General features: G+C 42.2%; 1 protein-coding gene and 1 long non-coding RNA gene across 11 annotated transcripts; one reads left to right on the forward strand and one right to left on the reverse strand.

Annotated features, from left to right (window-relative positions):
- Positions 1 to 4,084: 4,084 nt before the first annotated feature.
- Positions 4,085 to 23,065, reverse strand: TP53INP1 (tumor protein p53 inducible nuclear protein 1). 10 transcript variants are annotated; one of them, XM_070631778.1, is made up of 7 exons: positions 22,831 to 23,055; positions 21,181 to 21,299; positions 17,954 to 18,041; positions 14,362 to 14,622; positions 13,446 to 13,803; positions 10,354 to 10,391; positions 4,085 to 8,942 (listed from the first exon to the last, which is right to left on the reverse strand). In XM_070631778.1, the coding sequence occupies exons 4-6, from the start codon at positions 14,471 to 14,473 to the stop codon at positions 10,370 to 10,372; spliced, it is 492 nt and encodes a 163-aa protein (XP_070487879.1). In that variant the 5' UTR covers positions 14,474 to 14,622; positions 17,954 to 18,041; positions 21,181 to 21,299; positions 22,831 to 23,055; the 3' UTR covers positions 4,085 to 8,942; positions 10,354 to 10,369. The 10 variants fall into 10 exon arrangements, with proteins under 10 accessions (XP_070487879.1, XP_070487878.1, XP_070487874.1 ...); XM_070631777.1 differs by lacking the exon at positions 17,954 to 18,041 and having other exon boundaries at positions 22,831 to 23,060; XM_070631773.1 differs by lacking the exon at positions 10,354 to 10,391.
- LOC139085246 (uncharacterized) lies at positions 22,274 to 52,620 on the forward strand. Its single transcript, XR_011543445.1, has 3 exons — positions 22,274 to 22,424; positions 47,557 to 47,706; positions 51,068 to 52,620. It is a non-coding gene; the product is annotated as an uncharacterized lncRNA (long non-coding RNA).
- Positions 52,621 to 72,089: the final 19,469 nt, after the last annotated feature.

A 72,089-nucleotide genomic window follows, 5' to 3' on the forward strand; every position in this document is an offset into this window, starting at 1 on the left:
CATTCATGGGCCATTTTTCCTCATTTAGAGTATATTGAGGCCAAACAGTACTACAGTAAAAGATGTCTCTTTTTCTTTAGATCTTGTAGATCAAATTTTGCCCAATTATTTAAAAGGCAGCCCAAAGGTGAGTCCTTAGGAATGGAATTAGAAGCTCCCATGGTCCTAAGAAGCAAAAAGACAAAAGAAGAGAGATGAAAGAAAAGGGTCTATTACCTTGAAAAATCCCCCCTGAACCTAGGGCAGCATCCTACCTGTTGTTCCTCCTGTGGGGTTCCTATAGCAAGGGGTGATGGGGGCGTCCCCCTGCATTGTATCTCTTGTATACCTTCCCTATTATGCCTGGCAGTAATAGGTGCCTGGTGAATGGTCCCAGAGGGAAAAGAATAGAGAAAAACAGTGAAGAATTTTCTGCCGGTCTGGGGGACATTCTACCCAATTGCGTCCTGGAGCCCTTCTCCCAAGAAGGGGTTCCCATACTCAACGAAAGGTTAGAATTTGGTACTTTCCTTGAACCGGAGTCCCAATTGGGACTTCCCGCATTTTGGAGTGTGGTCAGGAGTCATAGGGAGGGACCCCAATCCAGCCTTAGGAAAAGAAACCTGCCACAGGAGTCTTGAAGATTGGCAACCATCCTAACGACTTAGGTGGTCGACCTGTGCCCATGTAGAATTTATATATTAGAGATAGGATTAGGAAGGAATGGATTAATTCATTCTCCATCACCCTCAGGCTTAAGGTACTGATACTCTTCAGGCTGAATGTCATGATTTGCCCCATAGAGTAGCCATGGGCAGCAAACCTGGATTCATACACCTGTCCGAGAAGGTTCCCGACGAAGAAATGAATTTAGATCCATTCTTGAAAAAGAGGAAGGCACAAGGAAGAAAAGTGCACTTACCAGAACTTCAGCTCACAAGCCGGTGAAGCAAGATCCCTGTATGGGCCACCAGAAGAAACGACAGACTCGGCAGGCCGAGGAGTCGAAAGAAAGATTTCTCGGACTCTCAAGGTCTGGTAGTAGTGCTCTTTTATTCAGAGAATAGCATGGGGACAGGACCCATGTCAGTAAGAGCTGCAATGGGTTGAGGGTTAAGGCTAAATTTATAAGGCATAGGTATGTGAGTTATTTCTCTACAATACAAAGGAAAGATCATGAAAAAAATCGTTAAAATGTTATCAGTGCAGGTGGGGTCTGGTTATCATGTGGTCCTATAACTTTGGATAAGAATCAGGTCGGATCAGGTCAGGACGTCCTATGCTTCCCGGAGGATGATACAGATCAATATGTAGGGCAGGAGGCCTTGGGCTTCTCTCCCTGGGGCAGCCTTGATCCTCATCGTTTAGGAACCAAGATCTGGGTGCAAGGTGTTATCATTGCTACTCTCATAGGTCCTCTCAAGGAAGTGTGTGTGTGTATACTAATGCATACATACACATCTATAATTATTTCTATATCTATCTGTACATATATTAAAAATTAGGTTCACCCCAATACCTCCCATTCCACTTTAACACCATAAAGCTCATTCTAGTCTTCTCCATTTCCTTAGTTGTAAGTTCTTTGTCTGACAGTATAATTCTTTTTCTATGCTGCAAAATAAGTTGCCACAACATTAGCGGCTTAAAATGACACCCATTTATTTTCTCACAGTTCCTGTACGTCGGAAGTCTGGCACAGCAGATTTGGGTTCTCTGCTGCATTCTCACCTGGAGGCTTGACTGAGGAAAGGTCTGCCTCCACACTCCCTGGGGTTGTTGGCAGATTCATCTGGCTGTGACTGTAGAATTCATAGCAGTTTGCTTTTTCAAACCCAAACATGGAGAGTCTCTGCTGCTTCAAATCCGTGACCTCTAGATTCTCTTTCAAAGGGCTTGCCTGATTGGTCGGTCACATCCAGGAGAATCTCTCTTTTGGTCTTAAAGTCAACTGACTAGGAACTTTAATTATATCTACAAAGTCTCCACCTTTGCCATATAATGTAACCTAATCAAGGGGTGACATCCCATTACCTTTGCCACATTCTGTTGGTTAGAAGCAGTCACAGATTCAACCTGCACAGAAGGGGAAGGGATTACAGAAGCTGTGACTCACCAGGGGTCACCTTAGGGTGTGTCTGCCACACACTGTGAGAAACCTGGCTCTCATTATCTACCACATATTCACTTGTTCAGCCCTAGTATACACATAAAATAATAACAATTGCTAACTCATACCTGTGAGACAGATTTACTAATTAGAATAGTATATTTGTGCACAGTTCTGCCTTAGCCTTACAGTACCCAGTAAAAGTACTGACTTCCAGTTACTTAGGTTAGTTCTTTTCTTTCCGTTTCCTTTGAGTGTGGTTATGTACTCATTTGTAACAGTTAGGTTCAATTGTTATTTCTTGTTTCCAATTTGGGTGCCCCATCCCTTACACACACACCCTTGTTGATTTTCAATTTTTATTTTGGAGGCTGTTGGAAGTATTACTATAGTTCTAAAAGCCAAAGCCATACAAAAAAGGATGCTCAGAGAAATGTTGCTCCCTCCTTATCTCCATCAATCGGTTCCAATTCCTCTTTTTTTTGTTTTTTGAGGAAGATTAGCCTTGAGCTAACATCTGCTGCCAATCCTCCTTTTTGCTGAGGAAGCCTGACCCTAAGCTAACATTCATGCCCATCTTCCTCTACTTTATATGTGGGACGTATGCCACAGCATGGCTTGACCTGGGATCTGAACCAGCGAACCCCGGGCTGCCGAAGCAGAATGTGGGAACTTAACTGCTGTGCCACTGGGCCGGCGCCCCATTCCTTTTTTCCAGCTCTTTTTTACTCATCCTCTGTAAGTACCCAATCTCTTTAGTTTCTGGTTTATTCTTCCTGTATTTTGCACAAATGAGCAGATACATGCATGTTTTCTTATATTCCCTTCTTTCTTACGTGAAGGGTAGCTTACTATAGATACTCTTTTGCACTTTGCTTTTTTTCACTCAGGAGTCTCAGAAATCACTCCAAATCAGTTCATAGAGCTCGTTCTCATATATATATTTTTTGATTGATGTGCATAGACCTCCCTTGTGTGGATGTGACATGATAGTTTCAACCATTCTCCTATGTATAACCATTTAGGTTGCTTCCAATATTTTATACTTACAGACAATACTGCAATGAATTACCTTCTGGTCAGTACAGATTCAGACAAGTGAGGTAGATAATCTTAGACCATATGCCAAACTATGAAACTGTGACATGCCCATCCCCACAAGCCACCTTCACTTCTGATTCGCGTACCTTTGAGACTCCATGCAGTCGTTGCCCTTAACATGTGATCCAGCTGCTAGATTCCTCAGCCACTCTGGCCACCTTGTAAATAGGCCTGGTAAACACTATTCTCAGTAGCAACAATCCACCTGCCATTCTAGGGTAGCCTCTTTGATTTCAAGCTGCTCCTTTCCAAGTCAACTTTCATGACCTTATTTTCAGTTTTGGGTGGCCCTTCCTCACCCCTGCCCCCAGATCTTTTCATCTCAGCTGAGAATCTCAGAGATGATAAAAATCTGTCTTGAAATAGGTTACAATTCTAGAATGCTGATCTTTCCCAAGGATTCATTAACATGGGAGTTATTCTTTGGTCTTCTTATTGAAGCATTCTGAATGTTTACTGGCCTATTCAGACTAGAGCTCCACAATAGAAGGCATTAATGGACATCAGGGATGTCCACAGTGTCATAAAATGTTTAAATAAGATTGTGTCTACATTTATACGGGAAAAGAGACATCGAGATTTCACCAAGCTACCTTAAAAAAGGCTAAGAACCAGTATATTAAATTCTGTATTTGTTTCTTAACACAGATTGGTTGGAGGGAAATGGTACTGGCTGGGAGTCACCCTCAAATTCATGTTCACTTAATTGATTACTCATTTTAGGTAAAAAATTTTAATATACTAATTTTACACGAGTTTTACAAAAAGTACTTTAAAGTGCACATTAAACACTTCTTTTGGACAAGTAAAACTAAATAGCAAGTACTTTAAGTAGGTTTTACCTAGTTTTAAGACTAATGACCATAAAGATAAAATAAGAGCATCTGACGAATGTGAAGTTAAAGGACATTTTATTTACTGATGGATTAAAAACCATAACTCCAGGCAGTGCAAAATGCACCACTGAACCCAATTACAAAGAACTGGTGTTAATACACAATGTTTAAGCAATGCTACACTTATTTTTTGGCAAAGTGCTGTATTGTTTAGTCTGTATATAAAACTGACCATCTATTAACCAATCAGTATAAAAAATTTCTATAAAAACAGAAAAAAAATTTAGACAGTGGCTCAAGAAAACAAGCTGCCATTTATGCATAGATTGATGTACAGTATAAACTAACCAAATGTCCCTTTTGAGTTTTCAAGTCGTTGAAAAAAATTTGTGTCCAGAAATACATTGAGAAGGCACATAGTACAACCTACAATATTCTTCAATCTCTGTTAACTGATGCCCTGCCCTTGAAAAGCAAACATGTTCACAATTTTACTCAAGACAAAAACCAAAGCCACTTTTTTTGTTAAATAACACACACAATTATTGATTAAAGTTCCAAATCTCTCGGGGAGAACAACCAAAAAGCAAGCAAAAGTACTCATACACACCAAGCCTGGAAACATGCACATCTAACCGCCCCAAGTACTGGTTTGGTTTTTAGAAGTCCACCCAGAAAACAAATACTAAAACTTTAGGCAAATAAGAGCAAAACTGGGCATTTAACAATTACATAATTTAAAAACAATGTTGTCAGGAAAATTCTCAACAATATACAAAACATTATCCACTTAAGCTGCCTTCCTTTGAATAGTAACTTCTCCTACCACATAAAGGATACTATCATAAATAGAAAAAAGGTACCCTTATCTGTACGCTTTCCCACCCCGAACCACTGTAATTGGTGTCAAATTTCAAGTGAAATTGGTACATGGCAAGGCTGACACCACTGTTTTATGTACGTTTTCTAAATAAAGCATTTTATATAAAACTTTAAGCATTAAAATAAGTAGATATGGATGCCATTTATAATACATCGACATGGCTGATGGCAGTGAAACCATCCATGATAGTAGCCCAACTTTTAAAAGAATTTAACCAGTATGTATGGGCCTTATAAAATAAAAAGATAATTTTAAGGTAACAATACAAACATAGGCTAGTATCTCCAGTACAAGGAGCAGTCTCTTAACTGATTCTAACAACAAAAACTAATACTTGGAAACTCTTAAACTTTCTCCCTTAACCTATTTAAATTTAAATGTCTATTTTCTAGTTGGAATCCTTCATTTTTTGTTTCCAACTCAAAGAAAAGGAGGATAAGGAAGATACTCTTCTTTGCTCTCTTTTCTCAAGGGTATATAAAGACAATATATTTCCTTGAGGAAGAGAAATAGCAAAGACACTCAGATTCAATGAAAATATAAAGATTATAAACCAGTGTACCTCACAGATTTGAGAAGTAAAAACAATAGGCGATGCCAAATGGCCTTCTCAAGTTTTAAGCAAACTGTCTTCTCACTAAATCAAAGTACTGATACAACAGAGAAGATGTAAACAGGAACAGTTTGCACTGGAACTGGAAAAATGTACAGGAAATTAATGTAAAAAAAGCTCCCTGGAATAGAAAGTCAAAAATCCAATCACTTTGCATCTTCTGCAAAAAGTTCCTCACCCAACCAATCATATAAATGCATTGCCACAGAAGATAAATAATGGATGGTTAATCTTCAACTTACAGTGCAGTACATAATTCAATTAGTTGAGGAAGAAAAAGTAATAAACATAGGATATACATTATAAAATATTTTATTAACAAAAACACAAACTTTGAGAAATGGTGCACTGTAAAAACTAAGAAACTCATTCATGAAGCACTGCTTGTGTGCACCACATATTCCAGACTTTTTCCAAGTAACATTCTGTATCATCAGTTTAGAAACAGTTAGAGCACTAAACTCAGAGGGGTCTTATTTCTCATTGCTTGAAGTTGAAAGGAAGGTGCACTAAAGCACATTGTAAACCACTAATATTTACAACAGTAAAAATAATAATTAACTTCTAATAAACTGCATTTTGGCCATGTTTCAAAGAATATTTAATAGGTCAACATCATTCTGTGTTATTATTGGTCCTGTGTTTTGCACATAGTAGATGCCTAACAAACATCTAATGACCAAGAACTTCAACTGAATTATGTAACCACTTTCTTCAATTCTTACATGTGCCAATTTTAGACAGAAACCTTAGATACTGATATAGAAACCACAGTGTGATATCACAGACGGTGTGGTAACCCTTACCCTGAACATCCCAAAGACTGAAATCATTTGTTTTCCAGGTACAAAGCATAAAAAACTAGGCCCAGATAAGGCATACAAAATGTCAGTAACTGACAGAGATGTAAATATATTTAAGGTATCAGGAAATTTGAAAAACTAATAGTAAAAACAGACCACTGTGATTTAATATACAAACCTGTTCATGCTGCCAAACAAATTCTAATGGCTGAACTTCTGTAACTCGTGAGGTACTAACAACTTGCATGTGATACATGAAAAAAGAGACCCCCATGTACTCAGATGCTCACATCCAGAAGACATTTAGCTGGTCTATTTTCAAGTTACCAACATATGGCCCTGTAACAGACGTGGTGTAAAACACACACACCTTCAGGAAAGCTCTATCTTATCTCCCAACTCTGGTAAACACAAAATAGTAACAAAATAACTTCTAGCTCAGTTTGACTTTACAGACTTGGCCCCTAATTAGAAAAGAAATAAATAAAGGGGTAGTCGAAATGGACGGGGAGTAAGGAGAAAGGGGGATCTAGACTTGTTCTAAGGAGACATTCCTGGCACTTCATCATAGCCAGTGGAGAACAACCTAACACCACCATCTAACTATACCATCTGATCTCTGCCGACTCCAAACATCCCAATCCAGTCAGAAAAGAGCCCAGCTCTTCACCTAAAAGTCTCCCATGGTTCCCTGCAGCAAGCTGCTACAGGGCTACTGAAAAATATAATAATACTTCGCATAACTATATGCTTTTCCCTTGAAAACATTGTATAGATGTGTACTTATTTAATTAGGGTTGCAGAGGAGATGGAAAAATAAGCTATTTGATTACGAAGGTGATACTACCATTCTGTCAGTAGAATTTGCTTTTAGATTGTAACTGTGTTTAACGTAATTTCAGAGGAAACTGGTGAGAGAGTGGATGGCTCAGCAAAACCCATCACAACTGCTAAAACATAAAGTGACTGGCTAGAGGTAAGGAAAGAGATTTTCTCTGTGTTGAGTTAACTGGCCTCCGCGTCAAGTGAACCCTGCACCTGGCCTCATTAGCACCAACACTCTGAAGAACAATTGTGGCATAAAAATGGCCACAGACCCCAATCCCATCACTAAATTCAGTAGAGAGGCCTTTGGAATTACACACAAGGTTCAGTTCTAGACAGCCCTACTTCGAATCAGTATACAGTCCTCACAGCAACTGTGAAGGAGGTAAATATTACTACTCCCCCGTTGGTGGAGGAAACAGAGGCCAAAGTGGTTAAAGATTCTGCCTGAAGCCTGAATTAAGACAAAAAATGAAAACTCAAGAAGCCAACTCGTCACTTTTCATTTAGATGCTATGAAAAGATGTCACCAGGAAGCCCCCCCACACTTGCTTGCCATTTGGCAGGACAGGCTCCATGGCAGAGGATGTATCACTGTATGTAGAAATACAAAGCCCATCTCTTTTCCCTTGGGCAGAAGTAAGCATTAAGTCACTCAAGTGCCTGGACAAGTACTTCAGAATTTATAGCTGATGTGAGGTGGCAAGTGGGCAGAGCTGGCAGGAAAGAATCCAAACAACTTAAATAGTGAACTCATGGGTTAGTCACAGACATATGTTTTTCCAAATACAATTTCACAGATCTAATTTAATCCCTCTGCGTGTGAGACAAGCGCTTTTGTCCCACAATACCTGTAATGTCTGTACCACATCACACAGTCACATCGGAATTACTGAACGCACTGTTCACTAACACTGAATGTACCTGAATTCCAAAATGAATTGCATGGCTAATCTGGGGGAAAAAACCCATACACACAGAAATATATCAAGTTATCTTTCAAAAGAAAGTTCAGCCATAATTCCATTATATCCATGGCAACTATCACTTGTTAATGCTTAGGTTAGTGTGTAAAAATGTATTCATTATATACAGAAAAGATTATCAAGTACTGGTCAATAAAGTGTATGGCTGACCCTGAGAAATTTTTGCTTACTCAAAAGATTGATTAAGTAATACAAAATAAAATGAAATTGAAAAGATGCCTATTCTCGTACTCAGGAAGAAATGTCTTTAAAATGCTAACTCATGTACACCTCAACAGATTTAAAAACATCCCTAAACACCAAACACTGTAATTGTATTGATATGTTTCCAAAAATATTCTGAAAAAGTTTACAAAAAAGTAAATGTTAAGAGCAAGGCATTATGTGATACACAGCAAGTAAATCTGGTTTTCAAGATAGTGTCTAAACACACTGATAAAACTATGTGATTGGTCATCAATTGGCTGTAAAGAGACAGCATTTTCATTGTCCATACACGCACGTCCACATACATATGCACAAACCAAGAGAAACCAACCAACCAAACTTGAAATTCTTAGTAATTGTACTGACGTGGGCAAGGCTGATGGACAGCCCAAGCATTGTGCTTGACTTGCCGAGAGTGGCAATCCCTGGTAAGATTTTGGCGACGAAGGCTATTTCTGTTCAGAGACTGTCTTTCACTATGTTCTCTTATCCACTGGGAAGGGCGAAAGCTCTTGGGTTGTTCCAGAAAAGCTGTATGAGAGGCAAGAGCTGCAACATAGCAATGAATGTGCTGCCCCATTTCACTTTGAGCTTCCACTCTGGAACAGAAAAAAATGAGGATGTATGAAATAACAGGGTATGTTATTAATGAAACTGAAAAAGTTACTTAGCAATTCAATTTGCCACACCATTTGTTTATGGTTGAATAAGAGCTTAGTGTCTCATGGCTGACAGATAAGTTTATATTTTGTGACCACATTGACTAATAATGGTAGAAAGGAGAAGCCAACTTTTAACAGAAATATGCCAAATAATCCACAGGTGGTTAATTTAGTAGACTGTATTTTTTTAAAAAATGCTTTACACTTTGAGTGAATTTCAATTATACAGCAAACACATTTATATAAGCTTTTCTGAGAGGGGAACTAATATTTATTGAGTATCTGCATTTGCCAACTGTTTTGTAAATATTATGTGCTTTAATTCTCACCATAATGTTAAGAGGAAAATATTTTAATTCCCAAATTTTACTGATCAGAAAACTAAGGCTCAGAGATGTTAAGGTCACAATTATTAACTGATTCAACCAAGATTCTAACACAGGGCTTACTCCAAAAACCATGGTCATGAAGCAGGGTTAACACTGATGCACTGTGCCAAGAGCACCTTCAGAAGACATTTTCTGTCTCTAAGTAACACATTCTAGGAAACAAGCTTTAAATCTATATTTAAGGGGCCGGCCCCATGGCTGAGTGGTTACGTTCGCGTGCTCTACTTCAGCGGCCCAGGGTTTCATCGGTTCGGATCCTGGGTGTGGACATGGCACCGCTCATCAGGCCACGCTGAGGTGGCGTCCCACATGCCACAACTAGAAAGACCAACAACTAAAAAAAATGTGGAACTATGTACTGGGGGGATTTGGGGAGAAAAACCAGAAGAAAAAAACGCAAAAGTCTCATTTAAATAGAATTCCATAAATTAAAAAATCTATATTTAAGAGAAATATGCATCAGGAAATTCTACTCATTTAACATTTTTCTAGGTAAGAAGCTACCCACTTAGTATTACAGAAGACAACTCTGAGTTTTCAATTCATATCACAACAGGGCACATTTTGGAATGACAATTGCATAGCAATGTTAAAAAGACCCTTGGAGAACATATAATCTTAAAATATGGTTACAAACCATATAATTATTTTATAGTTTCTATATTAAAAGCTAATCAAATAGGATAGATCTAAACTATATTAACACATAACATGAAGAGTTTTAAGATTTTTAAGGGTCATTTTACACAGAAATAGCAGTTATATATTCTGCCTATAATCACTAGAGGAAAATACTGTTACCTTTTAATATCTATTTTTTAAATAGTGGAATTAAAGCAGGTCACATTAGGAAACTAACATAGAGAAGTTAAAATAAAGATAGTGGTTTTTTCTCGAGTCCTTAGCCTCCCTGCGCAGACTGATAACACACATCACAGTTTCACAGGGAATATACTTACTCTGTGCCAGTGAGTCTTATAAGCAGCTTTTCCTGGCCCTACAAATGTTAAATGGTGAACTATTAAATTACTAGTAAGACTTAAAATGCTATGTAATTTTATGTTAGACTGTGGTCAATTTTTCTTTATTATAACTGGTGTACTAAGGGTCGTTAAAGGGAATAGTACTTAATTTCAGATTATGATAGCACATGAACCTTCACAGACAATATTTAAAAAGGCTAAAATGCAATAAAACACACACTCTGAAGCCCATCTGTAAGTATGAAGTACTTTACTTTTACCTGCTTTATGGTAATATCCCCAAAGGCAGGTTGGAAACAATCTAACTTCTAAAAGACACATGATTTATTTCCTGCTCAGAAAATATACATATTTACTACATAGCCATCCCCCTAATTTTGGTAACATCTGATTTCTCCCTTGATTATTTGGGCCTTTCTTGTAAGAATTTCAAATCCAAAAAAAGGATGTTAAAAAATTTTTAGTTACTGTAAAACTATAATTTGCAGTACTTTCTTATGTTCAGAAAGAATTCATATAAAGTTAAGTGTGTTCTTTTGATCCTTTATATATGGAAAAGTACATATTTGACTATCCTATATGTTGTATCAAAACATGCAACAAGATATGAAAACAAACAAGACATTAAAAAGTGAACATTCTCACTGCATCAAAACTGCAAACACATAACCAGATGCAGTGCAACATCCTGGACTGGATGCTGGTTTGTACACACTAGATGAAATATTCTGGGCTCTACTGAGGAAATCTGAGAATGGTTTGTGGAGGACATGAAGTGAAATTTTAGTGAAAAAAGAAAAAGGTGGAAATCATTGCCTAAAGAAGCAGATTATAAAATAGTATATATAGCTTGATCCCATTTAGATTAAAAATGGTGTGTGTGTGAGTGCATGTGCATGAGTGCATGCGCGTGGGCACGGGCACATACCGAAAAAACAATATGGAAGGATATATGCCCTGAGGTCTTAACAGTATTCATCTCTAGGTTGTGAGAATATTACTTTAAAATTTTACATTTTTGCATATTCGCATTTTCTAATTTTCTGCAATGCATACATACTGCTTCTATAATAAGTTACTTACAAAGCTGCTGAATACACATACACACACGTACTCTTCAAATACTGCAAAGTAAATCTACAATGCCACTAAATTTAAAGTGACTATTAATCATGCTAAATTCTTGAGTAGAACATCTCAGAGGTGAATCAGGTGGGAAGAATTTTTAAGAACTGAAGAAATTAATTTCAATCAATTATAAAATAATTAAATCAATATCACCTCCAAAAAATTATATTTTAAATTTTTGTTGGAATGCCTGAAACACTAACTTTTTGAAAAACTTATAGCGCTGAATAAAGTGCCAGTTAAAGTAACATTTCCCATCAAAGATCTTACCCAGTATAAAGCCTGGGTAACCAGGGGCTGGCCCCGTGACCGAGTGGTTAAGTTCTCATGCTCGGCTTCGGCAGCCCAGGGTTTCGCCAGTTCAGATCCTGGGCACGGACATGGCACTGCTCATCAGGCCACACTGAGGTGGCATCCCACATGCCACAACTAGAAGGACTCACAACTAAAATATACAACTACGTGCTGGGGGAATTTGGGGAGAAAAAGCAGAAAAAATAAAGAAGATTGGCAACAGTTGTTAGCTCAGGTGCCAATCTTTAAAAAAAGGAAAAAAAGAAAAGCCTGGGTAACCATAAGCCAAGTGTTTTCCAATTTGGTACAAGCATATGTTTATCCTCATTCCAGATCATCTACAATATTGAGACTTGAGAGTGCAGCAAACTCCGGTAAAGTTAACAAATTAATGAGCTGCCTGGGCTTTGTTTATATTTGGCAAACAGGAAATAGCAGAAGATATATACAATGGTCTAGTTAGTAGACTTGGAGCCTGGACAATCCAAAAAGAGGCCCTTTGGATGATAGCACTAACCACAGGAATATTCTGAACTGCTCCTAAGAATCCAATTCACCTGTACCCTTGACAGTTATTAAGGGAATTAAGTCAGTGCAGCATCTCCAAAATACTGTAACACCATGAGGAACATTCCACTAACATGCATCACGGACCAGCAGGACTTTGAGCAAATTAACATGGCCATGGGCTTTATTTTAGTGGGTGGGAACAATCTCGAATATATTCCCTGGATAGAGGCCACAGGACGTCTACAAGTTTGTTTTGGAACATATCACTCTTCACTGACCAGGACCCTCCATGAACCTTTCTAGACCCCCAACCCACCTGCCATTCAAACAGAGCCTTTCAGACCACTGGGCACCCCCAGAGACCAACAAAACATTGTTTCGGTGTGAACTCTTTCCTTTGTAAGGCAGAAAATAACTCTTTGAGCAGAACGTTTTGGTAAAACTGCCATTTTACTTTAGGCTTAAGATTTCTCAGGTTTTCAAGGTTAAGTGCCATTTGATGTGACCTAGCTAGGACTACTTGGAAGAAAATAGAGTTGCATTTTAAGATGTACTATTCTTGTCGAATTTGATACCCCAAATAATCCAGTCTACAAAGTGCTAGAGTTATATTCTAAGATACTTAGCAGGAATGCAAGTCTTTTCTTTCCATTCAGTAGCAGAATATTATAAATGAGACAGCTCTCCACTATATAACTGGGGCCATGATACAACTAACTTTTTTTCTTTCACAGTATCTTATATGTAAATGTCATTGGTTTCCTACAAAATCATCCTCTTCTCCTAAGTGTTTGCCATTTGAAAGTCACTCAGCATGTCAGCAACCTGCTTTCAAAAGGTCTGCAAAATGATAACAAACATATGTGTGTATTTATATATACACATATACAGAGGTAGAATGTTAACAAATGCTTTGAAGAAAATAATAAAACAAGGATATATGACTAACTTTTTTGAAAATTTATAATGAACAAGTTTTTTCATACATCAATTGCCTTGTGCACTGTGCAGATACTTTCATGAATCTCTAACAAGATTACTTTGCATCTTCTAAAAACTTAGCTTTGCATTGTAGTAGAAATAAATAAAATGCATGCTAAACAGACTGCATGTGGAGAGAGTAAAATACAACATACCTGGGACTACTTGGGTCATGAAATTCGTCAGTCCCACAGCTGGCCTCATTGAGACTGGGGCAGGAGTTATGCACAGCATAGACAGACATGCTGGGATGTTCGATGAGAAGGTTTTCCATAGGACTGGTTTCCACCTTGATAGTGGTTAATCCACCTGCAGTAAAACATGGGGGAGGGGTGATAAACCAGCTCTCCTCCATTGGACAGGATTCAAACTGGAGGAAGCAGGAATCACTTGTATCAGCCAAGCACTCAAGAGATGCAGGTAAACAGGAAAAGACTGAAGGATGCTCAGTAGGTGCCTCTTCACTGATGTCTTCTTCCTCGTCCTCTGCTGCTGAGAAACCAGTGCAAGTGTCTAGATGGTAGTCCACAGGCATTGGTGAAGTCCCACGGGAGGACAAGTATCATGGTGATATCACAGAGCACGGAAAAAGAAGAGACAATACTGTTAGCTGATGCTTAGATTCCCCCCTCATTTAGGTCAGAAACAAAACCAGTAATATTCACTCATAGTGATTATAATTTCTGAGCACTGTGTATGTGTGTATGGTGTATCACTGTATGGGACGGATTATGTTGGCTTTACAGGAATAGTTTTAAGACTGTTTCTCTTCTGCTGAGTAAACATATAACGAGCTATGTGGATTACTGCTTGTTGAGTATTAGAGTTTCCTATTAAAGTGCCTCTAATTTGATCAGGGTAGAAGAGTTGCAAAACTGGAAAGTGATGTCAATGAACTTCACTGATTGATTGTCTGGCATGGGATGTTTCCTGTAATTTTTTTAGACAAATTCCTGCTTAATTACTTTTAAGGCTTAAAAACCTTCAGATTTTACTGGTTTACTTATGCAAAAACTGAGATGCAAGAGTTTCTACTGTTACTATGATGATTAACCACTGAGAATACCTTACCTATGAAGTCAACAAGAATCCATTCATCATCTTCTTTCTCACTAAATTCTGGTTCTTTGTTGGAAGAAGTATTGACTTCAGCCACAAACATTTTATTCAGTCTCTGGAACATTGTTAAGGCAAAACTGAAACTTTGGCAGGATGCCTTGATAGCTGAGATTTCAAAACCCCGTCTTCAGACAACCCGATGGCACCAACAGGAGATTAAAGTGCACGAGGTGCTTGTTCAACTTAGGCAAAAAGCAAGAAGAGTCATTATCCCTAAAACAAAACAGAGAAAGAAGGTTATTTTAAACCAGCGTGTATTTACATAATATTTGAATATATTTTAATAATTTAGAAGTACACACACGCACCCTTAGAAGAAAGCACATGCCTTAGCCTACATCTACAGCTGTTCCCCTCCTGCAGGAGTCAAAACACAAGAATTGCAGTATCTCTTATTTACAAAACATTATAAATGGAGTACTCAAATGCCAACTGTGAATATCTTAAAATGTGAACTAAAAGAGAAGGAGTTGGTTCTTTTTCACATTTGTGCTTTTATAATAAGAGATTTGAATAAATGTATTTTAAACTGCAATACTGGGGCCGGCCCTGTGGCCGAGTAGTTAAGTTGGCACACTCCGCTGCGGGGGCCCAGGGTTTTACCGGTTCGGATCCTGGGCGTGGACACGGCACCACTGGTCAGGCCATGCTGAGGCGGTGACCCACATGTCACAACAAGAAGGACCCACAATTACAATATACAACTATGTGCCAGGGGGCTTTGGGAAGAAAAAGGAAAATTAAAATCTTTAAAAAAGAAAAATTGCAATACTGCTTTTCTCTAAGTAGAGGAACAAAAACTAGATGTTAACGTTCTTGCTATGATATTCAGCTGCCCAGAAGCTGCCAAATAAGCCCAGCAATAGTGCCCAGTGACCGCCATTATGCCAGCTTTCATCTTTCCTGACTCATTTTCTCCTCCGCTCTGTACTTCTCATGTGACTGTAAGCATCCCAAATTAAAATCTGTAAGTGCAGCATACTTTGACCTTCAAAACACTTCCTACAGCTGGCATGCAGAGATTTACAATGTAGAAAACTGAGCTGACAGTGAGTAGAACTGGAAACAACCATTCACTGCATGGTGGCTAAGCAGTTAGTGCTGTGGTCAGTGTGCCTGGATTAAAGTGCTGGGTCTGCTGCTCATGCCCTATGTGAATCAGGAAGTTACACTACTTCAGTTGGTAATAGTTCCTACCTCATGGAGTTCTGGTGAGTTCTAAATGAGGAACTCCAGCCTTGTCTCATCTTATTCTGGAACTCCAGAATATATCCATTTCTCCCTGGTTACCTGATGGGCATATCGAACCTAACACACACCAAAGAGTACTTTTAATTTTTTCCTCACAAACTTAGGTACACTGTCCTTCAGCAGCATCCAGCAGTTATTCAGGCCAAAAAGGTAGCAGTTACCCTTGACTTGTGCCCTACCATCCCCCATGCTCCACACCCAACCCCTCATCCAAACTATCAGCAAGTCCTACTGACTCTAGCTGCACATGTAGCTTGAAGCCGCCTACTTCTCTCCAACACTCTCGTCCTAGTTGAAGCCAAGCTGGTGTCTCTCTGGACTTTGCCAATATCTACCTCCTAGATGGTCTCCATGAGCTACTCTAGTAAAATGATAATACAGGCAACATATTCAGCAAGGCACTTGGCCCAAAGTTCTCAGTCAATGTCAACTATTATTCTGCAGATATTTACTGAGCACCTATTACACAGCAGGCATAGTGCTCAGCACAGGGAGAAGCAGTGAATAAGGCCCTCCACAGCAAGTGTAACAACCCCAGGTGATGAATGCCACAGAAGGAGAAATACTGATCTTCCTCAGATCTATGCACGTGGAGGTCAGGGGAGGACTTCCGCAATAAATGACTTCAATCTTGAGTGGTTGAGAAGATCAAGAATGGAGGAAGGGGGAGAAGGAACACGGTGGAAACCTGTAGATGAGTGAGGATGTGGCACCTTCAGCATGGCTCAAGATCCAGATGGAAGGTTGTGAGAACAGACATGGGGGGCTAAGCGGGAACCAGATCCTGCAGGACCTTGTAAGCCAGAAGTTAAGGGGAGGGAAAAGTCAAAGATGACCCAGGTTTATGGCCTGACTATTTAGTGGATTAGGAATACTACAGAAGGTGAAGGTTGGGCATTTTGGACATGCAGACTTCGGGAAATCTGTAAGTCACGCACCTGGAGACATTTAGAAGGGAGCTCAATACAGGGCTCTGGTGGGGGCACAGATCTGCTGGGGGCACAGATTTGGGAATTGTCAACACAAAGGGGGTAACACAAACCATAAGAGTGGATGAGATCATCCAGGAATGGTAACAGGCACCTTGCTAAATGACCCTTCTTTTTCTCACAAGCATCAATCTTGAATCCATAACTTCAGACTCTTGACATTTCATTTTAAAAAGACATCTTTAGCTGTAAATGTAGTTAGAATCTGTGGTTGATGAGACTCCTGGTTCAATTCTTTATGTGCAAATTGTACTGCTGAAATTGTCTGGCACACTACTACGAATGTGTAGTATTATGAATGTGTTCAAATAAATGACATTTGAACATTTTTCTGGTCACAATCCATCATCCTCAGCAATTAATTATTAAAAACTGGTAAACAGGAAGTGTCACTTGCCTAACCAGTCTTCCTGAAACCCTTCTGCAGAGCAACATGGCCAGATCATGAAGGATGGAGCTCTAGTAAGAGAATTCAAGTTCAGCTTTATGTTCCATATTAGAGAAATTAGAACAAAAGCAGGCTGTGTAGTTTGCCTGACTTACTGGGTGTGATAGTTAGATCTCATAAGATGAACTTTCACAAGCTCTGATGTAGATAAGGTTTTGAGCATATAAACAAAGATATTTTTTAAATCTTTCCCCTATTTCTCTAAAATTATGGAGGCAGATATTGGGCCCAGGTACAATTGTGTGTCTGATGAACCAGGTTAGAATGATCCCAGTTCTCTTGAGTACAGGTCTGGGCTCAGGCCAGACATCAGGAAGGAAACTGGAGCTGTTGGGGGAGTAGGAGAGCACCCCACAGGGGAACCCTTACTCATCCTGAATGAGTGCCTTGTCCCCCGACTGTGATGCTGTGTGAGGGTAAGGTGGGGCCCAGGCTGGTTAAGTGGCAGCTACAAGGCAGAAAACATCACTAGGGGTACTGAGAATTGGGCAGCTTCAGGTTTCCAATTGCAAATTTCCCTCTCTGGCTAAAGCTCCAAACTCATATAACGGAAGCCAGCTTATGCCTGGAACATACGTAACTGCCACAGGAAACGTATCTGCAGAGGAGCTTTCTATAGGGCAGCATAAGTCGATCTTCTTTCGGTTTCCCAAAGTAAGGCTGCCTCCAGATGTCTCATGTCTCCTGCAAGGGCAACCAACCTTGGGTGGGTAGTGTCCAGGAGCCCACCCAGGCAAGGAAAGAGCTCATCCTCACCTCTCCCTCGCCACTGGTGGTATTTACATGACACACCTGTTGAGGCCCTATGGGAAGGACACAAAGTGGAATCTTGGGGAGGGGTAGAAGGAGCACTGACCTGGACAGCAGCAAGAGAGGGTTCTGGCTCTGCTTCTACCACAGGTGGCTGGAGCTACACAATTTAGCCCTTCTGAGCCTCGATCTCACTGTGAGAAAAATGGGGAGACTGGGTTGGATCACCCCTTTCCTCTTCCCACAGACTTCTAGCAGAATGAAGTAATGCTGATCTAATTATGCAAACTTCCTTTGGCCCTGTTTTCTGTAGGTGTCACAAAGGACAAGGAGCTGTTGGAGAGACCCCAATGTTTAAAACTGTCCAATGAGGTGACTGCCAGGCACATTAGGTGAATGAACACTTGAAATGCAACCAGTGTGACTGAGAAACTGAATTTTAAATTTTATTTCATTTTAATCCATTTAAAATGTAAACTTAAAAGCTGACAATTGAGCCAATTTGGGGAAAACTTTCAAGTACATTTGGAACAACTGATTATTTCCAGTAAAAATTTTACATCTGAATTAAGATGTGCCCTATGTATAAATACACTGGAGTGTATTTCAAAGACTTAGTACCCCTCACAAAAGAATGTAAAATATCACAATAATTTTCATATTGATTCTATGTTGAAATAATGAATAATTTTGGATATATTAGGTTAAATAAAATATATTAATAAAATTAATTTTGCCTGCTGTTTCCTTTTTTTTAAGATTGGCACCTGAGCTAACATCTGTTGCCAATCTTCTTTTCTTCTTCTTCTTCTCCCCAAAGCCCCCCAGTACATAGTTGTATATCCTAGTTGTGAGTGCCTGTGGTTGTGTAGGTGGGACACTGCCTCAACATGGCCTGATGAGCGGTGCCACGTCTGCGCCCAGGATCTGAACTGGCGAAACCCTCAGCCACAAAAGCAAAGCGTGTGAACTTAACCACTCGGCCACAGAGCCGGCCCCTGCTCTTTTCCTTTTTTAATATGCCTACTAGAAAATTTAAATATACATATAGCTTACATTATATATTTCTATTGGACAGTGCTATTCTAGAAATATCTCTCTAAAATCTTGATGGCCTATCCTCCCACCGATGACCCAGAGACTGTCCCTACTCGGTCATTGCTACTCTTTACAGTGGCTGCTGCCCAGGAACAGAGGTTCTTGATGAGGCTGATTCTGTGTGGAGCTAAAAGTCAAAGCAGAACTTCAAACTTCACTCCTTACCACGTCACTTTTTGATATTCACAACTCTAGGGCAATGATAAAACTAAAGGGAAAATTCCAGAGAAAGCATGTGTCCTACAAGGACAAATTTACAAATATAGCTCTGGAATTCAGTGAAGAGGTAGAGCCAAAGAAGAGTAGGTGGGGCAGTGCCCCGGGCTGCTGGGGCACCTGCATGCTTTCAGTGGTAACCAATTTCAGCCAGGCAGTCTCACCCTAGTGGAGAAAAGAAACAAAGTGTCTGCCCACCCCCTCCTCCCCCCGCCCCCCCCCAGGCATTTCAAGAAGGCCGCTTTGTCCCTGTCTTGCTGGCTCAAAATGCCTCCACCCCCTCCTTAAAAAAAAAGTCTGTTTTATTATAAAATGAACAAAACTACATTATAGAAAGCTTACAAAATAATAAGGAAAATAATTATTCCACTGCCTTGTGGCATCCCCGGCACCATATTGTGCATTTTCTTCTACACATAAGGTTTCTTTTTATCATAGTTGTGGTCTAGTGAATGCACAATTTTGTATCCTGCTTTGTTACTTAACATTTTATCGTTGATGTTTTTCATATTATTACATGAGGAGAAATGCTCTGTGGGCAGAGAAAGGTGGCTGAGTTTAATATTTACGGGGAAGGACATTCTAGTTTGAGAACTTAGCAAAGGAGTTGCTAGTCAGGAAGAGCTTGGTAGTATAACTTATTTTCTCTCTTTTTTTTTTGGTGGAAGATTAATCCTGAGCTAACTGCTGCCAATCCTCCTCTTTTTGCTGAGGAAGACTGACCCTGAGTAACACTCCTGCCCATCTTCCTCTACTTTATACGTGGGATGCCTACCACAGCATGGCTTTTGCCAAGCGGTGCCATGTCCGCACCCGAGATCCAGTGAACCCTGGGCCACCAAAGCGGAACGTGCGCGCTTAACCGCTGCGCCACTGGGCCGGCCCCTATTTTCTCATTTTTAAGACAAGTCACCAAAGCCTGCTATGTTTGAAATCTTACCTTTGCTACTTGCAACTTGTGTGAACCTGCGATATTAAGTAACCTTTGGGTACTTCAGTTTTCTTATCTCTAAAATGGGGATGATAGTGCTGACTTGAGCATTAAGTGTGTATCACTTAGAATAGTGCCTGACACATAGTAGGCAGCCAGCAAATGGTAACTTGAAATATTAAAAATAACTTGAAAAAATAAAGTTCATTCCAAGCCATTGTGTGACTGTGAACAAGTCATTTAGCATCTTTGGGTCTGAATATCTTCTTCTGCAAACTGTCCATATAATATAATTAGAGCTACAATTTGCTGAATACTTATTGTTGTATATGACAGGGACTTGAAGTACTTATTTGTCCCACTGTACTAATAATAATACTGACGCTCAGAAATTAAGTAACTTGCTCAAAAGTGACAGAGCCAGTCAGGGGTGGAGCCAGCATGAGAGCATAAGTCTGTCTGGCTCCAGGTGCCTTGCCTTCCCCTGCACTTGATCTTTCAGGCTCTTTCCAGCCTCAACTCTGGCTCTATGAACTTTAGAGGACAGTGCTTTTCAGCTGGTTTTGGCTGCCAGTAGGAGGCTCCAAAAATAACATTTTTAAATTAAAGAAAAAAAAAACCCCACAACTTTGATGATCTAACTTCTAACTATGTGTAGAGTTGTGGCTTCTTGACAGTTTCAAAATATCAGGTGGCTATCCTAACACATCTTGATTGTAAAGCAGCCACAAAATTATCTTTCTCTTTATATCTCATCCTCTCTCAACAGTTTAGAAAAATAAATATGCTGATTCAAGTAATTTAAAATAGATTTTAAAATGCAGAAAAACCAAGCCAAGAAAGTTGTCTTTGCTTGTTTCACTTCCACTCTCCTGTTCAACTAGCTACAGGGAAGCTGGTGTCCCAGGAACCCTCTACTGTCTGCGCTGAAGACTGAATGACAGTGGACAAAGACAGCAGTAAGCAGTAATTCAGTGCCTGTTAACCTTAAATTGTGAAAGTAGAGCCATTCCCAAGAGAAATATGAGGGGGCAATGGAGGGAGCATTCAGAGAAAAGAACAAAAGACAGGATGAAAAAACAAGAGACCTTGGTCACAGAAATTAGTAAGGTCCTGGTTCCAGGCAGGGGCCTCTGAAAATTACACTCCCATTTCAGATTATAGTGGCTGTGACTTAAAATCAAAAGCTTCCGAGTGCTTTTCACATCTGCAATGAAAAATGTATTTCAATTACAAAGCAAGTGATGTCAGGATCTTGGGGCACCTCATTATTACCTGTGTCCAATGACCCCATGGGTCACTTCCCCCCACCCCCCCCCCACCCCCCCCCCCCACCCCCCCCCCCCCCGTCCTGAAACTACTGTGTATTCAGAAAAGGCTCTTTCAGCAATGGATGTCCAAGTCCTTGGAAGTTAGGAATGGAAAGGGGTTCTTCCTTAATCTACTCTAAATTGGAATTGACATAGAAGATAATGAGAAGATGCAATTAGGAAATATAATAAAAACAAAGAATCCTCACCTACAATTCATCTGCAACTTAGAAAGAGAAAACATCATTTCCTTTTAATTGCCTGTGTGGTCTTGAGTAAATTACTTAATCTCTCTGGGTTTCAGGTTTCCTATCTGTGAGATAATAAAGCCTATTTCATAGAGTTATTGTGAGGATCAAATAAACTAATGCATGTAAAGCCCTCAGCATAGTATATGACACATAATAAGTGCTCAATCAGTGTGAGTGATCAAAACAATTAGGACTTTAATTATGATGGGCAATAAAGTGCTCTATCCACAGGTCTAAGTTCACACAGCCAGGTGTAAGATCAAGCAGGGTCAAGAAACATACAACCGACAGGCAGGCACCTAAGCACCAGTCGCTAGGTAACAGAGCAAGGTTCCCCGTGGCCACAGGGCCCCCTGTGCTACCAAACTCGACCTAAGTCCAGGAGGGCTGCTGAGGAGGAGGGCTGCTGGAAGAGGAGGGCTGCTGGAGAAGGAGGAACAGGACTGCTGAGGAGGAGGACAGCTGAGGAGGAGGAAGACTGCTGGAGGAGGAGGGCTGGAGGAGGAGAGTTGGAGGAGGAGGGCTGCTGAAGGAGGAGGAGGAGGAAGAGGACTCCTGAGGAGAAGAACAGCTGAGGAGGAGGAAGACTGCTGGAGGAGGAGGGCTGGAGGAGGAGGGTTGCTGAGGAGGAGAGCTGCTGGAAGAGGAGGAGGAGGAAGAGGACTCCTGAGGAGAAGAACAGCTGAGGAGGAGGAGGGCTGCTGGAGGAGGAGGACTGGAGCAGGAGAGTTGGAGGAGGGCTGCTGAGGAGGAGGGCTGCTGGAGGAGGAGGTGAGCGGCGGGGCCACGGACTCCCAGGGATGCCTCCCGGGGCGACGGCCGCGGTCGCTGCTCTAGGAGCCGGGGATCCCGGACGCCGAGGCGCGAGCGGGCAGCCCGAGTCGCACTGCCGGGTGCAGGCGGAGGAGGAGGAGGAGGAGAAAGGGGGGCGGTCCCGCCGCGGCCAAGAAAACAGGCCACGCTCGGGGGAGGAGGCAGAAACCAAATACCCAACCGCCGCCCAGCGCTGGGGCTCGGCTCCTCCGCCCGCACCCCGGGGCCGCGGGCCCGCCGAGCGCGGCCGAGGGGCTGGGCGGCCGGGGCGGCGAGGGAGGAGGGCGCCCGTCAGCGGCCCGGCGGCGCGGGGCAGGCGCTGCGGTCGAGGCAGCGCCGCCGGGCCGGGCCTGCCCGCACTTACGTGGGCCCGAGCTGCAGCGTGCAGGGCGGAGAGGGCCGGGCGCCGGCGCGGGGCTGCTGAGGTAGCCGCGGCTCCCGGACGGCGGGCGCGGGTGCGGGGCCGGTCCAGCCCTCCTGTCGTGGCGCCGCTGCCGCCGGCGGCCCGTCTCGCTCCTTTTGTTGTTGTGCAGGGCTGGGAACAGCTGATCGGCCGCTGCGCCCGCCCGTCGGGCCCGCCCGCCCGGCCGCCCCGCCCCGGGGCCGCGCCAGCCCCGGCCCCACCAATCGGCGGCGCGGGGGCCCCGGGGCCGCCCTGCGAGAGGTTGTCACTAACGCACGTGACCTGGCGCCGAGCCGGGCGACGCTATCAAGTTAGAAACAAGCCCGGGCAGCAAAAGCCGGGTGCCGAGGCGAGAGAAGAGGGGCCGGCGGACGGCAGCGGGAGAAGGGGATGTGGGAGGGGCGGGTGGTACTGGGGGGACTGGGAGAGGAGAGGAGGGGCTGGAGGCGAACAGAACTGAGAACCCTAGGAGTGTGAGGAGGAACTGAAGGGCGAGAGGAAGAGCCCACCCTAGTGGTCCCTTTGGCCAAGTGAGGGCCCGAGGGTTTGAGGCACCAAGGGACACAAAACATACTTTGCTGTGAGAGGAAAATTAATGGCATTGCGAGTGATGGTGGCCAAAGATCCCAAGGAGCCCATTCAGGCCAGCGTAGGCGTGAAACCATAGACAGGCCCACTTTTTGGCCTTCTTGAGAAGGAAAGTCTGGGCTCCAGAGATAGGGGATGCTGGCCCACTCAACCTCCTTTTAGGACAAGGTGGTAACTGACGCTGGGAGCTGACTGAACTTGCCTGTAGGCGCAGGGTTCAACTGACTGGCCCCCGAGGCAGAAGAGGCCCTCAGACCAGGCCAAAGGCAGAGAGGTCAGGAGCCTGGAGGACTCTCTGTGCTACCCGACCAGAAGAACCCTTGAGGAAGAAGAGTTAGCTCTGCTTCTTCCTCGGGCTCTGCATCCAAGCTCTCAGGTGACCCAGGGAGGTTATGACCTCTGTTTTACTGTTTACATACCTGCAAACTGTGGACATTCACACAGGGCCTACCTGCTCTTTGGGTTACTTAGAGTGAGAAGAAAATAGAGACAGTGGGTTTGAAAATGCTTTCCAAACCAAAGTTCTGAATACCTATAGATGGATTAACGGTGTCCGGCAAAGGCAAGAGAGTCATGTGGAGGCATCTCTACTCATGTGGATCCTGTTTGGACTGAGGTGCAATTAATTCTCTGACCCAGCGTGAAGTTTATAGCAACTCTCAACAGATAGATCATACATTAGAGTATCTGAAAGCCTCACATTCTGACCCTCCAAGAATCCTGTGATCAGTCCATTTCCAACAATGCCGGTTTTAAAGAATGTAAATCAAAGTGCAGGTGATTGTCTCTCAGCCTGGAGTAATAACCAACATATGGTGGCCATTTGACTTTTTTCTCAGGAGATAGACCAATACTGTAACTTGTAGACTGGACAATCTCACAAAATTGGGCATGCTTTGGATTTTAGGGTTTGGCAAATCAGGCTCATTCTAATATTTTCTCTCAAATGTCATTGCTACATTAGGAGCCCCACTATCTCTTGTTTCTTCTTAGGAATTCATGAGGAGACCATCTTCCCATTTAGAACCAAGGCATGACAATAATTATGCGGATCTAATTTTTAAAAAGTCAAATTGAGACTTTTTCCAACTTGGGAAGGTTTATCACCATTAATGGCAAAATGGGAAATCATATAATACCTTGTTATGATTGAGAAAGCAATGTGAGGAAGATGATGTTTCCAAAGACGGTCACAACAGTATTTCATCATGAAGTGGAGTCTATTTGCCTTCCCCTTGAATCTGGGCTGGCCCTATGACTGCTTTTTTTTTCCTCAAATATTGGTACCTGAACTAACAACTGTTGCCAATCTTCTTTTTTTTTTTTCCTTCTTCTTCCCCGCAATGTCCCCCAGTACATAGTTGTATATTCTAGTTGTGACCTATGACTGCTTTGACGAGTAGAACATGGCAGAAATAATGTGCTAGGACTTCTAAGACCAGGCATTAGAAAGCCTGACAGCTTCTGCTTTGCCTTCTGGGGAAAGCTACACACCGCATAAGAAGAGACCACCATGCTCTGAGGAAGCCCAAGCTAGTGATGTGGAGAGGCTTCGTGGAAAGAGAAAGATGCCTGGCCAGCCCATAGATATTCTGCCCATCGCAGCTGAGGTACCAGAGATATGAGTGAAAAAGCCCTCTAAGAAGTTCCATCCCCAGGGGCCGGCCAGGTGGTGCAGCGGTTAAGTGCGCAAGTTCCGCTTTGGCGGCCCTGCTTGGCAAGCCATGCTGTGGTAGGCGTCCCACATATAAAGTAGAGGAAGATGGGCATGGATATTAGCTCAGGGCCAGTCTTCCTCAGCAAAAAGAGAAGGATGGGCGACAGTTAGCTCAGGGCTAATCTCCCTCAAAAAAAAACAAAAGTTCCAACCCCAACGGACACCATGTGGAATGTAGATGAGCTGTCCTCACTGAGCCCTGCCAAAATTGCAGAATCGTGAGCAAATAAATGATTGTTGTTTTAAGGCAGTAAATGTTGGGGTGGTTTTAAAAGCAGCAATAGGTAACTAAAACCCAAACTAAACAACAGAAAGGCCCATAGCATACAGATTAACCGTCTCTAAACTCCACAAAGTAGAGTTTTGGGGATAAAAAATGTTTTATCTTATCTCAGGAGTTATTTGCTTTCCATTTACTCTCTTGCTGACTTATAATCTCCCCACCTGGTGCTTGTTTATCCCTGTGGTGTCTAAAGCGGGGTGGCAAGGGGGTGTGGGAGAAGTCTGCCCCTATGAGGGAGCAGTATTTTAGCACTGTACATCGTTTGGAACTGTTGGAGCTTGAAAATAATAAAAAGCAAGCTGACTTTTATCAGTTTTAGTATTGTTTTTAAATTCTCTGCGGACGCACACACAGAAATTCACGGCTTATTGCCCGTACCTGGGGCGGAGGCTCTCCCTGCCTTCCTCCTTGGTGCGCTGCTGGTTCACACACATCCCTGCCGTGAGACTCTGCAGTAGTGTCATCTCCACAGCGGAGAGCTCTCTGAACACAACCAAACTGTCAGATCACACAGCTGCTAACCAGCCTCTCATCTGTTGGCTGACAAAGACCCAGCTAGGTTCCCTGCCTGGGCAGACCCAGTGAATCCAACCGTCCTTTAATTTGCAGGGTAATTCTCAGTGGGTTGCTATAGTACCCACTTCCAGGCTGACCCCTGCTGTGGGGGTGACCCTTTGCACATCTGTCAGGGTCCTCCTGTCTATTTTCTGTGGAGCTCAATACACTCCCTTATCTACCCCAACAAAAGGGATTCAACCTCCAGTTTTGTTCTGAAGCACCACAGGGCAGGACCACATTTATGCCAACATCCAGAAACAATACAGCTAATGCCCGTGCCACTTGCTTACAAAGGCAGACTGTGGCCATCAACCCTGCCAGTTGCGTCAAGGCTGCTAAAGAATGTTGTTTCCTACCAAGCCGCAGATGGGGAGCCCCATAGGATGGCTGCTCAGGGCAACCTTGGAACAACAAAGCAACAAGTTGTCCAGTCTGTAGTGAGGAGAATCCCAAAGAGAAGTCTGCCGAGGTAATTTTCAATCTATCCATCAACAGACCCTTAAAATGAAAAGGGTCTATGCTGTGGCTGAGGCCAGTGTTTGTGGAGAAGAGCCCTCAAGAGCTGTGGTAGCATCTGCTGGATTGTGAGTGATTGCAGGCAGTCCTTCCAACCCAGAGTGCTCACTCCAGTTCCTGGAAAGTCTAGACTTCAGAGGCTTTGTAGTTTCTAGGGGAATGCAGAGGTAAGTCTCCAATTATTTAAAATTATATTAAAACTTATCCTTCCAGCAGAGCAGAAAGTGAATCATCTCTTAATGGGCATGCCTAGATCCGTGATATAGAATGTCCCTCCATACATCACCGCAGCCCCAAGGAGCCATGGAGCTTGAAGAGGCCCGCTGTGTGGGGCAGAGCCAACCAGTCCTGGGGCAGCGGCAGCGGTTGTCTGAAACGTGTGAGCAAAGATCTTTTATAGCTCCCGCTGCCAGAGCTACATCTTCACTCACACAGCCACTTCTGGGTCACCGCCCTGCAGTCTGCCCATGTCAGAGGCAGCCCAGGTGGGGTCTGTCACCATGAATCACTCTATTATGGGGAAAGCTTGAGTAGAACATGTATTTCTGTCCTGCTCAAACGGATGCCACAGACAGTATGATTGCTCCTTTTTTTTTTTTTTTTTTTGAGGAAGATTAGCCCTGAGCTAACATCTGCTGCCAGTCCTCCTCTTTTTGCTGAGGAAGACTGGCCCTGAACTAACATCCGTGCTCATCTTCCTCTACTTTATATGTGGGACGCCTACCACAGCATGGCTTGCCAAGCAGTGCCATGTCCGCACCCAGGATCTGAACCAGTGAACCCCGGACTGCCAAAGCAGAACATGTGCACTTAACCGCTGCGACATCAGGCCGGCCCCTCAGCAATTCTTTTTTTAGGAATTTTGTTATGAAGGAGAACAAGGGATTGAGGTGGAACTAAAAGTTAAGGGAGGTTTTGTCTTTATTTTGGATTTTTACTCTGGGAGAAATGCCAGCTCCTGGTATTGCTGGTGAGAATGGCATGGTAGAGAAGCTGAAATTGTGGTTGCAGGAGAAAGAGGGGCCATTACAGTAGCAAAGTCCTCCAATAGCCTAGAGGGGATGGGATCAAGGGCTATTAAATGACTTACAGGGATCACTAATTTATGAGTGGTGGGGCTGGCACTTAATCCCAGTAATTCTAACTCTGTGACTCTCTTCTCCCACCAACTACATTTCAACACCTGTCCTTGGGAGCAGCAATAACCATAACAATCCCTCAGGAAGGAAGCAGAGGACCACAACGGAAGAAACATGTTCTCATATGGAATTAGAGTTGGTCTGGCTACCTACTGCCACTGCACTCGGGGCTCTGCAGGGTGAGGCAGTTGTGGGTTCATGGAAAGGGAACGTGAGAAATAGACAAGGCTCTATGACTGAGGGATGAACCAGAACACCCCCAGGAAGTCCAGTTCCAAAAGTGGTGGACTGTTTTGAATCTGACCCAGCACTGGCCTAATTATTTGAACTGAGCTTGGCTTCAGGTCACCACCAGTTTCACAGGGTTACATCATCTGCTTTTCATATGCAGATTGCTACCCTCTTTCATCAGCGCCAAGGAGCACGTGGCTTTGTGATTTTGCTTTTACAAACTCTCTTATCATAGCACTTGCATGTCAGAGTCCAGATGTTAAACAAATCAATCAATCACCCTTGGCTTCACATTTTGTACAGACAGATTTAACGGATTCACACACACAAAGTCTCTTAGCTGCTGCACAGGGTCTCTGCCTGCAAACACTTCCTTCTTATTCTTTTTATTTATTTATTGGTAACAGCCTTACTGAGATAATTCACAGATCATACAATCCACCCATTTAAAGTGTACAATTCATTGGTTTTTAGTGTTTTCATAGAGTTGTCAACACTTCTTTCTTAATACTGTGGTTTCCACCTAAGTAGACAGGTCAGTCTCCCAACATCGATATGGCTCTGCTATTTTAGTCATGGCAGTTTCCAAACCTGGGAGGGTTATCTGAAGGTAAATGTAGATCTGACTGTGATTTCCCTGGTGCCTAGTGAGCAAGTTCACCGGTGAAAACCACTCAGCGTCTGTTACGTGGGCGACTGCTGTGGAATGAATAGACGTGGAATTGAGTGAGCAGGTTTTAATTCAATGAAGGATGGACTCTCTACTTCATGCTCAGACAGTGCCGTCTCAGGATTTTTAATCCAAATGACAAAACGCCAAATCCTTTATATTTATTTTACATCTTCTTACCAACCCTTTCTCCTAAATGCTCCATTTCATTATCCTCCAAAACGTTTGTTTTGAAACCACGTCTGTCCTCCTCCTCTCATGGAAACCACCTGTAGCAGCAACTGCTGGGGCTGCTGCAAACATTTGTTTTTGATAACTGTATTTTGAATGTCTGTGGTTTCAATTTCTATTTTTGTCCCTTACTGTCGTAACTTTTCGATCTCTTCATATCTTTTACTGGTAGTTGTGCTTTTCCCAGGCATTTGCATTCTGCTAAATACATCAGCTACGTAAACTGTGACAAGACTATTGCAAGATTCCTTTATTATTATTACCCCCAGAAAATGTCTTGTGAAAGACTCCAAGACTCTAAGAGGCCTACACATGGATGTTTTTAGCATTGTATTGATTATATACAATCATCTCCAAACACTGCAAACTGTTCCAAGAGAAGATCCCTTTTCTGAAATGTTGACCTACAATTCAGAGGACAATAAAATAAATCACTCAATGCCAATTAGAAAACTTCCTCTCTGTATTAGTCAGTGTTCTCCATTGACACATACAATTAGCCATCATACTCTAAGTATTGTTTTGTCTCTGAACTCCAGACCTACCTCATGCAGAACTTCTCCTCCTTCCTGAGCACCAGCCAACTTTTCATTCATTCAATGAGAACTTCTACAATTTCAAAATCATACAATTGTCCAATGACTTACAGTTTTTAAAATGTTTTCATCTACATTATTTAAATTGGTCATCACAACAGTGAATGAAGTCAGGGAAACCATTATTATTCCCATTTTATAAGCCAGAAAACTAAGATCTCCTAGCTGGCAAGTAGCAAAACTTACAGTAAAAAAATAGATGATTTCAATTCTAGTCTGGGATTTGTTTCCTGTCAGAATACTCGCCATTAAATATGACTATGGTTCTCCAACCTCAGGTGAATCAGAATCCCTTAGAGGGCCTGTTACAACACAGATTGCGGGGCCCCAGCCCCAGCATTTCTCATTCAGTAGGTCTGGGGTAGGGCCCAAGAATGTTCTTATTCATACCCGTGCTCCATCACTTTCTCCCTTTCCTTCCCCTTCTCAGCTTCCCTTGTAGGTAGGCGTGATCATGTGACATCATTCTGGCCAATGAGACATAAGCAGAAGTCTTCTGGGAAAACTTGTTCTTTCCTGATGAAAAGGGATAGATTTGACTCTTCGTTCTTCCTACTTCTTCCTCCTTAGAACTTATATGTAATGCTTGGAGGTACAGTAGCCATTTTATGACCAACACATTGAAACTGGCAGGATAGAAAGAAAGAAGCTGGGTCTCTGACAGCACTAGGTTACTTACCTCCAGACTTCTTTTTGTGTGAGAAAAAAAAATCTCTATTTAATGCACTGTAGTCAGGTTCTTTGTTACTTGCAGCCAAATGCATCCTTATCTGATACAGAGTAAAAGAAGGATAGATTGGTACATGAGAGTTTGGGGGACTGTATGAGAAATAGCATTTAACAAGCACCTTTGAGACCTTATTCTGTAGCTGACATCATGCCAGGTGAATGAGACATGGTTCCTGCCCCCAAGGTGTTCATAGTCAAGGTGAAAAGGCCACCATATACACATATAAATAATAATACAAGCACAGAGGTATAAGCAAAATGCTGTGGAAACCCAGAGAAGAAAATCTGCTTAGAGAGGTCGAGAAAGGCTCCCAAGAGGTGACATTTGAGCAAAGTCCTGAAGGATGAATAAAGTGCTGTCAGGTAGAGAAGAGAGAAAAGGCTTTCTGTGATTGTGTCCCTCTCACCCCTACCCTTGGAGGCCAGAGGCTGGCCCAGCTGAGGGCATGTGGGGACAAGCTGCCGGCTGAGTCAACAGCTCAGCAGGAAACTCAAAGTCCAAAGAAGCAGGAGGAGAGTTGTGAGGGTTGGAAAAAAAAACCCTGACAGCAGGTTTAGGGAGCCAGAAATCTGGGGCTGAAAGACAAGAGCAAAAGATCAGAGGGCATGTGGGGAGGGGCAGGACAGAGCCTGGGAAGATGGGTGAAGGCTTGTTTCTCAAGCAGGTAAGAAACTCTGGGTACTAAATACCCCATTTCCTGATTTCTTATCATTCAACTTCATTTTCACTCTCAGCCTCATCCTGTTAGGCTGGTAGGAAATTCAGTCTTAGTCCTTCCTGGGGCCTCCCCCTGCACATAAAGCTGTGCTAAGATCTTGGTGTGTTACTCAGCCTGCGGGGTTTTACAGTCCCCTATGCTGCTGTCTCTGTGACACAGGAACTCTGACAATAGCATCCCATCTCCCTGATGTATCATGGATATTTCCACCAAGTGCCTGATACATCCCCTGGCGTTTCTAGAAAGCAGGGCACAGGTCCTGGCTACTGGTGGGCCTCAGATACCTCTCTTTCCTCTCCCCAGGCCCAGGCATCTCTTCTTGGTTTGGGGGAAATACCTCCCTCTAGTCTTGTTTCCACCAGAGACATACTTTCTCACCTTAAGCCCTGTTCAGCTCAAGAGGCTTAGGACTTGAGAAATACAAGCCAGGAAGGGAAGTGTCTCCAGGCCAACTCTGCTGTCCACCTGCTCAACCTCCCTTGAGACTAAGAATAGATCGTTTTAGAATGGGCAGAGGAAAAGGGGGAAATGCAGGGAGAAAAGTTTAAACTTTCAAAGAATTATTGGGCCACACAGTGATGGTGGTGGCGGCATGGTTTAAAGGACCAAGAGCAGAAGAACATGCACAGCCCAATAGGTGTGAAGATAAGAGTCAGGAAAGGGCCTGACGTGTGGAGAATGGTGAGTATCTGGGCACAGAGGCTCAAGAGGCTGGAGGGGACACGGTGAGATGGCCTTGGATGACCATTTGCTGAATTTGGATTTTATTCTGTAGGAAACAGAATTCAATAAGCTATGTTGAGACAAGATCCTTTTTTTCTTAAGGGGCAACTCTGATAGAAGGGTGAGAGATTGAGTTGTGAAGAGCCTGTGGTTCACCATAGAAAGAAGCCTGACAAGGGCTAGTAAGAGTTTAAACCAGGGAGTAATAGGGAGATAGAAAAGCATGGTCACAGTTCTGGGGTAGGATCAACAGGATTTGGTCATTGATTGGCTATGAGGGTATGACAGGGAGTGGCAGAGAGCAAGTTGAAGATTCCAAGATTTCTAGCTTGGGAGACTGGGTAGTTGGTAAAGCCATTTACCTGAAGAAGAGAAGGCAGTGGAGACATCAGTAGAGGGTGGGGATGGGTGATGACGAGGAGTGAACTAAACGTATTTAGCACTGGTTATGTGCCAGACATGATTTTACATATATTTTTGTCATAAAAACCCTATGAAGTAGTATTATTATGTTCATTTCACAGATAAGAAAACAAAGGCTCAGAGATGCTGTTGCTCACCCAAGTTTGCTCAGAGAATAATGGAGTTGGGGTTGGAAACTATATCTACCTGACTCCACACTCCAGGCTATCCCTCAGTAGCTTCTAAATGCCATCCAGCTGGGCTATCTAGGAGTCATTCTGGACTCTGAGTGTGGCGCTTGGGAGGTAAGCAGGAGGTACAGGTTATCAGTTTAGGAGTCTTTATTATGTAGATGGTACCTGAAATCATAGGGGCAGATGAGATCAACTGAGGAAAGTGTGTGGTGTGAAAAAAGAAGACAAGAACAGACCCTGGGAAGTTCCTATTTAGGAGCTATGTCAGTTACCCTATAGATAACAGAAAAGACAAGGAACAAGATTAGGACTTGTATTCCTCTCATCACAGAAGTTCTGAGGTGGGGTTCTCAGGGTTAGTATGATGGCTTCATTAGAGACCCAGGCTCTCTCCTTTCTTCCATGATACTTAGTGAGTGTTTCATCCTCAAATTTGCTTCAATCACAAAATGGCCACTTTAGGTCCCACCATCACATTTGAGGCAGCAGGAAAGCAGAAGAGGCCAAGGGAAAAATGTATCTGCCAGCCAAGTGAGCCTGCTCTTAAGGAATTCTTTCCAGAAGACTCATCCCATAATTTCTGCTTACCTTGGCCAGAACTTAGTCATATGACCTACCTTAAAGGGAGGCTGGGAAATGCAGTTCCTTAGCCAGGCCCTTACTGCTTTATCTAAATTGGGGTTGTCTGGGTAGAAGAGAAGTGAGAATGCAAACTGCATAGGCAACTGTAATCTCTGCCGTAAGTGGGTAGACAGAGGAAAGAAAATGACAAAGAAGAACATTTGGGGGCAGGGGAGAGAATGATCCCATAAAAAACTGTAATAGTTAGGATGCTTTTAGTTTCAATTTATTGAAAACTCAGCCCAAGCTAAACTTTGTTCAAGTAACCCCAAAAATTTACAGGTAGGGCAGGTGTGTTCCTTGGGGCTCTGGCTTTGCAACTTTGCTATTTTCTTGGCTCTGCCCCCAGGCTGCTTCACAGATGGTAATAAAATGGCTGAAGTAGTTCCAGGATTCACATATGCACACCACATTGTCCAGAGCAAGACAGACCATCTTCTTAGCACAAGTCCTGAAATCCATTCATTCAGAAATATTGCTGAGTAACTACTGTGTACATTTTCCTAGATGCTGGTGTTGATGCAGATAATCCATTAACAACCTATAAATCAAAATTGGGGTGAGTTTATTATGAACCAGAGTGAGGATTAGAAGGCATTCCGGAGAAGCATGGGTTTCAGTACAGTCTCATATCTTTTTAGAACAAAGAAGATACATTAAACACACCCAGGATACATTTTCAAAGAGATATTCACTTGCAAATTAGCAGGTCAACATGACTGTAATGCCAGGAAAGGGACTAATCCAGGCGTTACCAATAGGGTGTTGTTACCAATAGGGCATAGAAGGGGAAGTATGCATTCTTAAGAGAGCATTCTTCACTTTAATGGTTAAGCAGATGTACAATGTATGTTTGATAGGCCATAAATTAGGCTTTTTAGTTCAAGCTGAATCAGTTTTGAACTCAAATATTTACCCCATATACCTCAATATGTGAAAATACTCCAAAATGGAGAGTCTTAAAACAACAAACGTTGATTATTTCAGTTTCTGTGGGTCAGGAGTTTGAGCATGGCTTGACTTAAGGACTCCAGGTGCCTCTGACTCGAGGTCTCTCATAAGGCTGTAATCAAGACGTCAGCTGAGTCTACAGTCATCTCAAGATCTAGTAGGGGAGGACCTGTTTCCTAGCTGACTCACAAGGCTGTTAGCCTCTGGTTCTTGCTGCCTGTTGGCCAGAGACATCAATTCATTGCAATGTGGGCCTCTCCATCGGGCTAGAGGTTGGGGGAGTAGCAGGATAGAATTAGTCTTTTTGTAACCTAATCTTGGAAGTGACATTTGTTGATGAAAATAATCCATAGCCAATCTATAAATGAAAATTTGGGTGAGTTTATTCTGAGCTGAAATCTGAGGACCATGGCCTGGGGCCTTTCTTCCCAAAGGAAGAAAGGGCACCAAAGAAGTGAGGTATACAGAGTGGTTATATACCCCCATACAGTTCCACATATGATTGAAATGTCCCTCCCACAATAGTCACAAGATTGCCCTGTCAGCACAGCACTTGATGGACACAGCAGGTAGTGGGTGTGCTCTCTCAGAGGGCATAGCAGGAGGCAAGTCTATTGTCTTGAGCTGGGCGGTCACAGGTGAGAGCAGCAATCAGTTCCCAGCCTAAGGAAAAATGCTTAATCCTTAAAGAAATGCCAACTTTGGGAGGGGGAGGGAAGTTGCACCTTTATCTCAAGGGCCTTTGCTCTTGCCATAGGGAATATCTAAAGCAGATATACAATGCATGCTCAAGGGCCTCGGTCAGGCCCTTTTGGAAACAGGGTCAGGCCGAATTAGGTTTATACCAAATGGCTTCCTCATATTCTCCAATATATGTTATTGCTTGCCATTTTTATTTGTCAACTTTTTCCATATTCTGTTTGTTTTGAAGTAAATCACTAGGTCCAGTTCACACTCAAGGGGAGAGGATTACTTAAGGGCATGAATACCAGGAGATGGGGATCATGGGGAGCAACTTTGAGGCTCTCTACAACAGAGCTATATTTTAGTCAGTGGAGACGGACAATAAACAATCAATAGATGTATCATATGTAGGTGACAATAAGTGCTATGAAGAAAAATAAAGCAGAGTAAGGCAAGGCCTCTCTCATGAGATGACATTTGAGTAGAGCCTGAAGCAGATGAGGCAGCAGTGGGGGTGTCTGTGGAAGGGCATTGCAGATGGAGCAAAGAGCAGATGCAAACTCCTTGAGGCAGGAGCCTACTTGGTGCCTTTAGTGAATCACACAACAAATGTGGCTGGAGGCAAGGGAGGAGATAAAGTCAGAGAGGTGGGGTGGCAGACATATTCCCACAAACAGATTTACAGGACTAGGTAAAGACTTTATTGGAAGGTTCTGGGCAGTGTGTGACAGGCTGTGGTATGGGGAACAGATGGTACAAAGGCTAAGAGTGACAGCAGAAGAACTAGGTGGAATTCTACTGCAGTAGTCCAGGTGAGAGATGATGGAGTCTTGGATTGACTTGTATTGGTGGAAATGAGGATATGTGACTGGATTCCAGATATATTTGATAAGATTTGTGGATAGATTGGATTTACAATATGACAGAGAGGAATCAAAGATGACTCCAAGGCTTTTAGTATGAGCATCTGTAAGGTTGCCATTTCCTGGGCTGGGGAGGACAAATGTGGGATAGAAAATCAAGGATTTGACTTTGGTCTTGTGACCACATTAAGTTTGAGATGCCTGTTAGATATCCAAGAGGAGATATTGCAGAGGAAGTTGGGGTCTGGAGTTCAGGGGTGAGGTCCCGGTTGGCAATAGAAATTTGGGAGTCATAAACATCAAGTTGGCATTTAAAGCCACAGGACTACGTGGGATTGATCCCTTAAGGAATAAGTCTTAATGAACAAGACAAGACATCTCTTGGAACCTTTGGATATGGGAGGATGAGGAGAATCTGGGGAAGGGGATTGAGAAGGAGCAGCTGACAAGAAAGGGTGGATGGTACTGGAGAGGCAATCGACAGAGTCCACCTTGGAGGCTATGGAGAGAGGTGGTCTCTACCTCCAAGGGGTTAGGTGGAGCTACAGTATTTGAAAGTTGGTAGAAGTCATTGGTGACTTTAGAGAGAGTTAGCGGCTTGCAAAGAGTCCTAGAGCCAAGAGCTGGATGATGGTGGATTTTGGATAGAGCGGAATTTAGAAAAGAGACTTATTGGGGTGTGGGCCTCTCCCAAGAATTTCGATGTTAGAAACAATAAAAGCATGAGGGGAAACACTTATTAAGTTTCAAAAGTTTAGAAAATATCTATATCAATAAACACTATAACATTAAAACTCAGACCACAGCAAGAGGGAATTGTTTTCAGTAAATAGGACAAAGGTTAGAGTCTTTATAATGGAAAAAAACATGCAAATTGCTAAGAAAAATACTAAGATCATAATAGGTAAATGGACAAAGGACATGAATAGATAATTCACAAAGGAGGAAATACAACTAGCAAACAAAGATAAAGAAAAATATTTGGCACCATTAGCAAGGAAAGAAATACATATTAAAACCACAAGATGACATATTTTAAACTATCAGATTAGCCAAAAGCTGTTCATACCCTTTAACCCAGTAATTCCAGTTCAGGGAATCCTAAGAAACTAAGCCAAAATGCAGATGAAAGAGCTGGCCACAGTTTTATCTATAACAGTTAATAACAGGAAATAATCCAAATGATGAACAACGAAAGAATGGCTTAGAAAATTTTGGTACATTCATCCAATGGAATATTAATCAACCACATACACTTACCAAAAGATGGAAAGAATTTATGGAAACAGTGTCTTAGTCCATTTAGGCTGCTATAACAAAATACCAGAGACTAGGTAGCTTGTAAACGATGGAAATTTATTTCTCACATTTCTGGAGGATGGAAGGCTGAGATCAGGGGGCCAGCATGGTCGGGTGAGGACCCTTTTCCTGGTTGCAGACTTCTTGTGGTATCCTCAAGTGGTGGAAGGGGCAAGTGAACTCCCTGGGACTTCTAGTATAGGGGCACGAATCCCATTCATGAGGGCTCCACCTTCATGGCCTAATCACCTCCCAAGACCCCACCTCCTAATACTATCACTTTGGGTCTTAGGTTTTCAACATATGAATTTTGGGGGCGGGGGCACAAATATTCAGACTATAGCACACAGGAAAAGGCCTATATCATGTTAATTGAAAAAAAAAAAGGATTGTAAATTGTATAAACCTTATAGTATCACCTATGGGCATAATATTTACAGAAAAAAGGAAATCCATCAAAATGTTTCCTCCAGGTTATACAGGAAGAATGGCTACCTTTCTTTCATGCAGCATACCTTTGCTGAGTTCTGTATAGGCCTCTCTGTGCCAAATCTTGGGATTACAAAGATAATTCAGAAAGGTCTGCCCTTAAGGAGTTTGCATCTAACTAAATTTGAAAAACTGTTCTGAGGGAGTAAACAATAAAGTCTCAAAAGATACAAACATAATTGGGATCCCAAAATATTACAGCAAAAATGAGCCCAGCCACAAAGTGAATGTTAGCCACACAGTTGGGCCTTTGGTGGCCCTGTCCCGACCTGCAGTCCCAGGGTCAAAAGTGACAGGGCATTGGGTCGGCACACTAGCTGTCAAATGAGTTCTTCTTGGAAACCCCAGTGTGGGCATTGAGGTGGCTTTGACCCCACAGAAATGAAAGTCAAGGAATAGCTAATGGAATTGGAGGATGAAACTGATGATTCCCAAACAATACGTGTTATCTAACTTCCCGCTATAAGAGGTTGGGTACAATCCTGCCTCCGCTGGCCTTTGCGCAGAAGCACCTGAGTGACAACAGGTGGGTCATTGTTCTTCCCTCTGGGGCTGCTCCTCCATCCTACCTCTCTGGCAAAGACCGGTTTGAAAGTTTCTGCTGCAGTGTCAGGGTCAAAGCTGGTGGGAATACTTCAGGTTTCTCATGGATGGAGACAGAGAGAGTCATACCTTCTATTTCTAGAGTCTTCTACGTATATTTCATGTGTATTTTTAAAAATTCTGACTCATCTGCAAATTGAAGAATGGTGTCATTGGTTGTGAAACCAACCAACCGTACTAATTATTTTCTGGTAGTGTCACCTCAACTTCGCTCCCTTCACTTATCAAATTGCAGCTATTTGACAGATGCTAAATAAGAAAAATAATGGCTCTGACAGCATCAGGAAGAAAGCTCTCCTGGAAAGCTGTTTTCTGTAAAGTTGAAAGAGGTTATTTTCAAAATAGTTAAGTGTTTTGGTCAATGCCATAGCAAGACAGATCTAGAGAGCAAAGACATGATCTTTAAAATAGTTCGTAAAGGTCAACCTAAAGGAAAAATGAGTTTCTGATTGTAAAAATAAGTACACTTAAAAAATTCATTTCTCAGGAGGAACTCTCAATAATTACCATGTAATTAGGACTGTAACGTCTAAAAACAAACTGCTTGAGTTCAAATCTTGGCTCTGCCACTTACTAGCTGTATGACCTTGAGCAAGTTACTTAATTTCTCCGTGTCTCAGTTTTTTCCTCATCTGTAAAATGGGGATAATGATAGGACCTACCTTATGAGGCTGATATGAGAACTAAATGAGTTAATATTTCTAAACAGCTCTGAGTATGTGATACCTGCTATAACTGGTATGTGATACCTGCTATATAAGTGCTTGTTAAATAAAAACATTAATAAAATCAAAGTAAATGATCATTTTTCTTGCTATCACTTATTAATAAAGCAATATGACTAGTAAGAATAAGCACATAACATAATAAGCACATAATGTGACAATATACTCATATTATTCATTTATGTTTCTTCTTTCTCTAGTTGTCCTTCCCTCCCCCTTTCAAGAAGGTGGCCGTGCTCTCTTGTACCTGTGGCTTGAGGGATTCTTTTGGAACGGGGAGCCCCTGAGAGCAGAAGGTGCCTGAAACCAGTGGCTCATCCAGTCTTTAATGAAAGCCCAAGTCCATTGAAGTGATGGGTGATGCTGAGTGTTGCAGGAGAGGTGGAGGTGGGTGATGCCTGTGGATACAAGAAGAGGGGCAAGAGGAGGAGAGTTCCTAGGGAAGGGCCTAGATGCTGGGGGCCTGTGCAGGGCCCCGAGTGGTGGCACCCCCTTAGGGGGATGGCTGCGTGTGCGCCATGGAAGGCAGAACCCATCTTCCATGCCTCACCTGACCCAGAAGCAAGGAGCTCCAGACTCCAGGGGTCTTGGACTATGACGATGTCATCCTTGACCATGAGGAGTCAAAGGTTAGAGAAGTACTGACCTTTAGAAATATAATGCAAGCCACATATGTAGTTTCAAATTTTCTAGCTACTAGAATCTAGTAGCTACGTTAAAAACCATAAAAGGACACAGGTGAAATTAATTATAATAATATATTTATATCTAAAATATTATCAATTCAACATGTAATAATAAAACAAAATTACAGATATTTTACTTTTTTTGTACTAAGTCTGTGAAATCCAGTATGCAGTTTACACTTAGCATATCTCAATCTAGACTGGCCTCATTTCCAAGTGCTCAATAGCCACATGTGGCCAGTGGCTATTATATTGTACAGGCCAGGGTTAGAAGCTCTTCTCTTGTTTTCCTGATTCCACATAAGCTTCCTGGATTCTAGTGTGACCCTGACAGGGAAAGGAGACCCCAAATTGTTTATGCAACAAATATTTACGGAATGCCTATCATCTGCTTAGGCCCATAGTTCCTAAAATGTGTGTTGAGGCACTCTAGCAAGCTGCAGCGAACTCACAGAGGCTTCAGGGGATATTTTACATTTTCTAGTGAAACATCTGAACACTGCATGCACTACTAACTCAAGGAGGGTCACAGTTTCAACATTAGATCGCACTACATTCCTCTTTAGATGCCGTCCATCTTTGTGAAGCTGGGCTTTCAGCAGCTGCTGTGATTAAAAAAAACCAATACTGTAGGAAAATCAATATGGAATAGGAGGTGAGGCAATGTCCACTCTAATTCCAAGTTTGGAAGGGTTGGCAGTGCCCAGCAGATGCACATGTTCCATTGGTAAGTGACGGTGGTTAGAATGAAATAAAAATACTATTTTTCTTTCAGTTTGTGTGCTTTATGTTTTTCAAACAACTACTAAGGTGTTAGGACACAAATACTTATAGTTTAGACCTAACTACTTAGTAAAATAGAACTTTTTAGGTATTTCTTTTGGCTTAGGGGCTCCATGGAAAATCCGCTAAAACACCAGGTGTGTCAAGAACATCTGGGGAGTACCAGATGGAGCGTTCATCTAGGCCCTTGGAGGAAGGGTAAACAAGACCAAGATGCCACTTTGTGCAGCTTACCTGGCACTAGGGGACAGACAGTAAACAATCAGGTGACAAGCAAAGTTGATTTGAGATTTCCTCTCAGAGGTGAGATAGGGTTTGGGAATTAGAATTAGGTTGATTTAAAGGGAATAAAGGAAGTGATATTTCTTACACATCAGACTTTGTAGATGTCGATTTATTAGATAAACACCTGTGCTGGGCAGGCTGTGTGTGATTGTTTTAATGAAAGATTTATTTTAAGAGTGTTCATGGAAGTGAGGAAAACAAATATCGTCTTCATGGGAACACTGGAAAGCCACTCCACCAGTCCTCAGGGTTAGAACAGGAACACTGACATCCCTGCACCCTGTGGAGACTGGTCATTGGGTCAGGAACTGGAAGGTCATTTGGGACACTGCCAAATCTCTTCTTTCTGTGTCTTTTGGGCTCTGTTCCCAATACCTGCTGCTCTCTCCCATGTCTGCCTCCTAGCTTCTGCTTACTTAGAGCTCCTGCTTGCTTTCTTTGTTTTCCTTCACTTCTGCCTCTACTATAGCCTACTAACTCTTTCCACATATCTCTGGGTTAAATTTCAGAGAGAAAGAATAATTGGTCCATTTAGTAACTTGTCCCTATTGGGCAAAGCTCTTATTTGTGTACACCTTATCAGCCATTGGTCAGCCCAGGAACTGGCAGTTCTTGTGCCGTCTGTGGCTCAGTCATCTGTGGCAACAGGTGTGTGTGTGAGGAACCTTCTAAGGGTTCTTCCTCAACAGAGCCATGGAGAGAACATTGCAGACATGCTGAGCTTTACACTTTCAGAACAGAGAGCAAGATTGTATCCTCTTCTGGTTATATTTTTGAAAAAAGGATTATTCAAATTATTCACCAAAATTAAAAATACAATATATCATTTTCAGCTGCTCAACAAAAATGAAATACTTAGATGTAAACCTAAAAAAATGTGTAGGACTTATGTGTTGAAAACTATACAGTGCTGATGAAAGAAATCAAAGATCTAAATTAATGGAGACACGTCATGTTCATAGATGGAAGACTAAACATAGTCTTCCCCAAATTGATATACAGGTTTAATATAATTCCTACCAAAATACCAGCAAGATGTTTTGTACATATAGACAAGATTATTCTAAAATTTATATGGAAAGGCAAAAGGAAATAGAATAGCTAAAAGAATTTTGAAAAAGAAAAATAGGAGGCTTCAGTCTACCCAATTTCAGCCCTTATTATATAGTTACAGTAATCTAGACTGCTCGGTATTGGTGGAGGGGTAGACACTGAGCTGAATGAAACAGAACAAAGAACCCAGAAATAGACCTATACGAATAGGTCCAACTGATTTTTTTGATGAGAAAGCAATTCAACTGATGAAAGACAACCTTTTTAACAAGTGGTGCTAGAGCAATTAGACATCATGGAGGAAAAAAAAACCTTGGCCTACGACTCATATCTTATACAAAAATTGACTCAAAATAGATCATGGACTTAAATGTGAAACTACGAGACTTTTAGAAAAGAACATAGGAGATACATCTTCAGAATCTAGGGTTAGGCAAAGAGTTCTTAGATTTGACACACAAAAATATGATACATAAAGGGAAAAATATGATACATAAATAGGACTTCATCGAAATTACAAACTTGCTCTGAGAAAGGCCCTTTAAAAGAAGGAAAAGAGAAGCTACAAAATGGGAGAAAATATCTGCAGATCACATATCCCACAAAGGACTAATATCTAGGATACATAAAGAACTTTAAAAACTCAACAATAAAAAAATCTAATTAAAAAAATAAGCAAAACATATTAAGAGACATTTAACCAAAGAGGAAACATAGATGACAAATAAACACATGAAAAAATGTTCAACATCATTAGCCATTAAGGAAATGTGAATTAAGACCACAATGAAATATCACTACACATCTATCAGGATGGCTAAAATAAAAAGTAGTGACAGGGGCTGACCCCATTGCCAAGTGGTTAAGTTCGTCCACTCTGCTTTGGTGGCCCAGGGTTTTGCTGGTTTGGATCCAGGGCATGGACATGGCACTGCTCCTCAGGCCACGTTGAGGTGGTGTCCCACATGCCGCAACTAGAAGGACCCACAATAAAATATTCAGCTATGTACTGGGGGGGATTTGAGGAGAAAAAGCAAAAAAGAAAAAAAAGAAGTAGTGACAATACCAAATTCTGGTGAGGATGCAGAGGAACTGGATCACTCATACATTGCTTGTGGGAATATAAAATGGTACAACCACTTTGGAAAACAGATTGGCTGTTTCTTTTAAAACTAAACATGAAACTACCATATGACCTAGCAATTGCACTCCTGTGGATTTTATCCCAGAGAAATGAAGACTTGTGCTCACACAAAAACCTGCACACAAATGTTTACAGCAGCTTTATTCATAACAGCCCAGAACTGGAAACAACAAAGATGTCTTTCAATGGGTGAGTAGTTAAACGAACCGTGGTATATCCATACCACAGAATACCACTCAGCAGTAAAAAGGAACAAACTGTCCATACAGGCAATAACCTGGATGAATCTCCAGAGAATTGTGCGGAGTGAAAAAAAGCCAACCCTCAGAGGTTACATAGCGTTTAATTCCATTTATATAACATTCTTGAAATGACAAGAATGAAAATATGGATATGGAGAAAAGATTAGTGGTTGCCAGCGGTTAAGGAGGGGGTGGAGGTAAGTATGGTTATAAAAGGGCAACAAGAGGGATCCTACAGGTGATGGAAATGTTTTGTGTCTTGACTGTCTCAATGTCAAGATCTTGGTTATGAGATTGTACTAAAGTTTTGTAAGATGTTACCTCTGGAGAAAACTGGTAAAGTTTCCTGGGATCTCTCTTTATTATTTCTTACAACTATATGTGAATCTACAATTATCTCAAAATAAAAAAGTTTAATTAAAAAAATAATTGCAAGGAATGTGATAAACTTCCAGACACAAGTCTCATATAGATTAATAGGTTATTAAGCAAGATCTCAGCCCAGGATCCCTCAGATGCAAGTTTACTGGTGGATGGAACTTTTTCAGAAGGTCTTGGTAGACTGAAAGTGCTAATGTTTCCCCAAAACTAAATTAACTCCCTTTATCGTGGGCAAAATTAAATCCAATGTATATAAAAACATCTGGAGAAAGCTGTGTAAATCCAGATGTTTCTACAGCCATGAAAATAGATCGTAACAGAGTATTGTAAGTTTGTGAAATACATGTGTGTAGCAAGAGGGCATGCTTATAAAACGGTGTGGAGAATGTTACAGATACCACCTGTGTGTTTCAGCTCTCAGTTCCTACAGTTCTGAGAGTAGCTTCCGGTCAGCAGCTGGGACGTGGTTGTGGTTATTGGCTCCTGCAGGAGGGCAGACTGACTGGCTGGCTATCTGTTGTATCTCCCCTGCGCTAGGGCCTTTACATTACCCAGTTTCACCTTTAGCCTTACACCGGGAGGTGAGTAACATTACCCACAGAGCAGACAGTGAGTCTCTGAATGCCTCAGTGAAGACATTTGCCTCAACTGCTGACTGAGATTCAAACCCGTGGCATTCTAGGCCCCAAACGAGTAAGTGGCAGCCAGGAAGTCAAACTCAGGTGTCTCTGTCTCCAAAACTCAAGCTCCTCACTGCTACCCTTCCTGGCCCGCCAGTCACCTCTTGAGGTGGCTTGCATTAAGTCATGTGTGACCCAGCTGTGTTATCCAAATGCCGAGATGCCCCTAGGATACAGCAAGTCTTTGTCCTCCCTGTAGCTGCTGGGGCCAGGCAGAGACAGAGATGGGCTGTGGGTGGGAGGGAGGGCCCTCTTTCATTCACACCTTACAGGTGGCTTTGTTGAGTTTGTTTTTCCCTTTTGAACTGTCCTAATTGTTCATTTTAACCAGATTTTAATTTCCTAGGAGGGAAGTGGGGGAGGAGAAAAGAGAATATGAAGGCACAGTGAGATATCTACCAAACTATTCCTTCCTCCAAGGCCTCTCCACGTGTACCCTTACCGAAAGTTCCAGGTGTGCCTCTCTGGCCCCGAGTTCTAATCCTGCCAAGGCTCAAGCAGAGGTGAGCCAAGGCCATCAGAAAGAGCGGTACTCCTACATGAACAGACATTTCTCCAAAGAAGATATACGGATGGCCAATAGGCACATGAAAAGACGTTCATCATCACTGATCGTCAGGGTAATGCAAATCAAAACTACACTAAGATATCACCTTACACCCATTAGAATGATAAAAATATCTAAAACTAATAGTAACAAATGTTGGAGAGGTTGTGAAGAAAAAGGAACCCTCATACACTGCTAGTGGGAATGCAAACTGGTGCAGCCACTATGGAAAACAGTATGGAGATTCCTCAAAAAATTAAAAATAGAACTACCATACGATCCAGCCATTCCACTACTGGGTATCTATCCAAAGAGCTTGAAGTCAGCAATCCCAAAAGTCCTATGTACCCCAATGTTCATTGCAGCAATATTTACAATACCCAAGACATGGAAGCAACCTAAGTGCCCATCAACAGATGAATGGATAAAGAAGATGTGGTACATATATACAATGGAATACTACTCAGCTGCAAAACAGAACAAAATCATTCCACTTGCAATAACATGGATGGACCTTGAGGGAATTATGTTAAGTGAAATAAGCCAGCTAGAGAAGGATAATCTGTGTATGACTCTACTCATATGAGGAATTTAAAAATGTGGACTAAGAGAACAGTTTAGTGGATACCAGGGGAAAGGTGGGGTGGGGGGCGGGCACAAAGGGTGAAGTGGTGCACCTACAACACGAATGACAAACATTAATGTACAACTGAAATTTCACAAGATTGTAACCTATCATTAACTCAATTAAAAAAAAAAAAAAAAGAAAGAGCGGTACTCCTGTGACCTGAAGCTGCTGGGCTCCTGGAAACTTTCTTTGTTGCTTTTGTTTGCTAGACTTTTGTATGGTGCTCTTTTGACTATATTTACAGGGTCTCGGATTGGGAATAGGGAAAGAGAAGGAGAGAGTGAGGGCAGGCAGGTGGGAGGAAAGAGGTGAACCAATGCTATGAAGTGACTCATCTGAAGACACTGCCTTCAAGGTCACGTCCAGTCTGATATTCAGACCATTGTTGGGGCCAGCCTAGTGGTGCAGCGGTTAAGTTTGCATGGTCTTCTTCGGTGGCTGGGGGTTCAGTGGTTCAGATCCCAGGTGCAGACCTACGCACTGCTTGTCAAGCCATGCTGTGGCAGGTGTCCCACATATAAAGTAGAGGAAGATGGGCACGGATGTTAGCTCAGGGCCAGTCTTCCTCAGCAAAAAGAGGAGGATTGGCAGTGGATGTTAACTCGGGGCTAATCTTCATCAAAAAAACAAAAACAAAAACAAAAAACAGACCACTGTTGATTTTTTCTGTCAACAATGATATGTATTTTATTTTTAGCATCTTTAGCTGATTCTTTTTGTTTTTTGGGTTTTTTTTTCTGCTTTTTCTCCCCAAGTCCCTCCAGTACATAGTTGTATACTTTAGTTGTGGGTCCTTCTAGTTGTGGCACATGGGACGCCACCTCAGTGTGGCCTAATGAGCAGTGCCATGTCTGCACCCAGGGTCCGAACTGGAGCCTGCGAACTTAACCACACGGCCACGGGGCCAGCCCCTAGCTGATTCTTTCTCATGATCATGTCTTGTTATTTTAAAGCCTTCTGTTCTCATTTTATGGACATCATTCCCTACTGAATATCTGAAGTCAACCTTGGTTGCACACTGGAATTACGTGAGAACTTGAAGAATACTAATGCTGGGGCCGGCCCCATGGCCAAGTGGTTAAGCTCTGCACTCCGCTTCGGTGGCCCAGGGTTTCACTGGTTTGGATTCCGGGTGCGGACAGGGCACCGCTCACCAGGCCACGCTGAGGTGGCGTCCCACGTGGCACAACCAGAGGCACTGACAACTAGAATCCACAACTATGTACTGGGGGGCTCTGGGGAGAAGAAGAGAAAAAAAAAAAAAAAAAAGAATACTAATGTTTGGGTCCCATCCCAAGAATTCTGACTTACCTGGGGGACAGCAAAGTCTGGGGAGCAGTGGCCATCAGACTTGTAAAAGCTCCCAGCTGATTCCAGGATGCAACTGAGACTGAGAACCATTGTCTCCGAGGATCTGAAATCCCTAATTTTTAAGACCTCATTGTTCTGGTAACTGTTTTCTCAGGTACAAGTTGCTTCTTTCTTTGAGATTTTTGTTTCTTTTTGATAGTGTTGGCATTTTTCAGAGGCTGAGCGAGCTGCCCTTCTGCCACCTGGGTTACACCTCTGCCTACACCCGGGGCTGCCCCTGCAGCCTGGCTGCACCAGTTACCACGTGGAGCTGATGAGAGGGGTGCCTCAGCTTACTTTGCGGCTTCCCATCTCCACTTCCTTGAGGAATGCGGCTCAGCCCTTATGGAGAGAGTCTTTCTTATTTTCAAGAGCAGCTGTATTGTCTTTCACTTTTCTCCCTCCCTCCCTCCCTTTCTTCCTTCCTTTTTGTGTCTTTAAAATCTCTTCTCAGGGGGGCTGGCCCCGTGGCCGAGTGGTTAAGTTCGCGCGCTCCGCTGCAGGCGGCCCAGTGTTTCATCGGTTCGAATCCTGGGCGCGGACACGGCACTGCTCCTCAGACCACGCTGAGGCGGCGTCCCACATGCCACAGCTAGAGGAACCCACAACAAAGAATACACAACTATGTACCGGGGGGCTTTGGGGAGAAAAAGGAAAAAATAAAATCTTTAAAAAAAAAAAAAAAAAAAATCTCTTCTCAGGGTCTTCTAAGGAAGAGGAGATTACAGCATGAGTTTATTTCACATTCTTAAAACCTGGTGATTTTACTTTTTAACTTTATACACTTCTGTGTTATTTGAATTATTCTCTCACAAACGTATTACTTTTGTAATAATCCTTTAAAATATTTTAATGAAAAGTTACAAAGTCTATGTAATAATCTGGAAAAATGTTTATGATATAATGCTAAGGAAAAAAGTAGAAGTATGTGCAGGAGGATAACAACAATGTAGAACAAGACAGTGACAAAAAACAAAATTTATCCATGGAAGACAGACTGGGATGAAACACATAAGAAATAGTGTTTATGCTTACATGGTGAGACTGGATAAGTTTTTTGTTCTTCATATATTTTTATATTTTATATATACATATATATACATTTTTAAAGAGCATATTCTCATTTTTAATGGGTGAGGAAATCGAACCATTCATGTTAAAGGAGTTTAGTCAACTGCAGAAGTTGCCCATGCTAAGAAATGGTTTGTGGGAGACATCTAAGATCAAAGAAGCTGACTGGAGTGTATCCTAAGGAAGGTATGAATGGAATGTGATTATTGTCAGAAAAAAACTAACATTGTCAACTGTACCTTAATGTACCAGGCATGAAGTCATAGTTTAGTGGACATTTGTTTACCTCTATTCTCTTTTTTCCAGCAAGAGTGCCTTTTATTCTTTTGGGCATCCACCCCTCAACAAACCATGAAGTGTCTGGGGTTCCACCTTTGCCTCAAGAGAAACAGCACATGACCTAGGTACAGGCCAATCAGTGCATCACATTCCTCTTGCCTCATGATTGGTTCAATGGTAAGCAAGTAATTTAAGCCTGTTAAATTGAAGCCACTACAAAGAGGCTCTTTTTTGTGTGTGTTGTTCTTGAACTTGAACTTTGTGGCTGCAGCAGCTGTAGCTATCCATGGGGAGCCTGAGAAGTAAGCAACACATGGAGGGGAACAAGTCATTTGAACCCCAATCTGGCCATGGTGAGGCCATGTCTTCTGCCTGCCCTTATATTTTGCAGCTTTGTGAGCCAACACATTGTGTGAGCCAGGTTGAGCTGGGTTTTTAGACACTGACAACCAAAATAGTTCTACAAACTGTGCTTATGGAGGTTTGGTTTAGAAGGAGGACCAGAGAGTAAGAATTTCTTGCCTTTAATCCAGTGCTTTCTTAAGAGAGCTGATGCTGATTCCTGACCTTCATCCCTCTTCACTGGGCAGATGTATTTCTCTCCTGGAGAAATAGTCATTCATTTGGTTAGCCTAGCTTGACGAAAATATCTCACCATGGCACCCAACTCATATTGCTGATTCCAGATTTACCAAACTGTTTTCTGACCTGTGATTTGGCCCCTTGACTGGGTTGATGACCAGGTAGGCGCCCTCCCATGGTCCGTGAACACATTGGCATTACATGTGTTCAGTCAGCCTCCTGTGAGTTTGGTTAAGCAATTAGTTGCTAGAGTTTGAGTGAACTGGAAACCTTGAGATTCTGGCTGCAAAGCTGAGAACAATCTCAGCTCCATGGTGACTCATCATAATCCAGAGGAGCTGACTAATTTAAGACTCCTTGTATCTCTCTTTAGCTTTGACAAGGTCATTCACATAAAAAAGGGTTAAGAAAGGCAGAGTATGCATATTCAGTATGTAATCCTGACAACATTAGTTGGCTCTGGGACATGGCAGACCTGGGTTTGCACTACCACTGTTTTTGGTATAGTCTTGGTCAGGCCACCAGCTCCCTAAGCCTCTATTTTGATTCTTCTACTATAAAGTGGAAATAATAACACTTTACTCATGAGGTTGTTGCAAGAACAAAGTGGAACAATGTATATGAAGCTGAGTACAATAAAATAACACTTAAGAAGTGGATTTTCCATGAAGCTAATGAAACTTCAGGGCCCGAGGAGGGGCTCTGGCAATGTATTCACTTGGTCATATGTTTTTATAAAATTTGCAAATTTAAGATATTTTTGCAATTATTTTTCTTAAATCAGGTCCCCCAAATCTTGTACCAGTACTATCTCTTTTAAACCCCACCACAATGCTACAAGATAGTTATACATCATTTTACAAATGAGGAAACTGAGACTTATGGATATTAAGTAACTTTTCTAAGATCACACTGTGAGTGCTGAAGCCAGGATTCAAACCTAGGCAGTTTGCACCCAGGGAATGTCCAGGGACCATGGCTTGACGGTTCTACCTGGTTTCCCAGATTTGCCGGGGCTGAAGAATAGCCAGGGAGTCCTTATTAAAGCACAGATTCACGGGGCCCACCTCAGAGCTACCAAATTGGGATCTCTAGGGAAGGCCCTTGGAAATCTTTTTTTTTTTAAAGATTGGCACCTGAACTAACAAATGTTTTCCATCTTCTTTTTTTTTCCCCTGCTTTTTCTCCCCAAATCCCCCCAGTACATATTTGTATATTTCAGTTTCACAGAGGAGGCAGAATTTAAAGTGAGCCTTGGAGAATAGACAGAACCTTGCAGAGGAAACAAGGGAGGAAGCTCCACTGTCTATATCTTGTACAAAACAAATGTGATAAAATGAAACCTCTGTAGTTCCTTATTTATGAACTGAAATAGACATTCACTGAGATCACTGAAACAGTAAAGTTATGTCACTTAAAAGAATTTTGGTTAATTTTGCTCCTGGTTAACTGTTGTTGACAAAATTTGGCATCAGCTGAGTCAAAGTTATTATTTTTTTTAAATGAAAGTTCTCAGTTTATTTGAGCAAACACGAAGCTGTCACATTAGGAACCCACCTGACAAAGATCCAGCATGGTCACAGAAGTTTCCAGTCGAAAGAAAACAAGTGCACAGCAACAGTGAAGAACTTTAACATCACTGATGAGCTGGCATATGTTCACACACCACACTGGCACTCTTTTGCCAAAAGTAAATGGAAAAATAAAGCTTTATAACTTGTCGAATCTGGGGAAGCAAAGAAGAAAAGTCTACCACAGGGGCTGCAGATTTTGCATATGAATTGACATGCCCGCAACTAATTTGCCTTGTGTAACATCTGAATGTCCGCTAAACTTTCTCCTAAATACATAGGCATGTACTTCGGAGATTCTAAAACATGGAAAAACCATTTCTTTTTAAGTTTATGTATGGAAATTCTAAACATATACAAAAGTAGAGCAGTGTAAGGAATTCCCATGTACCTATCACCCAGTTTCAACAATTATTAACATTTTACTAATTTTGAGGAGCAGTTTAAAAATCCAAGACGACCAGTGCTTAGCAGTTAAGGAATCTGAAAGGGTTAAAACGGTCATTCAAATAATTTGGGAGAGAAAAATAGCAGCTTTTAGGTAAATTTCCTAAATGATTTGGGCAAGAAATTTTTTTCTTTTTAATAAGGAAACCAGTGTAAAATAGAAAAAGATAATGTTAACTTTTGGAATAGCTCTTTTGCGTAATATCACTTCACTCAAATCCCCCAAATACTATACTATATGAAGGGAAAGCTGTTCTCTGTACCCTTCCTTCTGCAGCCCAAAGGACAAAACAGTTCAACTCAATTCCCTTTGCAGACGCTGCGCTAGACCCTGTGGGGAGCTCCCCTGCGCTAGGGGACACTAGAGGGAAGAGTTGCGAAGTTTGACCAGTTATTTGACAGGCTTTATTGAGACACTGGTGTTTGAGTGGCATCTTTAAGAGTGGATTCTATGTCTAAAAGCAGACATGGAAGGGGGCAGAATCTCAGGCTGAAGGAACTGCATGTACGAAGATGGGAGGCAAGAAGGTACAGGGTGAGTTTGGGGGTGTGGTTACATTATAGTGTTTGTGATGGCAAGGCAATTCAAATGCTGGAAGAATCTTAAAGGTGACATCGGAGAGCAGAGGTTAAAGCCATAGGTTCTGTCTACAGACAGACTTGTCTGGTTACCTACCACCTTGGCTAACAGTGCTTTTTGTCAACCAAAGAGCCATTCCCAATGTGTTTTCCTTGCTGGTAGTGCTGCCTCACTCTCTAAAGGCTGAACATGCCAGATACTAATTTACTAGTCTCTCTTGCAGCTAGGGCATGGCCATGTGATCCAACTCTGGCCAAAGAGACCCGAAGGGAAATCTGCAGCGGGACTTCTGGAAAGAGTTTTCTCCCTAATAAAAAACGACTCTAAAGCAAAAACTTCTTTTTCCCTTTGAACACAGTTGTATGACAGTGTGAGCTTTGGAGCTATGGCAGCCATCTTGTGACCATGAAGGCACAAGCTGAGGATGAAAGCCAACATGCTGAAGATGGCAGAGGAGGAAGACAGAAAATGATTCAGTCCTTGTAGACATCATTATGCCACTCTACATATGCCTCCCCTATGTGTGGAACTTTATATTTTGTGAAATAATACACTTTCCTTATTGTTTAAGCCATTTTGAATTCCCTAACCCCTGGGTAATATTAGCCCAGAAAGCAGAAAAGAAAATAAATAATTCTCCTACTTAGGTTATTTCTTCTTTGCAGCCTTTTCTTGACTTTTTAAATTAAATATTTAGAACATACAAGTACATAGAGAGAGTAACAACAATTCTTCTATATTTTTGAAAAACCTCATGTCTAGCCAAAGCATACACTAAAAATAAAAGGGCTTATGGGAAATACAGAGTTAGGAACAGGCCACTCAAAATCTTAAGAAGTTTGTAATTAGAGCCCTGATGACAAAGATAACCATCCTAATAAAGACCCGGGCACAGTTCACTCTCCACTGGCATTTGCAGCCAACCACATGGCCGGGCCTTTCTTTGCAGCCTTATATCCGGGCACTCTTGTTTCCTCTTTAGAGATGAGGGTCCTTAAAGACGTTTGCTTCCAAAAGAGACTATTTTCACCAAAATTAAAAATAAATCTAGAAGCAGTTTTTTTCCGAGGAAGATTAGCCCTGAGCTAACTGCTGCCAATCTTCCTCTTTTTGCTGAGGGAGACTGTCACTGAGCTAACATCCGTGCCCATCTTCCTCTACTATCTATGTGGGATGCCTGCCACAGCATGGCATGCCAAGTGGTGCCATGTCCATACCTGGGATCTGAACTGGTGAACCCCAGGCCACCGAAGCAGAACGTGCGCATTTAACTGCTATGCCACTGGGCCAGCCCCCTAGAAGTAGTTTTCTTAAATCACTTCATTTAAACATAAGGAGAAGTATCTTCATAATTTCTGATCTGTACTCTCAACTTCCCCAGGTTAATATAGTGAAAAATGTAGAGCTTCTTGAAGCCACTAAGTCAGCCACTATATCCACTAAAGGAAGGTGCTTTTGTGGGATTTTCAGCTTTTTCCTTAGGGACCTCAAATATGATGAAGGCTTTCTCTTTGTCAGAAAGCTTGCCCTGATGACTTCAAAATATTAACATACTGGAAAAATCGCATATAAACCAACTTGGTTTCTGTGTTATGTTGATACCATTCCCTAATCACCTTTCACATGTGAGCCAGTAGTATTAAAAGAACACCAGTTTGGTTAAAATGGTCAGTTTTACGTTATGTGTATTTTACCACAATTAAAAAAAAAAGGACTAACTGGGCACATGAAACAAACAAACAAACTGAGGACTGAAAAGAGCTCTTGTTTATGTGGGCTATATCTATCAGTGTTTATTAGTTATTAAAACTGAGAAATTCAAAAAACAAACACTGGTGTGAACAGATGGTGCTACTAACACTCCTGTACCCATCACTCAGCTTCAGAAATAAAATTCCTAATGTCGTTGAATTCCCTCGTGTGTCTCTCCCTGAATGCATTGCTTCTTTGTCACCTCCAAGTAGCAACTATCCAGGATTTGGTGTTTATCATTCCCGTGTCTTTATAATTTTTTCCAAATTTGGATACATCCCTGGAGACATACAGTTTTAAAATAAGCCAATGCAATCATACTATATGTAGTATTCTGCAATTTTTATTGGTTATTCTTGGTTTGTTCACCCTTACAGGTGCCCTTGGTCACCCACCCCCTCCCAAATCAGGGGGTCACTTCTCCCTAGTACTTTATTAGCATGCCTGATGTCTTGCTTCTAGTCCCTTTCAGAAATTATGGTAGGACACTGTGAGATAACGGAAAATATATATTGGTCTCTGCCCCTCTTCCTGACACAGCACTCTTGAAACCTTTGTAATTTCCTGGGTGATAGGAGTGTCTTTTGTTCTAATGAGGTAACTCTGGGTGGGCTCCCCGATAGCTCCTGGTTGAGGGCTGGTTACTGGAAAGACCAAGCCATGATTAGAGCTTGGGATTTTCATTCCTGCCCACCGTTCTCTTGAGAAGGGAGAAGGGCTGAAAATGGAGTTAATGACTGATCATGCCTATGTGAGGAAGCCTCCCTAAAATCCCAATAGTGTGGGGTTTGGAGAGCTTCCAGGTGGGTAAACACATCCACACCTGGAGGGTCACGCACCCCAACTCCACAGGGACAGAAGCTCCCGTACTTGGGACCCTCCCAACACCTTCCCCTATGTATCTCTTTGTCTGGCTGTTCATCTGTATCCTTTATCATATCCCTTAATAAACTAGTAAATGTAAATATTTCCCTGAGTTCTGTGAGCTGCTCTGGCAAATTAATTGCATCCAAGGTGGGGGTCATTGGAATCTCCTATCTATAGTCGGTTGCTCAGAAGCACAGGTGATAACCTGGGCTTAGCGACTGGCATCTGAGGTGTTGGGGAGGGGGTGGAAGGGGGCGGGCGGTTTTGTAGGACTGAGCCCTTAACCTGTAGTATCTGACGCCATCTCTGGGTAGAGAGTGTCAGAATTGAGTTAAATTGTAGGACACCCAGCTGGTCAGAGACTTGCTTGTTGTGAGGAAAAACCTGCACACATTTGGTGACCAGAAGTATCAGAAGTGAAGTGTTTTGTGTGAGTAGTGAAAGAAACAGACAGGAGACAGACTGAACTGAGGTTCTTCCCTACAGCAGGAGGGAAAGACGGGGTTTTTCATTTTAGACACATACTCATCCAACCCAACACATACCCTTCTCTCTCTCCCTTGGGGCTCCCTCCCCTGAAGGAGGTCCCTTGAGGGCGCTTCTTGTAAAGTGGGCCCTACTTTTCTTGTCCTTTCGTACTGGGAAAAGTATAGAATAGATAGAAACCGCTAAGCCCAGGAGGTCCCTTGTCCAGAATTACTCATTTGTGGACTCAGCATGTCCCCAGCCATGCCAGGACAGAGCATTACTTTTGAATTGGAGGTGCATTGGAATCAGAATAGGTTTAGAATTAGATCTTAGCACACTTAAATATTCACAAGAGGAGGAGCAGCCACTATTGACGAGAACAGTCTGGCTGGTGGATCTGCCCAGTTTTAGGCTGGTTAGCTAACTGGGATCCTGGAATAGGAAGCCCCAATTCCTCCCACAAAGAGAGGAAAGCTGGAAACAAAAGAAGCGAGAGAGGAACTGCAAAAAACTCACTGAGGTCAAAACCTCAACCTGGTATTTTGCACAATAAGGCCTGACAATGTTTTCTTGTTTATGTCAGCTTTCTTCTCTTAGCCTGGCTTACTGGCTTTTACTTAATTTTGATGCTTCTGAGTTAATTTATTCAACTTTATTATCCTTTCTATATGCTATAGACTGGATGTGTGTCCCCCCAAAATTCAAATGTTGAAATTCTAATCGTCAATGTGATGGTATTTGGAGGTGGGGCCTTTGGGAGGTGATTAGGTCACGAAGGTGAAGCCCTCGTGAACGGGATCAGTGCCCTTATAAGAGACCCCAGAGAGACCCCTTGCCCTTTTCTTCTATCTGAGGACACAGTGAGAAGATAACGATCTATGAACCAGGGAGTAGGTTCTCACCAGACACTGAATCTGCCAGCACCTAGATCTTGGACTTTCCAGACTCCAGAACTGTGAGAAAGAAATTTCTGTCATTTACAAGGCAACAAGGCACCCGGTCTGCGGTACCCTTTTACAGCAGCCTCAGCAGATCTTCACGGTTCTGTGCTTAATGCATCCAGACTGTTGTCCTAGTATTTCCAGGTTAGAACCTGTGGATTGTCTCATTTGCATACAGATTGGTTTCCATAACACAGAGCATTGGTTGACTATTCACAGAAGACTCACTACCAGGGTAAACACTGCCGTATGTTCCAGTCAGCTGTCTGGGGAGAGCACAAAAGGATTTCGGCATACCGTTAGAGAAACCACTTGTAAAACTCAAATGACCACGTTAGGCTCATCAAGGAGTCAGGATTGGTTTTGTTTTATACCATATGGGATGAAGAAAATAGAAATGTCAATAGAGCTCATTAAGGGTATTGTTGCCAGCTGCTAAGAAACAGAAGTAGACTACTCTTGGTATTTGGTTTAAAGCTGGACAGATTTGCTTTTTTATAGGGCCAAATCTTTATCTAAAGTAGTCATTTTCTTTTAAAATTGAATAAAATCTCTTCACAGAAAAAAATTATTATATTATAGTAGCCTCCACTAGGATATCCTCCTGCCAAGGGCCCCATCTAAGTGTATAAAACTGTTAGGGAAACAAGGGTAATCAGGATGGGTTTCATAATACTTGCATATGGGCTGTGGATTCTGGAGCCTGTGCCTTGGCAACTGAAGAATGGTGATGACTGTTGATCTCTGATGTACTCCTTTTTTTTTTTTTTTGAGGAAGATTAGCCCTGAGCTAACATCTCCTGCCAATCCTCTTCTTTTCTTTTTGCTGAGGAAGACTGGCCCTGAGCTAACATATGTGCCCATCTTCCTCTCCTTTATATGTGGGACGCCTCCCATAGCATGGCTTGTCAAGCCGTGCAAATATCCACACCCCGGATCCGAATGGGCAAACCCTGGGCCACTGAAGCAGAACGTGTGAACTTAACTTCTGGGCCATGGGGCCAGCCCCTTTAATCAAGAATTTAATCTCTCTCTCTCAACAACCACAAGCCCATTCTAATGACCCATGACCTGTACAAAGACAACAGCAGAGAAGAGAGACACAGAATCAGAGAAAAGGGCAGGACAATGGTGAGGGCTATGTTCTACAAAGAACCATTTTTTTTATTGACTTCTTTTTCACCCTCAAAATTCATTTTTACCTCAAAAGTGAGAAAAACCCTGAAATAGCAATAGGAAATAATGAGGAGGTGGCCTAAACTGCCCAGAAGGCAGTTCTGGAAGCTAAATTGCATTTCTTAGATTCATACTCTATTGCAGAATTTCTGACATAAATGTGTTTTGACGGTAGAAATGAACATGTATTTTAAAGTTATGGGACCTCATAGATTTAACGGAATGAGCACTGGACCAGGAATCAGGAGACTCGGCATTGAATGGTTTCACCCAGCCATTTATTTGCTTTGGTTTTTTTCATTTACAAGATGAAATACACCATCCACTGATGAATTAATAAATAAAATGTGAAATATCTACATAATGGAATATTATTCAGCCATATGAAAGGAATGAAGTACTGACACATGCTAAAAGATAGATGAGCCTTAAAAACATTACGCTAAGTGAAAGAAGCTAGACACAAAATACCATGTATTATGTGATTCCATTTACGTGAAATATCCAGAATAGCTAAATCTACAAGGACATAAAATTGATTAGTAGATTAGCTAATGGGTATGGGGTTTCCTTCTGGGGTGATGAAAATGTTCTAAAATTGATTGTGGTGATGGTTGTATTAATATTTTGGTGTATTTTCTTTTGTTTTATTTTGGTGAGGAAGATTGGCCCTGAGCCGACATCCGTTGCCTTCCTCCACTCTGTATGTGAGATGCCACCACAGCATGGCCTGAAGAGTGGTGTGCAGGTCTGCACCCAGGATCTAAACCTGCGAACCCCAGGCCACGGAAGCAGAGCATGTGAACTTAACCACTACACCACCAGGCTGGCCCATGTTGTATTCATTTTTATAGAAAAAAGCCATTGAATTGTACACTTTAAATGGGTGAACTGCATGGTATGTGAATTATATCTCAATAAAGCTATTTTATAAAAAAGAAAGAAAGAAAAAAATGAAACAGTAATTTCTACCCAGCTCAGATAAATTGTGAGGCTCAAATGAGTTGTTTTACAGATGAGAAAAGTATTTCAAACTACACAATGATAATAATATTTAGACGTCATTATGTCCTTAAGTTGGAAGCTGATATACTAAAAGAGTTCCCCAGTGATAACTGGCATTTCTATAGACCAGAGAGGCAGAACTACTTACAGCTTACAGAGAGAGCAGCTTGAAGTTCGAGACAGTGATGAGGGGCGGGAACAATAGCTGGTCTGTAAACTCCTTGAGGTCAGGGATTGTTTCTGTCTTGTTCTCTTTTGTAATCCCAGTGCCTAATGCAAATTCTGGCTCAATACATGTGAATGAATGAGTAAATGAATAACAAACGAACAAGTGGAGAAACTCACGAGCTGAGGGTCGCTGAGTGAAATGATGAGTCCCCTTCACCCAGCCAATAAACCATTTTGCCAGCCAACACATTCCCCTTCTTGCTTTGATGCTGATAGTGACTGGGGGATTTGGGTGTTATACTTCTTCCATTGCCAAGGGAGTGCTAATTCTCTTTCAAGTGTGGCAGATCACCAGTGGTTCTTATTTTTCCTTAAGACTGCAAAGATTATACAGCCGAAAGCAGTTACGGAAGATTGACCATCGTCCATATCCCCAAAAGATTTTGGGGCCAGATGGGCTCAGGGGGTGTTTATGATGAGGATCAAGGCTGCCCCAGGGAGAGAAGCCCAAGGCCTCCTGCCCTACATATCGATCTGTATCATCCTCCAGGAAGCATAGGACGTCCTGACCTGATCCGATCTGATTCTTATCCAAAGTTATAGGACCACCCAATAACCAGACCCCACCTGCAATGACACCATTGTAATGATTTTTTTCATGATCTTTCCTTTGTATTGTAAAGAAATAACTCACATACCTATACCTTATAAATTTAGCCCTGCTCTCAACCCATTGTAGCTCTTCACTGCCCGTTGGTCCTGTCCCCGTGCTACTCCATGCTATTCTCAGAATAAAGGAGCACTACTGCCAGAAAAAACAAACAAACAAAAAACAAAAACAATAACAAAAAGACTGCAAAGAGAATGTTTTACTCTATGTAAACTTTATCAGTGTCATGGCTGAGATTCACTTCATCTTCTGTGAGTTGTGATGAGCCAAGGAAAGGGTTGGTCTGCAGAACAAAAGCATCATGAGATCTGCTCTAGTATGCTGGCAGCACGAGGGCCTGTGGGGCAAGCTTGGAGATCTGCTTTGCTGCAAGACAAGGGCAAACTTTCATAAGGTGGTTTGGAGTTAGGGCAACTGGTTTGTGTGGTCCTGGCATTGTGACTTACTGTGATGGGGACAGGAGTCATCAACCTCAGGGAGAAGGAATTACTTTATTTTTCCATTTTTACCAGTCGGGATAGGCCCAAGTTGGCATCTTGGCAAACCAGTGCCACTTGTAGGTGAAATCAAGGGGGAGAGTAATCCAAGGAAAGAACTCTCCACTTCCTACTATGGGATCTTGGGATTCTAAGAACTTTTCGCTAAACTTTTTAAAAAAACTCTTGCCATCCAAGGAGCTCTAATTAGGACCCCTGTGAAGGATGACTCAAGTTTTACACCTAAGTAAAAACTGTGAATATGCAACTGATGGACTTTAGGATCCAGACAGCTCAGAGCAGGAGCTACTTCATTAAATCCCCGGATATTTCCATTTAGAAAATAAATCTAGCATAAGAGAGATTTCCTCATGATGGGGAAAAAAGGATACAATTAGTTAAGAAAAGATCTAGAACACACAGTGTATCTTAACTGGGTGCCAAAGCCTTCTCACAGATGGATGGACTCCAGATTTTTCTATTCATGCTCAGACAGGAAGTCCTTCCTATCCAGGAGACTTGGCAGCAGTGACAGCAGAAGCCTTATACAGGAAGGGACTTTTCTTCACCTTTTCTCTCCTTATACTTCTAGTCACTTTCTTAGACAACATGTCCTGGAGCTAAACAGCATAAACTCTAAACTTCAAAAACCTCCACAAAAAATTACTTGCCTAAGGGAACTGTATGTACCACATAAAGTAGATTATCTTGGGACCGGCCTGGTGGCGCAGCAGTTAAGTGCACACATTCTGCTTTGGCGTCCCAGGGTTTGCTGGTACAGATCCCAGGTGTGGACATGGGACCACTTGGCAAGCCATGCTGTGCTAGGCATCCCACATAGAAAGTAGAGGAAGAGGGGCATGGATGTTAGCTCAGGGCCAGTCTTCCTCAGCAAAAAAAGGAGGATTGGCAGCAGATGTTAGCTCAGGGCTCATCTTCCTCAAAACAAACAATAAAAGTAGATTATCTTTCCATCCCCTCCTCCACTTATTTCTTCCTAAACAGACATATAAAAAGCCAGGAAGCCAACAAAGGAACAAATAAACACAAACCACCAGTAGAACCAGCCCACTTAATAAAAAATCTCCAAATCTCTAGCCCCTTGTATTTGTTTAAAGACCTTAAAACATGTTTAGCTATGATTTTTCATTATTCTGCCTTTGATGTCATTTATTTTTGATTATTATGATCATAACCTGAAGACCAGGGACCCGTGACTCAGGAGACAGTTTGAATGATCTTAAAGCACGGATTTTGGAGTTAGGCAGAGCTAGGCTGGAATCAGGCTCCATGTTGACCAGCTGTGTAAGTTGGTGAACTTGGCAAGTGACTTAGTCTTTCTAATCTTCATCTGTAAAATGAGGAAATAATATTTGCCTCAGATTCGCTGTAAGAATCTAATGAGATTGTCTACCTACTTGAGAAAATAATCTAGTATAATCTCATCTCCATTCCTATCTACACCTTTCTCTCCAGATAACCAATTCTATTTGTTTCTTATCTCTCCAGTGTTTATGCAAATATAAGCAAATATTTTAAATGTATAATATATATATTATACTTATATGTATAAGTATGTTCTTCTTTTGCCTTCTTGCTTACATTAAAGGAGGATACAACTGCTCTTTACCTTGTTTTTTTTTAACTTAATCTATCTTGGAAAACTTCCCATTTCAGTACAAGGAGAGCTGCCTTACTCTTTTTTTTTTTTTTAAACAGCAGCATGAGATTCCATCATGTGGTTGTAGCACAGTTTATTTAACGATCCGTTATTGGAAGACATCTGGATTATTTCCAAACTTTTCCTATGACAAATAAAGCTGCAATGAATATCCTTGTACATAGTGTTATTTTGCATGTGTGTGAGTATATCTAAAGGATTCATGCTTTTTTTTCTTATTTTTTTTTTTTTTGGCTGAGGAAGATTAGCCCTGAGATAACATCTGTGCCAATCTTTCTCCACTTTACATGTGTGTCGCCACCACAGCATGGCTGATGAGTGGTGTAGGTCTGCGCCTGGGATCCAAATCCATGAACCCGGACCACCCCAGCAGAGTATGCTGAACTTATCCACTATGCCATGGGGCCAGCTCTGCATTTGTAATTTTTCTAAACAACTTTATTGAGGTATAATTTAGATGTTTTTTGTCAAATTGCCCTCCTGTGGGGCTGTGCCATTTGGCACTCCTCAGCGTTCTATAAGAATGTGCACTAAAATCCTAGAAGTGGGTACTTCCAGAAAGCAGGGGTGGAGGATCCAGAGAGGATTCTGACTTTCTTTCTTTAAAAATTACCATATAGTTAAAAAAAATTTTTACACATGGATATATTCTTATGGTAAAACATTTCAAGCAGTAGAAATACATAGTAAGAATTAAAGCTCTCCTTGATCAACACTCTTTGCTTCCCTGCAACCAATCCCAGCCATTCCCATGTTGTGAACTCTTTCACGTGTCAATTTCCAATTGCCAAATCCAGTGGCTATTTCTTTCTTCTTCTTCTTCTTTTTTGCTGAGAAAGATTAGCGCTGAGCTAACATCTGTTGCCAATCTTACTCTTTCTTTGCTTAAGGAAGGTTAGCCCTGAGCTAACATCTGTGCCAATTTTCCTTCACTTTATATGAGGTTTGCTGCCACAGCATGGCTGACAAGTGGTGTGGGTTGGCTCCCAGGATCCGAACCCATGAACCAGGGCCACTGGAGTGGAGTGCACTGAACTTGACCACTACACCACGGGGTCGGCCCTTCCAATGGCTATTTCTCAATCCCCGTCCTCCTTGAGACTTCCAAAGATCTCTTCCCAACATTCTCTCTTCCTTTGGCTTCCATGACATAAACATTCTTTTGGTTCTCTCATATTTTTTCTGATCCTTTACCATCTTCTCTTTCTTTTCTTGTCTTGAAAAACAGGCATAATAACATGCAATATTTATTTAATATTTAAGAACCAGAGAATCCCAAACCACAAGGAGCTGCAGGTCTTGGTGTGGCAGATTGAAAAGGATCTGAAAAGGCAGCTGCAGAAATTCTCCCCATCTCTCCAAGTGCGTTAGCCTGCTGGGGCCGCCACAACAAAATACCACAGGCTGAGCGGCTTAAACAACAGACATTTATTGTCTCGCAGTTCTCGGGGCTGGAAGTCTGAGATGAAGGTGTTGGCAGGGTTGGCTCTTCTGAGGCCTCTCTCCTTGGCTTGTAGACGGCTGTCTTCATATTTACATGGTGTTCTCCCTCTATGTGTGTCTGTCCTAATCTCTTCTAACAAGGGCACTGGTCATACTGTGTAAGGCCCACCTTGATGGGAAGGACAGCAAAGTCATACTGTAAAGGAGCATGCTCACTGTCATAGGCTGAACTATGTCCCCCCCTCCCCCCCTCCCCAAATTCATGTGCTGAAGTCACAACCCCTAGTACCTCAGAATGTGACTGTATTTGGAGATGGGGTTTTTAAAGAGGTGATTAAGTTAAAATGAGGTCTTTAGGGTGGGCTCTAATCCAGTATGACTGGTGTCCTTACAAGAAGAGGAGGAGATTAACACACGGACACACACAGAGGGAAGACAATGTGAAAAACAGGGAGGAGAAGATGGCCATCTACCACCCAAAGAGAGGGGCTTCAGAAGAAACTGACCATGCTGACACCTTGACCTTGGACTTCTAGCCTCCGAATGGTGAGAAAACAATTGCTCATTGTTGAAGCCGCTCAGTCTGTGGTACTTTATTATGGCAGCCCCACCAAACTAATACAAAGGATTATGCCAGTTGCTTTACAATAAGTCAAGAAAAAAACATTTCAGCAAAGAACTTTATGTTTGCAAACATGAACTAGGAAGGGCCCATCTGAGGATCCCTGTTCGCAGTGCATCTTCCATTCTAAGGAGAGGAACATGGCATATGCAGCAGAAGGGAACAAGTTCCCCTGCCCTTTCACACACCGCCACAGGGCAGGCCCCGGCCTGGGGCCAAGATCATCCCTGCCAGGATGTCAACCGGCACTTAAGCAAAAAAAGAAAAAAAGAGAAAGAGAGAATGCAAGAGACAGATTTTGAGCATATAATGTAAAAGGGAAAATGATCTTTTCTTCCACTAACTGATAGGCTTGGAATATCCCAAAGATATTCTTAAAGTAGCCAGGAAGATATCTTTGACTCAAAATCATGTCAGTGACTTTAAAAGAGAACGTTATGCCGGGTTTTAAAAAGTGTGCAGATCTCTGCAGCCATTCTTCTTACAACATGTAGAGTTACTGGTTCTCAATTAGTTGTCTTATTAAAAGGATTCACAGGGCTCCCTATTATTAGTGTACATTATTTTTCTCGATGCTTCAGACACTTTGGAATTTATTTTACTGTTGTCATAGAAACCGAGGTCTGTAATAAGCAGCTCTTTTAATTCTGATAATTAGGCTTACATAAAAGAATATTTTAATGAGGTGAAGAATTTGGACAGCCCAGCTAGAGGACTGGTGGAAGAACCTTGCTCTTCAAATGGTTACAACATTAGCTTAGATTGTCCTTTCTTACATTTGCTGCCTTTGCCAACCGCTGAGTGTTCATTAGTCAGGCCTTGCTAAGGATCTGAGGTTTTCCATAGATTGGAGGTTTGCTTATTTCTTAGAAACTGCAATTCTATCCACCCCAGTCTCCCTCTTCTACTGGGCTGCTCTCCTGGTTAGAGGGAGATGCCACTTCTCCTTTTTACTGTAAATCAGAAAAAGTCTATGTTTACCTTTAAGCCTCACAGACAATAAAGACTCCCTTTTCCTTTTTTTTTTCAGTCAGTCAAGAAAAAACAATTATGCCTTTCTACATATGGGACATTTGGAAGCCATAAATCTTCTCTTTCTTATATTCACTGCCTATAAAAATATTTTGGAAGACAATTAGTTTTAGCGATAGGTAAATCACGCACATAGCACAAAAATCGAGAGGCAGACAGTGAAATATTCATCTTCTTTCTATGCCTGTCCCCAGGTGGCAACCATTGTTACTTGTTTCCTTTGTATTCTTCCAAAGCTACTTTCCACAATCAAATGCACACATACACACAATGGCAGCACATTATGAAGACTGCACTGTACCTCGCTTTTTTCACTTACTGCTGAAAAATTTGGATGCTCAAATTTGGATGCTATTCTATTTCATTACATAAACAGCCCCCTCATTCTTTATAAAGGCTTTTCTCTGTAATTATTCCACAGTCATGTACTGAGTTCTACACGCATCGTGTGGGGCCTTGGCCATACTGAGGTGAGGACCACAAAGTCCCCACTCTCAGGAGCAACACTAGTAGAAGAGGCAGCCACCTGCGGAAGTGACCACTGTCCAGTGCACAGCGCTGCGATGAGTCAGGTGGAAGGGGAGGTGGAAGCATGCAGAGGCAGCCTGGCTTTGCTCAGAAGGGTCACAGGGGTTCCGAGGCAACATGCTTGTGCAGCATCTTGAAGAGTAAGCTAGGTGCCCCCAGGTAGACGAAAGGAGCGAGTTCACTTCAGGTAAAGGGAACAGTTAGTGCCAAGTCCTCAGGAGAAGAGAACGACACGGTGTTTTGGGGAACTGAAAGTGGTTTGTTATGGCTGGACAGCAGGGTGTGTGTGTGTCTAAGTTAGACTAGATCAAAGGCTCTCAAACTTTTTGACCACAACCAAGAGTTAAGAAATACATTTTACATCACTACACAGTGTGATGTAAAAACGGAAACCAAATTTTATGAAACAATATCTTTCTTAAAGGTACTGTTTTTTTTCTACTGAATTCTAGTCTATTTTTTTAAATGCCAGTCATGACTCACCACATTGATTTTACAAACCACTGATAGGCACTAACTCCAAGTTGGAAAATTCTGGACTATATACTGTTTAAAGACTCTGATTGTCTATAAACTCAGCCTTTCCCTGATTTACACAACTGCCACCACTTTTAAAGTTAGAATAGATTGACAAGAGTCAGGAAGCTTATTGGGGTATTTATTCAGCACCTACAATGTCTTAGACATTAAGCTACATGCTAGAGGTGCAGTGGCAAAGCAAAACAAAACACAGTCCTCACCCTCACAGAACCAAAAAATGGTCTCACAGATGAATTATTTCCAGCAATAATTTAAAAATGATTATCTTAATATAGAAGTAAAACATGTCTATTGTAAAAGAAGTTCAAACTGCGTAAAAGAATGTAACATACTAATCCTCTCCTCCTATAAACAAAAGAAAAAAAATCCCTTTACCTTTTTGTGCATAAAGTTTGGCATTTATTTCATTAGGATAGAAGGACTGAATTTCAGGTTGGTTGAATCTTTGACCTCTTGGGAAGTGTTTTGGGGGAGTGCAACCCAGTTTCCCAGAGTTTGATCACCCCTATTATGATGGTTAAGTTAATGTATCAACTTGACTGGGCTAAGGGATGCCCACATAGCTAGTAAAATACTATTTCTGGGTGTGTCTGTGAGGGTGTCTCTGGAAGAGATTAGCATTTGAATAGTAGACTGAGTAAAGATTATCCTCACCAATGTGGTGGGCATCATCCAATCCACTGAGGGCCTGAATAGAATACAAAAGCAGAGGAGGGCTGACTTTGCCTCTCAGTTTGAGCTGAGGCATCTTCTCCTGCCCTTGGATATTGGTGCTCCTGATTCTTGAACTTTCTGACTCAGGGAGGGACTGACACCATCACCCCCCTTCCCCATTCTCAGGCCTTTGCACTTAGACAGAATTATGCCACCAGTTTCCCTGGGTCTCCAGCTTGCAGATCATGGGACTTCCTGGCCTCCATAGCCACATGAGCCAATTCCTACTATAAATCTCTTCTTATATATCTCTATATATCCTACTGGTTCTTTTTCTCTGGAGAACCCTGACTAATACACTTATTTTGAGAGAATAGGTCTAATCAAGTTTCTGATCCAGAAAAGGTGAGGCCCTGAGCCTTTGGTGCCTCACCTTGGTAAGGCCATTTTGCAATGACATCCTACCGAGCAGCCAGCCAGCTGGTGTCTCCATAGCTTAACTGCAACAGGAAAGCTTTCAGGTGACTGAGGACACTGAACAATGCTAGGACTGCTGAGATGACATAATCACTTTGTGCATACTTGCCCAGATGTCTTTTGCCTGATTCCCCCAAGGCTGTGCAGAGAGATTAGACTAAGATTCCTGGATTCTTGCATAAACTTTCACTCCAATTCACCTGTCCAGGGCAAGACTCTCAAACCTCTGAAGGGGGCTGGAGAGGAAACAATGTGAGGAAGTTGGATGTGGTCACACCTTGGGGGAGAAGATTTGGTTTGAGTCATTCACCATTTGTTCAACAGATATTCCCAGAGCATCTGCAGATTGCACGTTTCTTTGGGGGGAGCCATGGCGGCCTCAAACTTGAACAAGGTTCTCCCACCATATTTAACATAGCACTGGAATTGTTGGAACAAGGTGAGCTTCATCAAGTGTTCTCTGGAGAAGCAGGGCATTTTATAACCAGGGTTAGACACACAGAAGATCAGATTAATCTACCCTTATTTAGTTGGAAAGAAGTTTGGAGACAATGAAAAGAGGATTTAGTGACTCCTACAGTTGCTAAATTACATTGCATTTGACTTATATTTATGAGTGGTTTTATATTTCTAGTATATTTGCTTCCTGATCTATTTATAAAATGTTTCTGAGCTTGTTCCGCATTCTTTGGACACTTCCTGATAAAAATACCTTTTGCTCTCAGTGTAGAGCTTTGCTTCTCCATAAAGGATATCTGTTACTTTCTTTCTTCTCTATTCATTTTCTATTCAGGCCAAGGCAATTCATGACACTATTTGTTGAACATGTGCCGCAAGCTCCTCATAGTAGAAACTGAATCTCCCCTATCTTTCTTTTTGCCTCCGCACAACAACTGGCACACAGGGTGCAACTTAGAACAGTTAACTTATATTGAGCACCTACTCTACAGACTTAAGCCCTGCAACTTACTTACCCGGTAGGGAGAGACAGCCAAACACACAGACAGCTGAAATAAGAAGCAGAATCTATAAAGTGCCACCAGGAGTCACAGGCAATTGCTTTAGGGTTCTGAGAATAATCCTAATTGGTTTGGGGGTTCAGTAAAATTTTTATAGAAGTAAATGAAAGTTGAATTGTACCCAGAATGATTGTTAGGATTTCAACATTTATTTCACGTTATTGAGCATCAAAGTCTCTGTGTCTAGTCCAGGACTTAGAGTCTTGCAGAGGAGACAACATGTGTATTCACTGAGACCTTTTAGGGGGCAGGTAAACAAAACTAGTTCATGCTGGCTTAAGCAAAAGAGGCACTTGAATGGCTTGTACAATTGTGAGGTCCAGGAGGGGAGGTCAAGCATAAGTGGATCTCAGAAGTCAAATAGTAATGTGATCCCTGCTTGGGTCTCCTCTTTTTTTTCCATTACAATTGGGCTCCCTCTATGTGGTAATAGTCAGAAGTCGTGTTGTGGAAATTGGCCACAGACAACTTCTGGTTTATACCATCTTAGCCAGTAGAACTAAAAGAGAGAGTTTTTCACTTTCCATATTTATTATCCTGAGAAGAGATGCTGATTGGCCTGGTTTGGGTCATGTGCCCATAATTATAGCCAGATGGTCCTGGAGCCACATTCAGGAGCTACACGAGATCCACAATGAGTGAAGGAGTTGCAGTTCTCTAACTGCAGGGTGAACCTGTTACCAAAGGAAAGGAGGGGCCGTGGAGGAAGGGATGTTGGGCAGAGAGGCACAACAGATACCCTCTAGAAATGTAAACAAAAAATTACAATAAAATGTGACAAGGGCTGTAATAGAGATTTGCATTAAGTACCATAAGAACACTGATAGAGGAATCATTTATGTCATGGAGAGGGCATTCCTGAAGGAGCAAAATACCTAAGCAATGGCATAGAGATGAGAAAGCAATGAGATGCTTATGGTCCATTTGATTCAGTACTGGGTAGGTATATCGAGAGGCGCAGAAGGAGCAGAAGATGATGGAGAAGGTTTTGGAGATATGTCTTAAGTGGTGTCTTTGGGCCCTACTGGGGAAGGCTTTTAATGCGAGTTCAGTCTTTATTTAAATTGCTGGGTTCAAAGGGAGGGACCTGATTGGAATCATGCTTTAAAAATGCTCCCCTGACAACTGTGTGTGGCACACAGCAATACTCTGTACTTCTTAGGCCCTCACCCCACCTGCCACTCCTCCCCCACCTCCAGAACATTGAGCCCCCTGGAACCTCCCCATGGCCTCTGCCTCTTTGGCCTTAAACTCTCCTGCACTTCCAATTTTGTACCATCTGGGAAAACTTTAACCCAGGGTGAGTCCCTCTTTCTGTGTTTCTCTGTATCTAACTTCAGTACCTGAGCAGTGCTGGTGAAATTTATGCTTCAGGGCAAACTGGTGCAAGAAAAATTCAAGATGGCTGACTTTCAACAGAGACTTCAGCACGACCGTACAACCCACCTTCACTCCTCTATTCACTTTCCCGCATGATGATTTCAAACCTTTCCCACTCTTTTAAACCTCTATCCTTCCCTCTCAGTCCACTGCTACCCCGAGCTGGTGGATCTCACCTTCCACTTCACAGAGACAACTGAATCCCCTCAACTTCCCACTGCCCTCATCTCTCCTTCTCTTCCTCTAGCTTTAGGGGCAGACTCCCCTTGTTGTCTCAGGCCACTTCCTGCACGCGTGCTTTGGACTCTCTGCTACTCCACCTCAAGCACCTTACCCTTTGATGATCTCTTCATTCTTCTGTAAGTGCCACTCTTTTTAAACTAGATCTTTCCCATCAACATCAAACATATTCAACTCTCTCACCTTAGAAAAGAAAAGTCCCAACTCCTTAGCCCCTTCTAGCCACTACCTTATCTCATTCCTCCTCTTCACAACCAAGCTTCTTGAAGGACTTATCTACAACCATCCATATCTTCTCCTCTTTCACTTACTCCTCAACCCACTGGCGTCTGATCTCTACAACCATCTTTCCATTGACCAGTTCTTGCTAAGTGGATCAGTTCAGTTGTTCACCTTCCTTAACATTCTTAACTACTTTCTCCTTCTGCAAACTTTTCCTCGGCTCCACATTGCCAAACTCTTGCTTTCTTCAAAACTCTCTAGCTGATATTATTATCACTTTTTTAAAGATTTTATTTTTTTCCTTTTTCTCCCCAAAGCTCCCCAGTACATAGTTGTATATTCTTAGTTGTGGGTCCTTCTAGTTGTGGCATGTGGAACGCTGCCTCAGTGTGGCTTGATGAGCAGTGCCATGTCCATGCCCAGGATTCGAACCAACGAAACACTGGGCCACCTGCAGCGGAGCACGCGAACTTAACCACTCGGCCACGGGGCCAGACCCTGATATTATTTTTTTAATGTGGTAAAACACATATAACATAAAATTTGTGTTTTTGACCATTTTCAAAGTGTATAATTAAGTGGTATTAATTACCTTCATGATGTTGTACAATCGTCACTACTATCTTTTTCCAAAATGTTTTATCACCCCAAACAGAAACTCTGTAACCACTAAGCAATAACTCCTCATCTTTCCCTCCCACAGCTCCTGGTAACTTCAAATCTACTTTTTGTCTCTATGAACTTACCTATTCTAGACACTTTATATACGTGGAATCATACAATATTTGTTCTTTTGTGTCTGGCTTATTTCATTTATCATAATGTTTTCAAGGTTAATCCATGTTGTAGCATGTAACAGAACAGCATTCCTTTTTATGGCTGAATAACATTCCATTGTATGAATATACTACACTGTTGATGGACACTTGGGTTGTTTCTACCTTTTGGCTATCGTGGATAACGCTGCAATGAATACTGGCATACAATTATCTGTTTGCGTTCTTGTTTTCAATTATTTTGCATATATACCTAGGAGTGGAATTGCTGGGTCATATGGTAATTATATGTTTAGCTTTTTGAACAACCCCCATACTGTATTCCACAGTAGCTGCACCATTTTACAATCCCACCAGCAATGTATGAGGGTTCCAATTTCTCCACATCCTCACCAACACTTATCATTTTCCATTTTTAAATTACATTATATCCATTGTATCAGTTTGCTTGGGCTGCCTGCATAACAGAATGCCACAGACTGGGTGGCTTGAACAACAGAAATTTATTTTCTGACAGTTTTGGAGGCTGGAAGTCCAAGATCAAGGTGCCAGCAGATCTGATTAGGTCTCTCCTCCTGGCCTGCAGAAAGCACCTTCTCTCTGTGTCCTCACATGGCCTTTTCTCTGTGTGTGGGTAGAGAGAGATCTCTGGTGTCTCTTCTCTTCTTATAAGGACAACAGTGCTATTGAATTAGGGCCTTATTACTTCATTTAACTTTAATTATCTCCTTAAATTAGGCCCTATCTCCAAATACAGCACAGTGGGGGTTAGGGCTTCAACATATGAATTTGGGGGGGGGGGGAACATAAGTCAGTCCCTAACAGCTATCCTAGCAGGTGTGAGATGATATCTCATTGTAGTTTTCTCTAGCCATTTTTCTATCTCCTTTGATGGTTCAACCTCTTTCCCTAGCCTTTAAATGTTGGAGGTGCCAAGACTTGGCCAGAAGCCCTCTCTTCTCATCCCACACATTTTCTCCAGGCCATTGTGTTCTTTCCTGAGGTTTCAATTATACGCCAGTGACTCCCAATTTTAAAATGCAGAACTCTCTTCTGAATTCCAGACTCCCATAACCAACCCTATTCAATACTTGGATGCTTTATGTATTGCCTATGTTTTTTTAAAGATTTTATTTTTCCTTTTTCTCCCAAAGCCCTCTGGTACATAGTTGTGTATTTTCAGTTGTGGGTCCTTCTAGTTTTGGCATGTGGGATGCCGCCTCAGCATGGCTTGATGAGCGGTGCCATGTCTGCGCCCAGGATTTGAACTAGCGAAACCCTGGGCCGCCGAAGCACAGCTTGCAAACTTAACCATTCAGCCACGGGGCTGGCTCCTGTATCGTCTATGTTTAAATAAACTCTTCCATAGTGCTTACTATGTGCCAGGCACTGTTTTAAGTGCTTTACAATCAGCTCATTTGCTCCTCATAACAACCCTATGAGAACGGTAATATTATTCCTAGTTACAGATGAGGCGACTGAGGCTGAAAGATTTATGTTAACTTACATGTGCTCCCACAGCTGGTAAACAGCAGAGCTGGGTTCACACGCAGGCAGATGGCTCTGTAGTTCATGCTTTTAACCACTTTCCTATGCTGCTTCTCAAATAGACCCTTAAACTCAGTTTGTCCAGGGTCAAATTTCTGATTTTCATCCCTATATGAGTTTGCTACGGCTGCTACAACAAAGTACCATAAACTGAGTGGCTTAAACAACGGAAATTTATTGTCTCACAGTTCTGGATGCTAGAAGTCCAAAATCAAGGTGTTGGCAGGGTTGGATCCTTCTGAGGGTGATGAGGAATAATCTGTTCCATGCCTCTCTTCCAGCTTCTGGTAGCCTCAGGTGTTCCTTGACTTATAGATGGTGTTCTCCCTGTGTCTTCACATGATCTTTCCTCTGTGCATGTCTCTGTGTTCAAATTTCCCCTTTTTATGAGGACATCAGTCATTTTGGATTAGGGCCCACCCTAATGACTTCATTTTAACTTGAAGACCTCTGTAAAGACCCTATTTCCAAATAAGGTCACATTCTGAGGTGCTGGGGGTTAGGACTTCAACATATCTTTTTTGAGGGGACACAATTCAACACATAACAATCCCCAAACCTGGTCTACCATGTTTTCCTAGTCAGTGAATACCTTAATCATTTGTTCAAGCCAGAAACCTAGGAGTCACCCTGGCACTTCACTTTCCCCCCTGCCTGGCAGTGCATGTCCAATGCACTGCTGAGTCCTGTTACAGCTCCTAAATCACTCAATTAATATCTTTACTGCCCTCCATCTCCTTTGCCACCATTGTAGGTCATGTTCTCATTCTCTTTCATCTGGACTTCCACAATACCCTAGAGCTGGTCTCTACTGCCTCCAATTCAGTCTCCATGTTGTATCCAGAGTGATCTTCCAAACCAGTTCTGATATCTGCCTGTGTCCACCCATTCTCATTCCCTTCCTGAATTAAAATTCTTTGTTGGCTTCCCACTTGCTGTAGGGATATAAACCCAAATCCTTCAGCTGGCCCACAGAGCCTCTCCTGATCTGCCCTGGCCCCCTCCTGGCTTCCCTAAGGTCACCTGTCCCTGCGGTACGCCCCCTCCTCTACACTGTGCTTCCCTTCGTTCCTTGGATGAGCCTTGCTCCTTCCCATCACTGGGTGCTTTGCCCTTTGGTCCCCATCTGCTTAAATGCTTTCTCCAGTTATTTCTCTCCTCTCTAACCTCCTCCTTCATCTCTCAGCTCCTGTCCTTTTCTTGCAGAAACCTTCCCTGGCTTTCAAAGTTAGTTCCGTTTCCTTCATTATGCTCTTATTGAACTGGGCTCCTTTTCTTCACAGCTCTTCTTTCCGTTTGAATTAGGCTCATTAGTGTTTTGATTTTTCTCCATCGCCTCCACCAAACTGTAACCTCTGTGAAGGAAATATTCATTCTGCTCACTATTGTAGCCACCGTGCCTGTCATGGACTATGCATTCAGTACCTATTTGTTGAGTGAATGATGAGATAGAAAGTTGGTTATTCTCCATTTGCCCCTACTTGATCCATTCCCCGCTTCTCTTCATGGGGAGGCTGACCTCTGCAGATTGCAGACCTGGTTCCCTGGCTGGCCAGCTGGCTTCTGAGTTTGAGCAGAGGGTGGCTCCAGTAGATCAGACGGCAAGAGAAGAGAGATGTTTCCTAGCTGCCTCCTTCCATAACTATAGCTCCTAAGGGGTGGCAGTTCTGGAACACTTCGGTCCTAGGCATGTTT

Source organism: Equus przewalskii, chromosome 8 (assembly GCF_037783145.1).
Source record: "Equus przewalskii isolate Varuska chromosome 8, EquPr2, whole genome shotgun sequence".
NCBI lineage: Eukaryota > Metazoa > Chordata > Mammalia > Perissodactyla > Equidae > Equus > Equus przewalskii.

Bases quoted from the DNA above. Each gene is read 5' to 3' on its own strand.
- TP53INP1 (XM_070631772.1), bottom strand. From the start codon at position 14,473: ATGTTCCAGAGACTGAATAAAATGTTTGTGGCTGAAGTCAATACTTCT. The intron at 13,804-14,361 runs GTAAGGTATTCT...ACTACCATCTAG, and splicing joins GATTCTTGTTGACTTCATAG to ACACTTGCACTGGTTTCTCA. The intron at 8,943-13,445 runs GTATGTTGTATT...TTTCTGTTCCAG, and splicing joins CATGACCCAAGTAGTCCCAG to AGTGGAAGCTCAAAGTGAAA.